The 72,089-nt window shown below is 43.5% G+C and overlaps 1 protein-coding gene and 1 pseudogene across 2 annotated transcripts; one reads left to right on the top strand and one right to left on the bottom strand.

The window, feature by feature from the left end:
- Window positions 1-35,640: 35,640 nt before the first annotated feature.
- On the bottom strand, window positions 35,641-55,348 carry EAPP (E2F associated phosphoprotein). The gene is made up of 6 exons (XM_079909410.1): window positions 55,142-55,348; window positions 51,778-51,959; window positions 50,606-50,701; window positions 49,477-49,594; window positions 42,312-42,425; window positions 35,641-36,660 (listed from the first exon to the last, which is right to left on the bottom strand). The coding sequence occupies exons 1-6, from the start codon at window positions 55,213-55,215 to the stop codon at window positions 36,384-36,386; spliced, it is 861 nt and encodes a 286-aa protein (XP_079765536.1). The 5' UTR covers window positions 55,216-55,348; the 3' UTR covers window positions 35,641-36,383.
- On the top strand, window positions 44,216-48,747 carry LOC307179791 (peptidyl-prolyl cis-trans isomerase FKBP1A-like; annotated as a pseudogene). The gene has a single exon. The product of its transcript is annotated as a peptidyl-prolyl cis-trans isomerase FKBP1A-like (transcript).
- Window positions 55,349-72,089: the final 16,741 nt, after the last annotated feature.

Raw genomic sequence — 72,089 nt, 5'->3', positions numbered from 1 at the left:
GATAAATTGGGAGATTGTGATTGACATATACACACTACTATATATAAAATATATAACTAATAAGAACCTACTGAATAACACAGGGAACTCTATTCAGTACTCTGTAATGACCTATATGGTAATAGAATCTAAAAAAGAGTGGATATATGTATATGTATAACTGACTCACTTTGCTGTACAGCAGAAACTAACACAACATTGTAAATCAACTATACTCCAATAAAAAATTAACTATATAAAAGGAATAAAAATGGGAGCTTAACAGACCCTCATCTAAAAAGATGCAAGTGAAAGATGTTCAACATCATTACACATTAGGGAAATGCAAATTAAAACCACAATGAGATACTACTACGCACTGTTTAGAATGACTAAAATTGAAAAGGTTGACCATACCAAGTGTTGGCAAGGATATAAATGCCATCCCCATACATTGATGATGAAAATGTAAAATTACATAACCACTTAGGAAAACATTTTGGCAGTGTCTTAAAAAGTTAAACCATCACCTACCATATGATTCAGTCATTTTATTCTTAGGTATTTTCCCAAGAGAAATGAAAGCATATGTCCACACAAAGACTTTTACAGATGCTTTATTTGTAATAGCCCCAAACTGCAAACAACCCAAATGTCTGTCGATAGGTGAGTGGAAAAACAAACTGTGGTTTATCCATAGTAGATAGAAATGGAAAGGCTGTGAGTCTCCTTAACTCTCCCATCACCACCATGGAGAATATCTCAGCTGGTCCTTTGACCCATTACCACTGAGGTACCCCAAGAGGCAGGGGAGTGAGTCTTCCCCTGAGGCTGGGGGCTGGGTACAGGCTGAAGGGACAAGCCAGAACAGGCACAACATTTATTTGAAACATCATTCTAAATTGGCATTCTACTCCAGAAATATATATCTGCACTTGTTTCCCCCCCCCACAAATCTCCCCAATGTTTCAGGAAGATGGGAATTGTACCTATAGTGGCTTCAAGTATCCCCAGCACACACACCAACTGAGATCCAAGTGTGAAAACCTGGCCACAGGCCTCTCCCACCTTACCTTCAACTCAGATTTGATTATCAAAGTCTGGCAATTCCAGAATTCCGGGATCTGCAGGCTTCAATCAACAAGTTACACCATCTCCTAAACACATGGCTGGCCTCTTCTTTCTGCTCAGAAAGCATAGGAGGCCCCTATTTCCTTCTGCATTTGATATTGGCTCCTTTGCCTTGCTTTCCAGAATCTCCACAGCTGGACTGCACCCTCCTGGTTACTGTAGTCTCCACATCTGCTGGTGGCCTCACCCTCACAAATGGCCTCTCCATTCACAAACACTTCATGCTCGCTCCCACCTTTATGCCTGGAATTTCTTTCCCACTGGCCTCTATAAATATCCAAATCATGTTTTTCCAGCCCCAGCTTAAGTTTTCCTTCACAAATATAATGATTCCCTGCTCTTTCAAAATGCAGTAACAGCTGCAGTCTGTGCCAGCCATTAGGCTCATCACATGATTTTTTTTTCTTTTATTTAATTTATGGCTGCGTTGGATCTTGGTTGCTGTCGCGGGCTTTCTCCAGTTGCGGCGAGGGGGGCTACTCTTCATTGCAGTGTGAGGGCTTCTCATTGCAGTGGCTTCTCTTGTTGCAGAGCACGGGCTCTAGGCGCACAGGCTTCAGTAGTTGCGGCACACGGGCTCAGTAGTTGTGGCTCACGGGCTCTACAGCGCAGGCTCAGTAGTTGCGGCACAAGGGCTTATTTGCTCTGGGGCATGTGGGATCTTCCCGGACCAGGGCTCAAACCCGTGTCCCCTGCATTGGCAGGTGGATTCTTAACCACTGTGCCACCAGGGAAGTCCCATCACATGATTTTTTTCTCACGTTTTGGGTAATGTCTTCACTCTGGTCCTTAAGTGCCCTCCCTAAACCATCTCAGTAGCCCCTTTCCTCCTCCCACTCCCCCAAAATCAATACCAAGTCCTTGCCTCTCCAGGCCTTCCAGAGGCAGTAATCCTGGCCCTGAACCCCACCCCCATCCTGCTTTCATTTCACTTCTCCCTGGTGCCCACCTGTTGCTACTGCCAGGTGTCAAGAGGTTCTGCCCCCTGGCTGGGCACCCTCACCTAGCCTCCTCATGGTGGACTCTGGGTTCCAACCTTCCCAGGCAGATGGAACATTCGTTACCACATTTCTGAATCCTCTACAGCTTAACCAAATAAATTAAACTTACGCTAAATCCAGATGTGTGAATGATGGTGACTCAAATATGGGCATGTGGGGCCTCCATTAAGAGTGCATGGTCAACTGGAGAAGACAGTCTGGAAGAGGCAGTGCTTTTCCTGCCTGGGATGTGAGGCTGTCAGGAAGGCAGAAGAGGTGATATTCAACCTGGGCCTCAAAGTGTGTGTCTGATTCCCCAGTTAGTAATGGGGAGGAGGGTGACATGTGGAGACTTTCCAGACAGGAAACTGCCTGAGCCAAAGGCACTAAGGACGTGAAAGGCTGCAGTCTCTTCAGAATACCAAGTACGCCAATGCTGTTAAAGACGGAGTTTTTACCAAATTGTTCCAATTATGAAATGTTTTCCCAATTTTAGATAAGAGAAGAAAACATTTTAGAGGACAGAACTTGGGCTTATTCTCATGCAGATCCTTACTGAGGGTACACCTTACCCTTTGAAAGTAAATCCTTTTTGTAAATAACCCGAGGTCAGTTTCAATCAGAGGATAACCCAGTGACTCATGTGGATTATCAAACTGGCTCATGCTCTATGGAATAAGTAAAAGAAGATGCCCAAATGAGTCATCTTTCATGCTGTGCAGAATGAGTAAAAAAGTAATGAAACTGGAAGAGGGTGGTGTGGGAAGACGTCGAGTTAGCGTCTCCCCGTAACTAGGGCTCCTGCCGGCCGCTGGTGGGGAACCCTGATGTGTAAGGAGAAAGGAGGAACCCCCAAGTGCACCAGTAGGATATGCGGGAACTGAGTGGGGAGGAGAAGTGGAGGCCAGAGAGGATCAGTGCCCCTGAGCCTGGGGGAAGGTCAGGAAAGGCAGGTGGGAGGGGCCCTCCAGAGGAGCTGGAGAGGAGTTGGGGGGGATTGCCCCACCCACTCGGGCCCAGTGAGCCTGCTGAGCTCCCAGGCAGGTCCTCTGCCCTCCAAAGCCCCCTCCAGGCCATGTGGGTCCTGAGGGCATAGGAGGGAAGCCAGGGTGACAGTAGGGGCCCTCTGGGAGGATGGGGTAGGGGGGTGGGGGGGGAATTTGCCTCACCCACTCAAGCCCAGGAAGCCTGCTGGGCTCCCAGCTGAGGACCCACCCTCTGAGACCAGGGATGGGGGGCACACCTGGGCCTCTTCTGTTCCGTTGAGCCTAAGCACCACCCCCCACACCCCCAGGGCCATTTCCAGCCCTGTGGGTCCTGAGCACAGGCCCTGCCCACCACCCAAACCTCATCCTTGCTTAGGCCCTGCCCTCCACAGCCAAGGCCTTTCCCCACCTTTTTGTATTTTCTTATTTTTTCTTTTCCCTCCTCATCTTTTTTACTATTGTGGTACTGCTGTACCTTCCGGTTGTTGATTCATCTATATCTTTATTTTTATATTCTTTCTAAATATATGTTAGTTTCCTAGTCTAATTTTATTTTTTACTTTGTTACAGTTCTCTCTCTTTTTTTTTTTTTTTTGCCACCCCACGTGACTTGTGAGATCTTGGCTCATGAACTGGGGGTCAGGCTGAAGCTCCTGTGGTGGGAGTGCCAAGTCCGACCCACTGGACTAACAGAGAACCTCAGACCCCAAGGAATATTTGTCAGAGTGAGTTCTCACGGAGGTCCTCATCTCAGCACCCAGCTCTACCCAACAGCCTACAAACTCCAGTGTTGGAAGGCTCAGGCCAAACAACCAGTAAGACAGGAAAACAATCCCACTCATAAAAATAAATAAATAAATAAGACGGCAAAAAAATATGTCACAGATGAAGGAGCAAGGTAAAAACCTACAAGACCAAATAATTGAACAGAAAATAGGCAATCTACCTGAAAAAGTTTTCAGAGTAATGAGAGTAAAGTATGCTCCAGAATCTCAGAAATAGAATGGAGGCACGGATTGAGAAAATATAAGAAATGTTTAACAAAGATATAGAAGAACTAAAGAACAAACAAACAGAGATGAATGACACAATAACTGAAATGAAAAATACACTAGAAGGAATCAAAAACAGAATAACAGAGGCAGAAGAACAAATAAGTGAACTGGAAGACAAAATGGTGGAAATAACTTCCAAGGAACAGAATAAAGAAAAAAGAATTGAAGACAATCTCAGAGACCACTGGGATAACACTAAACACATCAACATTTGAATAATATGGGTCCCAGAAGAAAAAGAGAAAAAGAAAGGGTCTGAGAAAATATTTGAAGAGATTATAGTTGAAAACTTCCCTAACATGGGAAAAGAAATAATCAAGTGCAGGAAGCTCAGACAGTCCCATACAGGATAAATCCAAGCAGAAACACTCCAAGACACATATGAATCAAACTAACAAAAATTAAATTCAAAGAAAACTATTAAAAGCAGCAAGGGAAAAACAAAAAATAACATACAGAGGAATTCCCATAAGGTGATCAGCTGATTTTTCAGCAGAAACTCTTCAGGCCAGAAGGGAGTGGCAGGATATACTTAAAGTGATGAAAGAGAAAAACCTACAACCAAGATTACTCTACCCGGCAAGGATCTCATTCAGATTTGATGGAGAAATCAAAAGCTTTTCAGACAAGCAAAAGCTAAGAGAATTCAGCACCACCAAACCAGCTTTACAACAAATGCTAAAGAAACTTTTCTAGGCAGGAAACACAAGAGAAGAAAAAACCCACAAAAACAAACCCAAAACAATTAAGAAAATAGTAAGAGGAACATACATATCGCTAATAACCTTAATGTAAATGGATTAAATGCCCCAACCAAAAGACACAGACTGGCTGAATGGATACAAAAACAATATCCATATATATGCTGTCCACAAGAGACCCACTTCAGACCTAGGAACACATACAAGCTGAAAGTGAAGGGATGTAAAAAGATATTCCATGCAAATGGAAATCAAAAGAAAGCTGGGGAGGGCTTCCCTGGTGGCGCAGTGGTTGAGAGTCCGCCTGCCGATGCAGGGGACACAGGTTCGTGCCCCGGTCCGGGAAGATCCCACATGCCGCAGAGCAGCTGGGCCCGTGAGCCATGGCCGCTGAGCCTGTGTGTCCGGAGCCTGTGCACTGCAACGGGAGAGGACACAACAGTGAAAGGCCCGTGTACTGCAAAAAAAAAAAAGAAAGCTGGGGTAGCAATACTCGTATCAGATAAAACAGACTTTAAAATAAAGACTGTTACAAGAGATAAGGAGGAACACTACATAATGATCAAAGGATCAATCCAAGAAGAAGATATAACAACTGTAAATGTTTATGCACCCAACACAGGAGGACCTCAATACATAAGGCAAATGCTAACAACCATGAAAGGAGAAATCGACAGTAACACAATAATAGTAGGGGACTTTAACACCCCACTTACACCAATGGACAGATCATCCAAACAGAAAATAAACAAGAAAACACAAGCTTTAAATGACACAATAGACCAGATAGATCTAATTGATATTTATAGTACACTACACCCCAAAGTGGCAGAGTACACTTTCTTCTTAAGTGCACATGGAACATTCTCCAGGATAGATCACATCTTGGGTCACAAATCAAGCCTTGGAAAATTTAAGAAAATTGAAATCGTATCAAGCATCTTTCTGACCACAACATTATGAGATTGGAAATCAATTACAGGAAAAAAACTGTAAAAAACACAAATACATGGAGGCTAAACAGTGTGCTACTAAATAACCAAGAGATCACTGAAGAAATCAAAGAAGAAATTAAAAAAACACATTGAAAAAAATGACAATGAAAACACTACGACCCAAAACCTATGGGATGCAGCAAAAGCAGTTCTAAAAAGGATGTTTATAGCCATTCAATCTCACCTCAAGAAACAAGAAAAATCTCAAATAAACAATCTAACCCTACACTTAAAACAACTAGAGAAAGAAGAACAAAGAAAACCCAAAGTCAGTAGAAGGAAAGAAATCATAAAGATCAGAGCTGAAATAAATGAAATAGAAACGAAGAAAACAATAGCAAAGATCAATAAAACTAAAAGCTGGTTCTTTGAGAAGATAAACAAAATTGATAAACCCTTAGCCAGACTCATCAAGAAAAAAAAGGGAGAGGATGCAAATCAATAAAATTAGAAATGAAAAAGGAAAACTCACAACTGACAGTGCAGAAATACACAGGATTATATGAGACTACTACAAACAACTATATGCCAATAAAATGGATAACCACAAAGAAATGGACAAAATCTTGGAAAGGTATAATTTTCCAAGACTGAACCAGGAAGAATTAGAAAGTATAAACAGACCTATCACAGGTAATGAAATTGAAACCATTTTTTAAAATCTTCCAGCAAACAAAAGTCCAGGACCAGATAGCTTCACAGGGGAATTCTATCAAACATTTAGAGAAGAGCTAACACCGATCCTTCTAAAACTCTTCCAAAAAATTGCAGAGGGAGAAACACTCCCAAATGCATTCTACAAAGCCACCATCAACCTGATACCAAAACCAGAAAAAGATATCACAAAAAAAGAAAATTATAGATCAATATCACTGATGAACATAGATGCAAAAATCCTCAACAAAATACTAGCAAACAGAATCCAACAGCACATTAAAAGGATCATACACCATGATCAAGTGGGATTTATCCCAGGGATGCAAGGATTCTTCAGTATATGCAACTCAATCAATGTGATACACCACATTAACAAATTAAGGAATAAAAAGCATATGATCATCTCAATAGATGCAGAAAAAGCTTATGACAAAATTCAACACCCATTTATGATAAAAACTCTCCAGAGAATGTGCATAGAGGGAAACTACCTCAACAAAATAAAGGCCATATATGACAAACCCACAGCAAGCATCATACTCAATGGTGAAAAACTGAAAGCATTTCCACTAAGATCAGGACCAAGACAAGGATGTCCACTCTCGCCACTATTATTCAACATAGTTTTGGAAGTCCTAGCCGCAGCAATCAAAGAAGAAAAAGGAATACAAATTGGAAAAGAAGTAAAACTGTCACTGTTTGCTGATGACATGATACTATGCATAGAAAATCCGAAAGATGCCACGAGAAAACTGCTAGAACTAAGCAATGAACTTGGTAAGGTTGCAGGATACAAAATTAATGCAGAGAAATCTCTGAAATTCCTATACACCAACAACAAAAAATCAGAAAGTGCAATTAAGGAAACACCCCCACATACCATTGCAACAAAAAGAATAAAATACCTAGGAATGAACCTGCCTAAGGTGGGAAAGACTTGTACTCAGAAAACTAAAAAACACTGATGAAACAAATCAAAGATGACATAAACAGGTGGAGACGTATACCATGTTCTTGGATTGGAAGAATCAATATTGTGAAAATGACTATACTATGCAAAGCAATCTACAGATTCAATGCAATCCCTATCAAACTACCAATGGAATTCTTCACAGAATTAGAACAAAAAGTTTTACAATTCGTATGGAAACACAAAAGACCCCGAATAGCCAAAGCAATTTTGAGAAAGCAAAACAGAGTTGGAGGAATCAGGCTGCCCGACTTCAAACTATACCACAAAGCTACAGTAACCAAAACAGTATGGTACTGGCACAAAAACAGAAATATAGATCAATGGTACAGGATAGAATGTCCAGAGATAAACCCATGAACATATGGTCACCTAATTTATGACAAAGGAGGCAAGAACATACATTGGAGAAAATACAGTCTCTTCAGTAAGTGGTGCTGGGAAAACTGGACAGCTACATGTAAAATAATGAAATTAGAACACTCCCTAACACCATACACAAAAATAAACTCCAAATGGATTAAAGACCTAAATGTAAGACCAGATACTATAACTCTTAGAGAAAAACATAGGCAAAACACTCTTTGACATAAACTATGGCACGATCTTTTTTGACCCACCTCCTAGAGTAATGGAAATAAAAACAAAAATAAACAAATGGGACTTAATTAAACTTAAAAGCTTTTGCACAGCAAAAGAAACCATCAACAAGACAAAAAGACAACCCTCAGAATGGGAGAAAATATTTGCAAATGAAATAACTGACAAAGGATTAATCTCCAAAATATACAAACAGCTCATGGAGTTCAATATCAAAATAACAAACAATCCAGTTAAAAAATGGGCAGAAGACCTAAATAGACATTTCACCAAGGAAGACATACAGATGGCCAAGAGGCACATGAAGAGATGCTCAACATCACTAATTATTAGAGAAATGCAAATTAAAACTACAATGAGGTATCACCTCACGCTGGTCAGAATGACCATTATCAAAAAATCTAGAAACAATAAATTCTGGAAATGGTGTGGTGGAAAGGGAACCCTCCTGCACTGTTGGTGGGAATGTAAACTGATACAACCACTATGGAGAACAGTATGGAGGTTCCTTGAAAAACTACAAATAGAACTACCATATGACACAGCAATCCCACTCCTGGGCATATACCTTGAGAAAACCATAATTCAAAAAGAGTCATGTACCACAGTGTTCGTTGAAGCACTATTTACAATAGCCAGGACATGGAAGCAACCTAAATGTCCATCGACAGATGATTGGATAAAGATGTGGCACATATATACAATGGAATGTTACTCAGCCATAAAAAGAAATGAAATTGAGTTATTTGTAGTGAGGTGGATGGAATTAGAGTCTGTCATACAGAATGAAGTGTGTCAGAAAGAGAAAAACAAATGCCGTATGCTGACACATATATATGGAATTTTTTTAAAAAATGGTACTGATGTACCTAGTTGCAGGGCAGTAATAAAGATGTAGACCTAGAGAATGGTCTTGAGGGCATGGGGTGGGAGGAGGAAGCTGGGCCAAAGTGTGAGTAGCATCGACGTATATACACTAATGAATGTATAATAGCTAGTGAGAAGCAGCTGCATAGCACAGGGAAATCAGCTCGGTGCTTTGTGATGACCTAGAAGGGTGGGATAGGGAGGATGGGAGGGAGACTCAACAGGGAGGGGATATGGGGACATGTGTATGCATATGGCTGATTCACTTTGGTGTACAACAGAAACCAACACAGTACTGTGAAGCAATTATACTCCAGTAAAGATATATTAAAAAAAAAAAGATTAAATGGCAGGTATTCCTAGGGCAACTGCCAGCAGAAGGATAGAAGAAAAATCATGAGTCAAATTCTAAGAAAGGTCCTAAGAACCTGAATCCTTATAACTACGTGCACATACCCCATACTAGCATTCCAATATAGGGGTTCTGAACCAGAAAACAAAATGAATGAGAAATGGTCAGGGTTCAAAACCTTCCTTATCTTCATAGTTGGTTGTCTGTAACTCTGTTTTTAACCCTTAAACTAGTGCTTGGTTTTATGGTTAATTGTTGGACATATCTGTCTCCCCATCTCAGTTTTAAATTCCTTGAAAACAAATGGTTTCTTTTTCATCTTTGTGCATCTCAAGTTGCTCTGATTATAAAAGGTTCCCCAATAAATAATTATTCAGTAAAAATTTTTTAAAAAGTAGTGAAACTGATCTTCTTGACCCATAAAGGGACTCGGAAGGCAATTTTTAAAGTTAGTGACCAAGCTGGAAATATAGGAAATATCCTAGACTACTCCTTTAGCCCCTACCTTCACCTTAAATTACTGGCCAAGATCTGTAATCATTTGCCCAACCACTGAATGACTCCATTGTCCTGGCCATCTCCCTCCTTTCCTTCCCAGTCCCTACCTTAGGTTAACCATTGATTCTGACCTGGATGGACCAAACGTGCAGCATGACTGACAGGTTTTTTGATTGGGAGGAGGATGGGGGAAACCAAGCTGTCATTTTCTATCTTGAAGAAAAATGTTCAATTGTTATGTTCCCGGAGAACACATGGAACTGTGGGCCACATTTCACCATGTACATGTACGGTTCACCAATTGGATAGTTATCACGTTTCTGAGAGTTATAGAAGTGTATAAGATACACACTACTATGTATAAAACGGATCACCAAGCTCCTATTGTATAGCACAGTTCAATATATATATTGAATTATATATAGTTCAATATATTGAACTATATTCAATACCTTCTAATAGCCTATAATGGAAAAGAATCTGAAAAAAAATTTTACATATATATATATATATATGTGAACTGAATCACTGTGCTGTACACCTGAAACTAACACAACATTGTAAATCAACTATACTTCAATTAAAAAAAAAAGTACTTCAAGTGCCTCTAGGAATGCAGGGAGGAGGGTGCATATTCCCTCGGTTACCTCCCCCGCTCCCATTTGTGCAGATAAGTAGTATTAGCCTCATACCCCATCTTCCTGTCTTGCCCCCAAATCCAGTCCTTCCTCACTACTGCCAGAGTCAACTTGCCAAGAATCTTTCCACAGCTTTTCATCACCTCAGCATGGAGGGCAGAGTTCTGCACACTTCTGCTCTGCCCTCTCTCCCCCAAGCATGCTGAGCTATTCCTTCTCTCTGTGGCACACTCTTTCTCACTCCCATGCCTACATAAAATAACTTTTTTTTTTTTTTTGCGGTACGCGGGCCTCTAACTGCTGTGGCCTCTCCCGTTGCTGAGCACAGGCTCCGGACGCGCAGGCTCAGCGGCCATGGCTCACGGGCCTAGCTGCTCCGCGGCACGTGGGATCCTCCCGGACCGGGGCATGAACCCTTGTCCCCTGCCTCGGCAGGCAGACTCTCAACCACTGCGCCACCAGGGAAGCCCATAAGAGAACTTTTATTCCCTCTACCAGGAAGCACCTGAGTCTCCACTCCTGTCCCTCCTGGCAAACTCCAGCTCACCGTTCAAGGACCAGCTCCACGGCTTCCTCCTGCAGGTGCCCTCACTGTCTCCTTTAGACCCCCAGCAGCGCTCCCTCCCTCCCCCCATAAGGACCCAGCACCTCACACCCCCTCCCCTAGAGCACCTTCTACTTGCATTGTCACTGTCACTGCACTGTAACTGTCACCCCACCATTCAGTGAGCTCCTGGAGGACCAACCCTAGGCCTCTTCATCTTTATGTCTGTAGCAGTGCTTGGGACAAAATAGATTCTCAACAAATGTTTGTCAAAAGAATAAATAAAAGAATGAAGAGCTCCGAGAACATTTTAGCAACAAAAGCATCAGAAAAATAAGCACACAGTTTCGCAAAGTCACTGCTATTAAGAATAAAATTAATTTTTAAAAGTTATTTTTAGGGAATTCCCTGGTGGTCCAGTGGTTTGGACTCTGCACTTTCACTGCCAAGGGCCCGGGTTCAATCGCTGGTCGGGGAACTAAGGTCCTGCAAGCTGCATGGTGTGGCAAGGCCAAAAAAAAAAGTTAAAAAAAATTATTTTAAAAAGTAGTGGCGGGGCTTCCCTGGTGGCGCAGTGGTTGAGAATCCGCCTGCCAGTGCAGGGGACACGGGTTCGATCTCTGGTCCAGGAGGATCCCACATGCCGTGGAGCAAATAAGCCCATGTGCCACAACTACTGAGCCTGTGCTCTAGAGCCCATGAGCCACAACTACTGAGCCCATGTGCCGCAACTACTGAAGCCCGCATGCCTAGAGCCCGTGCTCCACAGCAAGAGAAGCCACTGCAATGAGAAGCCCACGCACCCAACGAAGAGTAGCCCCTGCTCACTGCAACTAGAGAAAGCCCGTGCACAGCAACAAAGACCCAACACAGCCAAAAATAAGTAAATAAAATAAATAAATTTATTTAAAAAAATATAGTGGCATGTTATAATTACATTGGATGTTGCAGGAGGAAAGTCATGTTTTGATTTTATTTTTAATACAAAGGTTTCAGTGATATCATCTCCTGATTTTGAAAGATATTTAAAATGTGTCATACTTAAACACCTAATAGTCATGACTAAGCCAGAAATGATCACCTTCCTCTTCTTGTTCTAGCCTGAAGTAAAGATAGAAATCAGAAGGTATAAAAATTTGATGACTAGCAAAAAAAATCAAATGTCTGACGTACTGATATCATTCTAAGTACTTAATAAGAGATACATCAAACCAACAAACTAGAAGACTTTTGCCTTCTCTGTCGGCTTTTTCCTTCCTCCTTCTCAGGTCAGCCCAGCTAAGAGTTCATTTGAGGGACTTCCCTGGTGGTGCAGTGGTTAAGAATCTGCCTGCCAATGCAGGGGACATGGGTTCGAGCCCTGGTCTGGGAAGACCCCACATGCCACGGAGCAACTAAGCCCGTGTGCCACAACTACTGAGCCCGAGTGCCACAACTACTGAGCCCGAGTGCCACAACTACTGAGCCCGCGTGCCACAACTACTGAGCCCGTGTGCCACAACTACTGCAGCCCAAGCGCCTAGAGCCCGTGCTCCACAGCAAGAGAAGCCACAGCAATGAGAAGCTGCACACTGCAACGAAGAGTAGCCCCTGCTCGCCACAACTAGAGAAAGCCGGCGTGCAGCAATGAAGACCCAACACAGCCAAAAATAAATAATCAATAAATAAATTTATTAAAAGACAAAATAAAAAAAAAGTTCATTCGATGAACATCGTCAATGTGCTGCACAGGCCCTGTGAGTGCTACCCCCACCCCATGCCCTGACCCTGAGGAGTACTCACTCTAGTCTGAGAGACATCCCCTGATGTAACTGTAACTGCTCTGATAAAAGGCCCAGGCAGGAGGCACCCAGCCCAGTGAGGAACACCACCCATTCCCCAAGGAGCTCAGGCTGCCCTTGACTTTCATTACTTATTACTTCCACAGACCTTGCATTTTTCAAATTTACATCGATGCCCCCAGACAACCCTTCATGAACAGAGTTCAGCTCTCTTCCTCAACTTGACCAACTTTCTATCCAGGTACTTCCCATTCCAACCAAGAGAATCTTGGCATTTTCCTAGGCATGATTTGTTCATTCCCAACTTCGAGCCTCCATGAATGCCATCCTCTAGAAATCTTTTCCCTCAGGCAATCCAATGTATTCTCTTCCTATCAGTCAGTGGTTCTCATCTAGGGGTGATTTTGCCACCCAGGGAATATTTGGCAATATCTGGAGACATTTTCGTTGTCAGAACCAAGGGTTGCTATATGTGGGATCTAGAAAAATGGTACAAGTGAACCGGTTTGCAAGGCAGAAATAGAGACACAGATATAGAGAACAAACATATGAACACAAAGTGGGGAAAACGGGGTGTGGGGAGGGATGAACTGGGAGATTGAGACTGACATATATACACTAATATGTATAAAATAGATAACTAATAAGAACCTGCTGTATAAAAAAATAAATTAATTAAAATACAAAAGAACAAACAAAAAAAACCTAAGAGTTGCTACTGGCATCTAATGCGTAGAGTCCAGGGACGCTGTTAAATATCCTATAATGCATAGGACAGCCCCCAACACAAAGAATTACCTGGCCCCAAAAGGTCAGCAGTATACCCAGACTGAGAAACTCTGCTTTAAGTTGAGCTTTAAATTCATCTATTTGGATCAGGGAAATGTTCGGCAGCACATATACTAAATTTGGATTAGGAAACATTCCTGAAATTAACCACACCCGACTCTGAACATGCCCTTGCTTTGCATTACCCCAGAATGTACAGAGCGCTCTACAGTAACTTGAATGTGAGGTTAGGAATCATAGAGAAAAACAGAAACTAACACACCACTGTAAAGCAATTATACTCAAAAAAAAAAAAAAAACGCTTCAATGAATTCTTTTGTAATACCAATGAAATCTTTTGTAACGCAAAGACTTAGTAAACTCTTATCAATTTTTAAATTAAAAAAAAAGGATCATAGAGTATCCAGACAGAACAGGACTTCAAAACTCATATATTCTAACCACTTCCTTGTTAACATTGCTTTGTAAACATCTGTTGCATGTGAAAATGTTGTCTTTCTTCAACTAGATTATAAGCAATTCCATTAAATCCTTTTATGTCTGTGCACTCTGCAAACATTTATTGAGCACCTACTATATACCAAGCACTATTCTAGGCACTGGGGACACAGTGATAATTAGACATTATCTCTGCTCTTATGGATATTAATTTTAGTGGGATAGACATATTTTTTAATTATGTAACTTCCATGGTGATAAGTGCTCTAATGGGAAGAACATGGTTTACCTGATAACAGGAGCTCCTTAACCTGATCTGTGACGTCAGACAAGGCTTCCCTGAGGATTGGACATTTAAGCACCTATCAGACATTCAGTCAGTATTTGTTGAATAAATAGAGGTGAAGCATGAAAGATAAATAGAAGTTATTCAGGGACTTCCCTGGAGGTCCAGTGGTTAAGACTCCATGCTTCCACTGCAAGGGGCACAGTTTCGACCCCTGGTCAAGGAACTAAAATCCCTCATGCGGAGCAGTGCAGCCAAAAAAAAATAATAGAAGTTATCCAGGTAAAGTAGGCAGAGGTGAGAAGGGGACAGCAGGGGAGCTGAGTGGCCATGGTGGGTTTGAGATGCCAATGAGACATCAAGATAGAGAAACCAGGTGGTGCATTGAATGTATGTGTCTGGAGCCCAGAAAGAAAGGCTGGGACCACAGCCAGGGGGCCTCCAACTCCGACACGTAAGTCAGGAAGAGGAGGAAAAACCATTGAAAGACTAATAAGGGGAGGCCAGAGACACAGGCAGAAAACAAGGAAAGGATATGTCATAGAAGAAAGCTTTTCAAGAAGCAGCCAATCAGTTTCCAAGACTGACCAGGAGGCCCATCCTCTTGCCGCCCACATCTCCTCAGTGCTGGGAAGTGAGCAGCCTGGACTGACTACACAAGCTTCCTATAGGACAGACAAACTACTGTTTTTTTCATTTTGAATTAGTATAAAACCTTTCTTCCTAAGGAATTTTCTACTTCAAAGTTAACCATGTTGATCTGAGTAGCAATTAGTGTTTGATTTTGTGGGTGTTTTCATTTATGACACTCAGATTTTAAAAGATAAACTCTACCTAATCTCAGTTTCATTTTAGGCCTCAGTGTCACAATGCTCTCCCAGTTTAGAGTATCGGAGGGAAAGAGTCTGGAGCTAGGATTTCAGTGGCTTAATAAACAAAAGATAGAGTAACATGAAATTAGATCTTGATTACTTTTGCCAGTGAGGGGTAGGAATACATGAATAAAATTAATGGAACCTAAAACCCCAAGTTCAACCTTTTTTCCAATTAAATATTTATGTTTTAAATTACTAAATAAATACAGAAAATCTTACAGTAATCTCACTGTCAGTTTCCTTTTACCCTGATCTGGAAGAGATGAAGCTGCTGAAAAGATGGGGCGGGGGAATTGATAACGTGCCGGATAGAAATTGAGAAATCAACTCCTCAATAATATTAATGTAGCCATCTCTTACTGCTTCAGGTTAGATCTCCAAAGAGTGCTCCTGTTTCTAATTTTTTTTAACAAAGCTTTCATTGAATATTTACCCAGTACAAGACACATGCTAGAATTATGAAATGAAAAAGACATTGTCTTGTCCTGAGGGGTCTTAGATTCCACCAGTGAGACAGCAAGCTACAAGGCTGAATGCACTAAGTCTAACAGAATCACTGACAAAACGGTGGAGCACAGGGGAGGGAATGACTTACCTTCCAATGTGTGTGGCGCCCAGGGAAGGAAGTGGACCAGGGAGGCCTTCGTGGAGGATGATGAGAAGTAACGACAGGTTAAGACAGGAATAAAGACACAGACCTACTAGAGAATGGACTTGAGGACACGGGGAGGGGGAAGGGTAAGCTGGGATGAAGTGAGAGAGTGGCATGGACATATATACACTACCAAACGTAAAATAGATAGCTAGTGGGAAGCAGCCGCATAGCACAGGGAGATCAGCTCGGTGCTTTGTGACCGCCTGGAGGGGTGGGATAGGGAGGGTGGGAGGGAGGGAGACGCAAGAGGGAAGAGATATGGGAACATATGTATATGTATAACTGATTCACTTTTTTATAAAGCAGAAACTAACACACCATTGTAAAGCAATTATACTCTACTAAAGAAGTAAAAAAAAAAAAAAAGAAGTAACGACAGAACATTCTGGGTGAAGGAAGAGCAGGAACAGGACTTTGCAGTTACTCTGTGAGCCTGAGGTAAAACTCTTGATTGATTTGACTGAAACGTGCAGGTGCGTGAGGAAAGGTTGGAAGAGTGGGTAGGAAAATCTGTTGGGGCTGAAACATGAAGGATCTTGAGGATGGACTGTATTTTTCATGAAAATGGGGAAGCTTTCTGAGAACTGAAGTGCCAAGATCGGCTTTGTGAGTTAGAAAGAAAAGTGTGGCAACAATGTAAGTCACGGGTTTAGGATGAAAGAGACTGGAGACAGGGAAAACCCCCTTAGGCAGTTATTGAAATGACCAAGTTCAGGGTTGCCCAACATGTTCCAAGGAACACTGGTATTCTGATCAAAAGAAAGGCGGGGGAGGACAGTCTTCCTGGGGAGTCATGATGCATATTAGCGTATTAGGTGCTTTTAGATGTCCTGCAGTAAAAACCTAACTTTGCACAACGCAGTGTATCCCAAACTCATCTGACCAAAGCATCTTTGTTGTGATGGTGGTTGTAGAACATCTATTAATACTCAGTAAGACCCTAGGGTTAAACAGGGTATAGCTCGTGAAATGTAGTTCAGGTAGTAGATGATGAGGTTCTGAACTAGGATACAGCAATATAAGATATAGCAATCAGTCCTGTATTCAGTATTTAAAATCTTGAAATATTTCCAATACGGTGATTTCCTCAGTTCAGTCATTTCTCTTTGTATCCTGTACACAGGAAAAGCCAAAGATGAGAATTTGGGGCCACGTCAGGAACTGGGGATCTTGGGTTCTGCTGGAGGGCTGAGGGAGTGACAGGAGAGGCTGGGGACAAGAGAATTGGTTAAAAGGCTGGTTAAGAAGCTGTTGGGGGGGCTTCTCTGGTGGGGCAGTGGTTAAGAATCCGCCTGCCAGTGCAGGGGACATGGGTTCTATCTCTGGTCCAGGAAGATCCCACATGCCGCGGAGCAACTAAGCCCGTGTGCCACAAATACCGAGCCCGCGCTCTAGAGCCCGCGAGCCACAACTACTGAGCCCACATGCCGCAAATACTGAGCCTGCGCTCTAGAGCCCACGAGCCACAACTACTGAGCCCACATGCCGCAACTACTGAGCCTGTGCTCTAGAGCCTGCGAGCCACAACTACTGAAGCCCACGTGCCACAACTACTGAAGCCGTGCGCCTAGAGCTCGTGCTCCGCAACAAGAGAAGCCACCACAGTGAGAAGCCTGCGGACCGCCAGGAAGAGTAGCCCCCGCTCGCTGTAACTAGAGAAAGCCCACGCACAGCAATAAAGACCCCGCGAAGCCAAAAATAAATAAATAAATTTATAAAAAAAAAAAGAAGCTGTTTGGCACCAGGTGTCATCACCACCCCAGAAAGCCAAGCGACTTTCCCTTTCTCCCCACCCTGCAGGAAACAGGAAGAAAAGGCAAATTATACCTCCAGTAAAAATACAATGTAGAGGGCTTCCCTGGTGGCGCAGTGGTTGAGAGTCTGCCTGCCGATGCAGGGGACACGGGTTCGTGCCCCGGTTCAGGAAGATCCCACATGCCGTGGAGCGGCTGAGCCCGTGAGCCATGGCCACTGAGCCTGCATGTTCGGAGCCTGTGCTCCGCAACGGGAGAGGCCACAACAGTGAGAGGCCCGCGTACCACAAAAAGAAAAATATACATATATACAATGTAGAAGAAAGGAACTGTAACCATCCTACACTGCTTAGTTTAGGCATAATAATGTAATCATTTAATATTGACTTTAAAAAGAAAGGCTGTACTACATTCATATTGAGAGGTGGCAGGATATGAGAGAGCTCTAGGTCCTTGCTGACCAGAGAGAAAGTAAACACCGTGATCTAAGGTTGATGAGTCAAGAATCCATGGTATAAGCATGTTATTTAGATAGAGGTGAACACCAGAAAAAACAATTACATTAGAAGGAGATGCCTCTGTGTAGTAGCAACATGGCTAGGGGAGGGAAACACTGATTTTGTTGCATTTTAATACTATTTTATTCTTAAAACAGTTATATAGGGCTTCCCTTATGGCGCAGTGGTTGAGAGTCCACCTGCTGATGCAGGGTACATGGGTTCATGCCCCGGTCCAGGAAGATCCCACAGGCCGCGGAGCGGCTGGGCCCGTGATTCATGGCCACTGAGCCTGAGCGTCGGGAGCCTGTGCTCTGCAACGGGAGAGGCCACAGCAGTGAGAGGCCCGCGTACCGCAAAAAAAAAAAAAAAAAAAAAAAAGTTATATAAAAATAACTTGATAAAAATTCCAAGATTTGCAGTGATAAAGAGCAAAGCTTTATGCGTTACCTAAAGATGAAGACCACTCTTTTTTTTTTTTTTTTTTTTTTTGCGATATGCGGGCCTCTCACTGTTGTGGCCTCTCCCGTTGCAGAGCACAGGCTCCAGTCGCGCAGGCCCAGTCGGCCATGGCCTACGGGCCTAGCCGCTCCGCGGCATGTGGGATCCTCCCGGACCGGGGCACGAACCGGTGTCCCCTACATCGGCAGGCGGACTCTCAACCACTGCGCCACCAGGGAACCCCGAAGACCATTCTTTTATTCAAGACACATGGCAAAAGGTACCTTCTGTGCTAGTCTGGATCATCTGTGTAGAGTTCTCTTGAGATCTCCAGGTAAAAGTTACCGAAGGCACAAGCTATATTTTGATAATGATTCTCCCTATGAATTATTTATCATATTTTTATATAGTGGAAAACTATCTGGCAACTGGTATATCATGGTTACATTGTGGATACAGATGGTTAATAAACAGGGACTGCTATATTTGATTCAATAAAATAATTCTAAACCAGAAGCTGAAGTTACTTTAGAAAGCAGCTTACTACAGTAAAAGGAGAAAGGAAATCACTGTGGCCCTAGCACCTAGAGACCCTGGAAAAGCTGACACTTCTGCGCATGCATAGGAATCCCGGTCAAGCACCGGGCAACTGAAAACCCAAGAAAAAGTGATTTAACTTGAACGCCTTTAAAGAGATTCATGTGAGCTACTCCTATGACAACACAGATGGATTACACACCAATGAAGTTAGTTGGAGGCTAAGAGTTCGTTTAAATATGAGACGGCTCCTTTTAAACTCTGTGAGTTGAAAAATCCATGACTGTTGCGTTCCTGTTTGCATTTTTTTTTTTAAGGATCTTCCAGAAAAGGATCATCTCACTTTCCCATGACAGCCTACGCCTGGAGGGAGCTTCAGTACTACACCTGCACAGCTAAAGAAGAGGCCTTGTTCATAAAGGCTGGGCCAGGGATTCTGCAGGAAGCTCAGAACATGACTTAAGGCTCTGTGTGAAGTCTTCGGATTTTGACACATATGCAAATAACTTCCCCTGCCATCCTTCACTGATCAAGCAACACCAGGAGTCAAAAGCACTTTTACAGTCCTTGGGACTCTAGGGACACACCGCTTAGGTGACTGCTGGTGCTTACTACCTCCACCTTGGATGTGTTGAAAGAGTGGCAGATCAGTAAAAACTGAGGGGTGAGCAACCCTGATGACTCATCTGCGAGTCCATTCAACATTGTGTGCCAGAACTGGGAGGACAAAGGGAATCTTTGAAAGGCCCGGTACTCAAGAAGCCCACAGCCCAGATTCATAACAGATGATTACATACCAGTCTTTTACAGAGGTAAGCAGCTGAGGCCGGGAGCATGGAGGCCTATTAGTCACAGGCTTCACAGAGGAGCACCCGTCTTCGTCAGACCCCTCTCTGCCTTTTGTCGACAGGTCCTGCCTTACTGTGATGTGAGCACTGAAAAAGTCAAAATTTGGTAGGACTGAGAAAATTTTATATCTGCCTTGCCATTACCCAGGCTAGGATAACAGACACAGTTAAAGGCAGCTGCAAAATAACAAGAAAAGCCTCTCTCCCCGTGACACACTACAGCTGTAAAGTATCAAAATTACACCCTTCTTTGCATGACTCCTGCTTTCTTAACTCACTGAAAGCATTTGTTCTCTAAAATCATAGATTATCAGAAACTTTCCTATTTGAAATTATATCCATAAAAATGAAACATTCCATTCCTGATTGAGAATCCAAGCCACTTTGACACAGAGCAGCAGCCTTGATTTACAACCCAGGTGTAAAGCTTCAGAAAAGGAGTTGTGGACACAACATTCCACACCTAAACTTTTACTTTCCAGGGAAACATCACTCTGAGCTCAGTTCAACAGTTTAAGCCTGACACTGACCACATGAGCCCTGCTTTGCTTTCAGCCTGTCACTGCTTCTTTGAAATTTTATCTCCACCATTCCCTCAAATCTTGTATTTAAAAAAATTTTTTTTATTTATTTATCTGCTCCAGGTCTTAGTTGTGGCACGAGGGGTCTTGGTTGTGATATGCGGAATCTAGTTCCCTGACCAGGGATCGGACCCCGGCCCCCTGCATTTGGAGCGTGGAGTCTTAACCACTGGACCACCAGGGAGGTCCCTCAGGTCCTGTATTAACTCTATACTTTGTTTGGTCCTCTGGTGAGTAGCCTCCCGCATTGTAATGGGTTAATAAACCTGACTTTGTCACATTACTGGTCTGTGGATGGGCTAAGACAGCATCATAATCTATGAGAGCCTTGTTGATTTCCAGAATCCTATAGTAACAATCTAGATAGTATTTGGGATATGACTATACAGCTGTGGCAGAGGAAAGGATTTGTACCTGAGGTTTAGTTTCTTAGTACATCTACCCATTTGTTAGCTTGAAATTTGATTCCATGCTTGAATTACAATGATTGAAATGTGATAACTGCACTTAAAGAGTCTTAAAGTCTACTACAAATAAATAAATAAATAAATAAGATATATGGAAAATTTGCATTCAGAGAAAAAACTTTCCCAAAGAAGAGTTTGATCTAACAAAGAGTTAAAACCTCAGAGGGCTGAATTCCTGGCCAATTCATACCAATCGTGTAAGACTCAGCTCAAACATTTCCTCCTCTCCAGAGCTGTCCTGAGTCCTTCCTTTTCTGTACTCTGGTGGCACCTGGTGTTACATTTGTGCCACGGCCGACACCACACAATATTGTGATTGTTTACCTGTTTTCGCCACTCATCTCAACTTGTTGAGAGCAGGCCCCTGTCTGTAAATTCCTAGCACCTGACACAATCCCAGGCAGAGAGGAGCTCAGTTAATGTTGATGAACTAATGAATGAAGGGGAGACTGGCAGCAAGAAAACCAGTTGGCAGGTAGTTGTAATGGTCCAAAAGGGATGGAAATGACCTGGACTCAGTGTGACTAGAGGAAAATGATAGATAAATAGGGGACATTTGAAAGGAAGATGGAAAAAAAACAAAAAAGACTCGATAACTAAGTGGAAGTGGGAAACAAAGAAAAATTTTCAATTTTAAGCCTACACAGCTAGGAAGTGGATACCACAACAGGCATAAAGGAATCCTAGAGTAGACAATTTTTTCAGTTTTGGGGTTTTCGGGTTTTTTTTTTTCTTTGGCCATGTCCTGTGTGGCATACAGGATCTTAGTACCCCAACCAGGGATCGAACCTGAGCCCCTTGCAGTGGAAGCCTGGAGTCTTAACCACTGGACTGCCAGGGAAGTCCCTGTTCAGTTTTAGATAAGCAGATTTTGCAAGGTCCTAGGAAAATCCAGTGTGCTTCTAGACATTCAGAGTTAGAGTCAAGGCTCAAAATAGACTTGGGAATCATTAACACTGAGACTGAAACTTTTGAAAAAGTGGATGAACATTCTAAGGAAGAAACTATGCACTGAATGGTTGAGGGACTGAAACTTGGAGAATGAAAAGGTCTAGAGGAAAAGAAGTAAAAAGGCAACAAAGAGCGTGTTCACAGAGGAACAGGGCAGTACAATATCCTGCACAGCAATGGAGAAGGACCACCTGCAGGTGAGAGGAGGAAAACCCAAGAAAGTCACCTGAAAAACTATCAGAACTCCAAGTTCAGCATGGTAGTGAGTTATAAAATACAGCAATTGCTTACAACAATCAGTGGCTTTCCTCCAACTATTACCTGTTAGAAAATATAATGGACAAAAGATACAATTTGCAATAGTGAAAACAAAAATACCTAGGAGTAAACTTTGAAAATGTGTGGTAAATTTTACAAAGTTACAAAAACCGAAAGATTTTTTTTTAATATTTATTTATTTATTTATTTATCTGGCTGAGCCAAGTCTCAGTTGCAGCATGCGGGATCTTTAGTCGCAGCATGTGATCTCTTAGTTGCAGCATGTGATCTCTTGGTTGTGGCATGTGGGATCTAGATGGAACCTAGTTCCCCTGCATTGGGAGCGTGGAGTCTTAGCCACTGGACCACCAGAGAAGTCCCCAAAACGGAAAGATTTTAACAATGAAGAGATGTAGTAGATGGGAAACACTGTAATATGAAATGTTAGTCTCCTCCAAATTTACACATTAAATACAATTTAAAGCCAAAATAAATTCCAAGTGGACCAATGAGATACTTGAAAAATAAAAAACAGATAAAAGATGTATAAATGGGGAGAAAAGGGAGAACGTGTCCTAAGCATAATCCCAAAAGCAGGACTAGTAAAAAAAAAAAGATTGATAGATATGATCGTGAACGAACCTGATCTTAGACCCCAAGCACCCCAGCTCAGGCCTTTAAAATGTCCTCCCCAGTCCTTGGATCTGTGATCCTTACAATCTGCCCCCCCCCAGCCCCCAACACCAACCCTGGCCTTAGCTCAAGGTATTTCTATCCCTTGTACAGATGAATCGTCTGTAAGTATTTGCCAGTGACCTTCACAATCCCACTGTAGGTGAAGCAACACTACAGATTCTCAAATTCCGAAACCACTCCCACAGCCTTGTGATACAGCTAGCCCTCAGCCCTGGCTGAGAAATAGGATCAAGATAAAAACACAACCAGGCCACGGCTGGCACTGATAAGCCCAAAGCCAAAATTCCACACCATGAGTGTGTTTGGGCTGGGGTTGTTCCTGTCCTAGAAGTAACAGCAACACACCCGACCTGACCAAAAACAGGGACCAAAAGCAGGGGAAAGATAGTAGCAAGTACCTATTAGGATAAATGTTCAAATGTTCTCTGGCTTGTTTTTTCCTTGTCTTAAGAAAAAACAGGGACTTCCCTGGTAGCACAGTGGAGAGGAGTCCACTTTCCCAATGCAGGGGACCCGGGTTCAATCCCTGGTCAGGGAACTAGATCCCACATGCAAGCCACAACTAAGAGTTCGCATGCCACAGTAAGGAGCCCACTGGCCGCAACTAAGGAGCCCACATGCTGCAAGTAAGACCTGGTGCAACCAAATAAATTTTTTTAAAAGAGAAGTTATTACACAGCCTCACACCATACACAAAAATAAACTCAAAATGGCTTAAAGACTTAAATAAAAAAATAAATAAACAATCCTTCATAGTGGTTCTCAAACTTCAGAGCACATCAGAATCACCTGGAAGGTTTGCTAAAAAGATGGCTGGGGGCTTCCCTGGTAGCACATTGGTTGGGAGTCCAGCTGCCAGTGCAGGGGATCCAGGTTTGATCCCTGGTCAGGGAGGATCCCATGTGCTGTGGAGCAAGTATGCCCTCAAGCCATAACTACTGAGCCCGCATGCCACAACTACTGAAGTCTGCATGCCTGGAGCCCATGCTCTGCAACAGGACAGGCCACTGCAATGAGAAGCCCGCACACCACAACAAAGAGTAGCCCCTGCTCGCCGCAACTAGAGAAAGACCACGCACAGCAACAAAGACCCAATGCAGCCAAAAATAAATTAATTAATTATTTAGGAAAAAAAAAAGATGGCTGGGTCCCACCCCACCATGGCCTGGAGTGGGACCTGAAGGTTTGCATGTCTACAGGTGAGTTAAACCAAATTTTGAAAGAACAAATCATCACAATCTTATACAAAATCTTTCAGAGCACAGAAAAATAGAGCTCTCCCCACCTTGTTCTATGACAGGATATAACCTTGATCCTAGAAACAGATAAGAACAGCTAAGAAAGGACAAGTACTGGACAACATCACTTGAGAACATAGGTAGAAAAATTAAAATTGACAATCTGATTCTAAAATTTATATAGAAATACAAAGGGCCTAGGATAGCCGAAACAACTTTAAAAATACCAAAACTAGAGGGATTATACTACCTGATTTCAAAGCTTATTATAAAGCTATAGTAATTAAGACAATGTGGTATTAGCATAAATATAGACCTATATTTCAATGAAACAGAATAGAGTCAAGAAACAGACCTACACATATATGATCATTTCATTTTCAACAAAGGTCCCAAGGCAATTCAATGGGAAGGATAATCTTTTCAACAAATGGTGCAGGAACACTATTGGGTAGCTATATACAAAAAAAAAAAAAAAAAAAAAACACTCAACCTTTATCCCACATCACATACAAAAACTGACTTAAGACGATCACAGACATGAATGTAGGAACTTAAAGTGTAAAACTTATACTTTTATTATTTTTGGCCGTGCTGCACGGCACGTGGGACCTTAGTTTCCCAACCAGGTATCGAACCTGTGCCCCCCGCAGTAGAGGAGCGGAGTCTTAATCACTGCACCACCAGGGAAGTCCCTAAAGTATAAAACTTGTACATGAAGGGACTTCCCTGGTGGTCCAGTGGTTAGAATCCGCCTTCCAATGCAGAGGACGCCGCTAGATCCCTGGTCAGGGAACTAAGATCCCACATGCCGTGGGGCAACTAAACCCACACCTGGAGCCACAACTACTGAGTTCGTGCACTCTAGAGCCCATACACCACAACTAGAGAAGCCCACACGGCACAACTAGAGAGAAGCCCACAACGAAGACCCAGCGCAGCCAAAAAGAAAAGAAAACTTGTAGAGGAAAATAGGAGAAAATCTTAGTGACCTTGGGTTTTGCAAAGATTTCTTAAATATGACACAAAAAGAAAACATTGATAAGTTGGGCCTCATCAAAATGTAAAACTTTTGCTCTGTTAACTAAAATGAAAAGGCAAGCCACAGACTGAGACAAAATATTGGCAAAATACATACCCAACAAAGTAGACCCAATTTTAAAATAGTTCACCAAAGATGGCAAGTAAGCATAAGAAAAGGTGATCAACATCAATTAGTTAATAGGGAAATGCAAATTGAAACCATAATGAGAAATCTCTACACACCCAATTGAATGGCTACAATTTAAAAGACAGACTAGGGACTTCCCTGGTGACCCAGTGGTTAGGATATGGCACTTTCACTGCCTGCTAGGCCCCAGTTTCAATCCCTGGTCCTAGTGGGGGAACTAAGATCCCACAAGCCATGAGCTGCAGCCAAAAAAAAGACAGACTTAAAAAATAAAAAGACAGACTATACCAAATGTTGATGTGCACCAGCTGGAACTCTAATACACTGCTGGTAGGAATGCAAAGGGTTGCCATCACTTTTGAAAATAGTTTGGAAGTTTCTCAAAAAGTGATACATATACCAACATGCAACCTAACCATCCTACTCCAAAATGTTTACCAAAGAGAAACGAAGGCATGTGCCCCTACAAAGACATGTATATGAACATTTATAGCGGTGTTATTTGTAATGGCCAATAATTGGAAACATCCCAAATGTCTATCAACAGGCGATAAATAAATTGTAGTATAATCCATATGAAGTTCATACAATAGAATACTACTCAGCAATAAAAAGGAACGACTATCTATAATATGCAACAACATGGATGAATCTCCAAATAAGTAGTCTTGAGTGACGGAGGTCATACAAAGAGTATATACTGCATGATTCTATTTATATAAAATTACGGAAAATGCAAATTATAGTGATAGATCAGTGGTTATCTGGGGTGAGGGGGTACAGAGGAAGAGATGGATTACCAAGGGGCGTGAGATAACTATCAGGGTGATAGATATGCTCAATATCTTGACTGTGGTGATGGTTTCATGGGTATATACATATGTCAAAAGTAATAAAACTGTACATTTTAATATGCATTTTATTGTATATGTTTATACTTTAATAAAGCTATAAAAACATTAAAATATGCAAAACAACTCCAGCGACATATAAAAACTATAATTTGAACCTAAAACTGCTTTTAAAAAATTCAGTCTATTAAAAAAAAAACAAACCTATGATTTGGTCAGGGGAGAGGTTCCCAAGACCACCCCCAGTTTCAATGATTCATTAGGAGGACTCACAGGACTCAGCGTGTAGTCACATTCATGGCTATGATTTATGACAGTGAAAGGGTACAAAGCAAAATCAGCAAAGGAAAAAGGCAAATGGGCAAAGTCCACAGAAAACCAGACACAAGCCGCCAAGAGTCCTCTCCCAGTGGAGTCACCAGGACACACTTAATTCCCCCAGTTGTGACAACACGTGTTCTCTACCAGAGAAGCTCATTAGAGACCCTGCTCCCAAGGTTTTTATTTGGGCCTGGTCACGTAGGCACCCTTGGTCTAGCAGTACCAAAATTCCAGACTCCCAGGAGGAAAGCCGGTGTTTAGCATAAACCACATTGTTTATACAAACAGTTTAGGCACAGTGAGTTATTTCTATCAGTTAGGGTGGTTGAAACCCTCCCCAGATTCTTAGTTTCCAGATGCCAGCCAGGGCCAAACCTGTAAGTAGGCTTTTCAAAGGATAGCAGTCAGGGGGACTTCCCTAGTGGTCCAGTGGGTAAGACTCTGCACCCCCAATGCAGGAGGCCCAGGTTCGATCCCTTGTCAGGGAACTAGATCCCACATGCACGCTGCAACTAAGAAGTCCGCAACTAAGAGTTCACATGCCACAACTAAGAGACCCACATGCTGCAACTAAAGATCCTGCATACCACAATGAAGATCCGAGTGCCGCAACTAAGACAAGGCACCGCCAAATAAATAAATAAATAATAAAAATTAATTGGCTTTAAATGGGAAAATTGTATACTGTGTGAATTATATCTCAACACAGCTCTTGTATTTTTTTAAATCAGTTAGGGTTGGTGAGTTTTGGTGAGTGGGGACAGTGCGACTGAGCATCTGCAGTTCCCAGGCTTGTACTGACAGCAGGGATGGCTCCACTTCCCATCTAAAGGAAAATACCAGATTTTTTTAAATATAGCAGATGTAGAGAGATGTAATCTACATACCGTACAACTCACCCATTTAAAAACAACCTATTTTTTTATATATCAATCTTATATTCAGTCATCTTGCTAAATTCCCATATTCCTGAAAACCTGTCTGGGCTTTTTTAGGTAGAGAACTCTATCATCTATGAATAATGACATTTCTTTTTTCCTTTCCAATCCTTATACTTTTTTTTTTTTTTTTTTGACCTAGCCTTGTGGCTTATGGGATCTTAGTTCCCCAACCAGGGATGGAACCCAGGCCCCAGCAGTGAAAGTGCCGAGTCCTAACCACTGGACCACCAGGGAATTCCCTAATTTATTTTTCTTATCTTACTCCACTGGCAAGGAGCACCAGAAAGAGCAACCTAGGCCAGACACTTACTAAAGTTTGGGCACTCTAACAGAGACCATGATAATGATATTGTTTAATTGTACCTTAAAAAATCCAAACATAATCTGGAGTTAGAAACAAAAACTAAGTTCAAAATTTTAAATCTGAAGATGCTCCACTTCAAGTGAAAACTCCATCCTTAAACAACAAGCTCTACCAGAGAGATTTAGAAGTTACATCCGTACTACCAGTGAAGTAACCATCAACAGACTCCACTGGTGTGCAGGGGTTTCAGGGTAAAGGAATTGAAAAATGTGCAGTACTAAAACAAAAACAATGAATAAGCTTTCCCAATTCTCTAATTGTAGCACAATTAGTGATTATTTGAATTTGGATGAAATTACGGAAGATGATTTGCATGATGGTTAATGCTTGAGTAAAACAGAGGAACATTCTTTTGAGAGGAAGCACCAGACCCAGTATCAGTGATCCGACTGCAGTGAGAGTGAGGAAAATGAAGAACTCACTATAAGTAGAAATGAAGGAAAGTTTGTTTTAAGTGAAGGAAAAGCCCCAGTAAAAAAGAATCCACCTAGGGCTTCCCTGGTGGCTCAGTTGTTGGGAGTCCGCCTGCCGATGAAGGGGACGCGGGTTCGTGCCCCGGTCCTAAAAGATCCCACAGGCCGCGGAGTGGCTGGGCCAGTGAGCCATGACCGCCGAGCCTGCGCGTCCGGTGCCTGTGCTCTGCAACGGGAGAGGCCCGCGCGTACCGCAAAAAAAAAAAAAAAAAAGAACCCACCTAAATTAAAATGTAATACTTTGAGGATACCAGTAGATGGGGCTGCTGTAGCAGCTAAAATAATCAACTCACACCAAAAAGTGTTTCTCTCACTTTAGAGCCTATAAGGAAACCATCACAAATATTCAGCCCCGCAGCTAAAAGCAAGAGGTCAAAAGATTCCACCAGCAGCATCAGGAAGTAGTGGCAAGAGCAGCAGACTACTTGTGAATGTTTGTATTAAGTCTTGATAACTGGTACAATGTTTTAAAATTCCAAGCATATTCCTATAGAACACAACATCTGCTGAAACAGAAATACAGTGAAATTGAGAGATCAGCACTTCTATTTAAGGCGTGGAGGAAAGCTATGTGAATGCCTATCTGTGTATGTGTCTGTCTGTTTAAACAATCACTTTGTATTAAATCAATAATATAGCAGGGCTTCCCTGGTGGCGCAGTGGTTGAGAGTCTGCCTGCCGATGCAGGGGACACGGGCTCGTGCCCTGCCGCAGAGCGGTTAGGCCCGTGAGCCATGGCCGCTAGATCTGCGCGTCCGGAGCCTGTGCTCCACAACGGGAGAACAACGGGAGAGGCCCACAGTGAGAGGCCCGCGTACCGCAAAAAAAAAAAATAATAATAATAATATAGCAAGTGCTTCTCAGGTACTTAGTTAGCCCTACTATAATGCCAGGTAATATCTTTTTTAGGTAGATCTAAATTTATCATGAATAAATAGAGTTACAAGTATTTTATGTAAAGGTGTGAATTTTAATCATCTGCTAGTTATAACTATAATTTATATCATATATAGACATCATTTATGTCTCAAACCTTGTTATCCATTAAAAATTAAAAATACCTAGCCTAGTTTATTGTGCTTTGTAAAAACATAGGTGTTAACACAAAAAAAGCAATCCAGAATTATGATTAAAGTGGGCATTTGCCTTTTTATTAAAAAGCAATTGCTCCTTCAATAGCTGAATGGCTAAACAAACTGTATTACATAGAGAAAATGTAATACTACTCAGCAATAAACAAGGAATGACCTATTGACACATGCAAAAATTTGGATGGATCTCAGGACATTATACTGAGTGGAAAAAAAAAAAAAACTGTTCTCAAAAGACCACACACTGTGGTGGGAATGTAAATTGACACAGCCACTACGGAAAACAGAATGGAGGTTCCATAAAAAACTAAAAATAGAACTACCGTATGACCCAGCAATCCCACTACTGGGCATATACCCTGAGAAAACCATAATTCAAAAAGAGTCATGGGGCTTCCCTGGTGGCGCAGTGGTTGAGAGTTCGCCTGCCGGTGCAGGGGACACGGGTTCGTGCCCCGGTCCAGGAAGATCCCATATGCCGCGGAGCGGCTGGGCCCATGAGCCATGGCCGCTGAGCCTGCGCGTCTGGAGCCTGTGCCCCGCAAGGGGAGAGGCCACAACAGTGAGAGGCCTGCGTACCGCAAAAAAAAAAAAAAAAAAAAAGAGGGGGATGGGTGAGGTGGATGAAGAAGAGTTCATTGAGAACTTATCTACGAGACAGACTCACAGACATAGACAACAGCCTTGTGTTTGCCGGGGGCGGGGGGAGGGATGGATTGGGAGGTTGGGGTGAGCAGATGCAACTATTATATAGAGAATGGATAAACAACAAGGTCCTACTGCATAGCTCAGGGAACTATATTCGATATCCCGTAATAAACCATAATGGAAAAGAATGTGAAAAAGAATGTATATCTATATATGCATAACTGAATCACTTTGCTATAGAGCAGAAATTAATATATTGTAAAACAACTATACTTCAATAAAATTAATTTTTTTTTTTAAAGTTCATTGAGGGGGCTTCCCTGGTGGCACAGTGGTTAAGAATCTGCCTGCCAATGCAGGGGACATTGGTTCGAGCCCTGGTCTGGGAAGATCCCACATGCCACAGAGCAACTAGGCCCGTGCACCACAACTACTGAGCCTGCGCTCTAGAGCCCGTGAGCCACAACTACTGAGCCCACGAGCCGCAACTACTGAAGCCCACGTGCCTAGAGCCTGTGCTCCGCAATAAGAGAAGCCACCGCAATGAGAAGCCCACGCACCGCAACAGAACAACGCAGCCAAAAATAAATAAATAAATAAATAAAATTATTTTTAAAAAAAGTTCATTGAGATCTCAGACAACAGGGGAAAAGGGAGCCAAGGTATAGAATCTACCACATGGAATGGAGCAACTCTGTATCTGGAAGGTATGCTCATCACCTGAGGAAGGACTAAAGAAAGACAACATAAAGAAAAGACTTGGTAAAACTGGAAGAAGAAAAAAAAAGATTTGGGGAGAGGATCTGGAGGGTACTGAGGAATTCAAAATTGTTCCCACTTTCTAGCTTAAGGTCTTACTCTCCTATTGATATGTTTCTTTGAGGGGTGGGAGGGCAGTATATTCCCATTGGAAGATGGTAGGAAATAAGATTCACCTTAATTGAAATGTGCTTTATCATCAACTTTGCTATTGCATAAAATAAAGGATGACAATTGTTATGGGCTTAATTGTATCCTCTCATAATTCATATGTTGAAATCCTAACCCCCAGTGCATCATAATGTGACTGTGCTTGGAGACAGAATCTGCAATGAGGTAATTAAGGTCAAATGAGGTCATATAGGTAGGCCCTAATCCACTATGACTGCTATCCTTATTAAGAGGAGATGAGGACAGACATGCATACACACAGAGAAAGATCATGTGAAGACACAGCAAGAAGGCAGCCTTCTGCTAGCCAAGGAAAGAAGACTCAAAAGAAACCAAACCTGCTGACCTTGATCTTGGGCTCTCAGCCTCCAGAACTGGCAGAAAATAAATTTCTGTTGTTTAAGCCACCGAGTCTGTGGTATTTTGTTATGGCAGTCCTAGCAATACATCAATCTAAATAAAAAGTACTCTGCCTAGAGTTGCTTTCATGCCAAAGAAACTTTCCTGTGCTTCCCTAGGTCTCATAAGCCAACATCTATTAAGAGATAGTAAAATCTGTCATGCTATTAAGAATTATTGAAATTGCTTAATTATCTGAATATGGGATGTTGATAAACTACTGCCAACTTTTTGTCCCCTTTCTGATCCATAGGAAGACTCAAACAAATCCAATTTATCCATTTGGCACTGCAGGCAGAGTGCCCAGGGCCCACAAGCTTTTCCAGAAAAGGAAATGTACAAGAAAATGTCTGAGATCTGGGCATGAAAAGGGCAGGTACTAGTTCTAAATAAGAAAACAAAACTACAAAATTAAGAGATGCTTCATTAAATTTATATATAAACTTCATTAATTTTTCATTTTAAAACACATACAAATTTCCCTACATTTGAAAATAATGAGGACTTTAGCTTTTTGCATTTCTCAGGAATTCTCACATATGCACAATGATTGCTTAAAACTCACATCAAATCATGAGTCAACACACTCAAATAATTTCAAAAACAAGAATAATCCATTCAAAACATTTTTGAGAAAAATTTTCAACATTGGATATGGGTGCATCTTAATATTTGATGACACGGGGTACGGTCTCCCTTTTCTCCCTCCATTCCCTAACTGCCTGTCTCCTTCAGCTCCAAATCACTAATCATAGTTCAGAGAGGCGGGGGCAGTGATTCCTGCAAGGGAGGGCTGGGGGGTTGTGAGGGCAAAACTTCCAGGGGCTAGGAGGATGAGGAGCTCAGAAAAGAAGCAAACACAGGGACTTCCCTGGCAGTCCAGTGGTTAAGAAACTGTGCTTCCGCTGCAGGGGGCACAGGTTCCATCCCTGGCTGGGGAACTAAGATCCTGCATGCTGTGAGGTGCAGTCAAAAAAAAAAAAAAAAAAGAAGCAAGCACAAACAGGTCGTGTATGATATACATGGAAATGCAAAACATATAAGCCTAAATACATCCTGGACCCTTTAAAAAGTAAGTGACAGATTTAACAAGTAGTGTATCTAATGCTGTATTTCCACATCTAGAGGCAGGAGGCCACCTCTAGAGAGCAGCCCCTGGCTTACATCCAGCAAGAAAACAGCAACTTCAGTCCTACAACATTGCAACAACTTGCAGTAGCTTGGAAGTGGAGTAGCTAGTGGAATCTTCCCCAGTCAAGTCTCCAGATAAGACTCCAACCTAGCCAACAACTTGATTACAACCTTCTCGGACCCTCAGTAGATGACACTGCTAAGCCATGCCCAGACTCCTGACTCACAAAAACTATGGGATGACAAATATATGTCACTTTATGCCACTAGGTTTGTGGTCATCTGTTCCACAGCAATAAAAACTAATACAGTGAGCCAAGCTAGGCCCATATGTTTATTTAAACCTCATTTAAATATTAAATAATTTATGCTTCACTTAAGAAAGGAATTGGGGCAGATTAAGGCTACAAGTGGTCCTTTAAGGTTCATGTGTAGCTGTTTAACACACAGATTAGAGAAAAACAATTAAAATTACAAAACGTGAGAAGGTTATGGTGAAAAGCACTATGATTGTTGAATAATCTGAATGTAATCAAATTGTAAATAACAGCATCCTAAGAAAACAAAAGAAAAAAATACTCAAAGGTATGCATTAAAACTGAGGTAGGGACTTCCCTGGCAGTCCAGTGGTTAAGACTGTGCTTCTGGGACTTCCCTGGTGGCGCAGTGGTTAAGAATCCACCTGCCAATGCAGGGGACACGGGTTCGATCCCTGGTCTGGGAAGATCCCAGATGCCGTGGAGCAACTAAGCCTGTGTGCCACAACTACTGAGCCTGCGCTCTAGAGCCCGCGCGAGCCACAACTACTAAGCCCACGAGCTACAACTACTGAACCCTCATGCCTACTGAAGCCCGCGTGCCTAGAGCCCATGCTCTGCAACAAGAGAAGCCACTGCAATGAGAAGCCCGTACACTGCAATGAAGAGTAACCCCCGCTCACTGCAACTAGAGAAAGGCTGCATGCAGCAACAAGGACCCAACACAGCCAAAAATAATTAATTAAAAAAAAAAAAAGACTCCATGCTTCCACTGCAGGGGGCATGCATTTGATCCCTAGTCGAAGAACTGAGATTCTGCATGCCAAGGGGCACAGACAAAAATAAAAAGAGGCAGAAAAATTGTTGCAGCCCTCTCTGCTTGAAGTCAAAACAGTGTTGACCACCAATCTCCTTTAAGTAATATTTCAAGGATTTTTTTTTAAGTTAAAGGGACATAAAGAATAATTGTACATAGTTTTATACTTTGTAATACTTAAATGTATTATAGTCTATTCATGGATCACTTTATATTTTCTTCTTGTTGCAACATCTTCATGGTTACCCTTTGGATTACAACTGTCATCTTACATTTCTAAGAAACTAGCTTGAACTCAGCTTTAGTAGTATACAAAACTGATTCTATACAGTTCTGTCCTTCCCCTTTATGTTGTTACTGTTACAAACTGTATCTTTGGACATTGTGATTTCCTGCCTCATGTTTATTATTTAGTCACATTCTGAGTAGGGCCTCCAACAATGTGCCTTTTTAATATCTGCTCCAGGTGATCTTTACATTTAAGACCACTGAGATACTCCTACTGAAGTGGAAATAAGGGTACAATGAGGGTGGTGGAGCAATCTAGGAAGAAAGTAGGGTGTGCAATGATAGTAAGACAGAAAGACATCTTGCAAAGTTACAATAAGGCAAACACAAGGTTAAAATAAACAGACTAGGGCTTCCCTGGTGGCGCAGTAGTTGAGAGTCCGCCTGCCAATGCAGGGGACACGGGTTCGTGCCCCGGTCCGGGAAGATCCCACATGCCGTGGAGCGGCTGGGCCCGTGAGCCATGGCCACTGAGCCTGCACGTCCGGAGCCTGTGCTCCGCAACAGGAGAGGCCACAACAGTGAGAGGCCCGCGTACCGCAAAAAAAATAAAATAAAAAATAAAATAAATAAAGACTAATAGTGTTATTCTGTAACGTTATCATCTGGCAACATGTTGAAATGTTTAAAAGTATATATATTGCTTCCAACTGATATCATAAAAATTATCAAGTATGCTATTAAGACATTGGAAATTTCCTAAAAGCAAATTCTTTATCATTTTTTTACCTCCATCTAATTCTTACCAACACCACACCATTACTGGTTCCAGTTCACCTTATGTGTAGCTTTTAGAAAGTGCAAAATACAAGGAGGTGGAAAGGATATGTTTTCCCTTCTGGAGGTGTATCATTCTCTGAGGGAGTATGCAGAGGTCCCCGTCAAGCTCTGTTGAGCCCTGACCTCTGTGGGGAATCACTGCTCTCCTTCAACCTTTTCATTTTATAAGTGGAAAACTGGGACTCAAAGGAACAGACCTGCCAAAGATTAGCGTTGCTGAGCCTGAATTAAAACCTATTTCCTTGGAATTTAAGAAAAAAAAAATGTCATTAAGAACCTAGGAGTAAAACAGGAATAAAGACACAGACCTACTAGAGAATGGACTTGAGGATATGGGGAGGGGGAAAGGTAAGCTGTGACAAAGCGAGAGAGAGGCATGGACATATATACACTACCAAACGTAAGGCAGATAGCTAGTGGGAAGCAGCCGCATAGCACAGGGAGATCAGCTCGGTGCTTTGTAACCACCTAGAGGGGTGGGATAGGGAGGGTGGGAGGGAGGGAGACGCAAGCAGGAAGAGATATGGGAACATATGTATATATATAACTGATTCATTTTGTTGTAAAACACAAACTAACACACCATTGTAAAGCAATTATACTCCAATAAAGATGTTAAAAAAAAAAACCTATTTCCTGATTTCTTTCCACTCTATCACATCTCTATTAAAATAACAAGAGGACCGTGAGTTTCCTAATGTTGTTTTTGGAAACAGTCCAATCATTTTTTTGTTTGTTTGTTTTTTTTGCGGTACGTGGACCTCTCACTGCTGTGGCCTCTCCCATTGCGGAGCACAGGCTCCGGACGCACAGGCTCAGCGGCCATGGCTCACGGGCCCATCCGCTCTGCGGCATGTGGGATCTTCCCAGACCGGGGCACGAACCCGTGTCCCCTGCATCGGCAGGCGGACTCTCAACCACTGCGCCACCAGGGAAGCCCCAATCATATTCTTTTAAAAAGCTAAAATGTACAGATGCCTACAATGCAATTTCCTCCAAGCTGCCACTGATAATTTTTCTATTATTAAGAGCAAAAACAAACACACCTTCATTGCTGGCAAGAGAAATTCTGGAATAAATGGTAGCACAAGCAACAGCAACAAAATTTTTAAGTCTAAGGCTGGAGGGTGAGTTTGCTCTTCCTTACCACAAATTTCTATTTTACTGTGTTAATTCATTAAGTTTAGAATACTGATTAAGTACCACCCTTTTAAGGAAAGGCCTATGTTAATTACTCAAGGCACCCCAATACTAACTTCATGTAATTGTAAGTTATTAATACTATTCACTCCATCCTATGGGTTAGAAGGGAAATAAAGATACTTCTTAGCAAAAACAATATAGACAGAAAGGGTGGGAGGGAGGTCCAAGAGGGAGGGGATATATGTATACATACAGCTGGTTCACTTTGTTGTACAACAGAAACTAACACAACGTTGTAAAGTATCTATACCGCAATTTAAAAAAAGAAAAAAATATATATATATAGACAGAAGTGAGGAAACAGTTTCTAGATTAAGCACACCAAGGGTATATCCAAAATAAAAAATAAAAATAACACTCTGAAACAAAAGTTACCTGTAACTCCAGAACATTTTAATTCTAAAGAGCTTTAATAAATAAAAAGCCCATTTCCAAATATCTATCAAAAAGAGAAAGAATAACAAGTCCCATCAGAGCTGGGGAAACATTTTTTTTTAAAAGGAAGGGGAGGGATGAAGGTAGATAACCATTTTTTTCCAAAAAGATAAAGATAAAACACTGCTTCCTCAAATAACCACTCAGAATGTCACTTGAGATGAGTAGGCAGGAGGAATATAACTGTCCATATTTGCCTTGTGTACTGTACTGGGCAACTAAATGCCAACTTAGCTATTTAGGAATGGCTTGCTAAAACGTTGAAAAAATGAAAGACTTCATCCTTGTCGTAGACTGCCACTTCGGTGGAACATTCAGAGCACATGACTGGGTGATAGATTTCTTCCACATCTGTCTCTGCCTGCTCCGCAGCATCTTCTTGGTTAGACCTCATCTTCTTATGGCCTCGCCTTTTCTTCCTGTTCTCTGGGGTTTTGTATCTTAGAATCTCTTCTTTGTTGATAGAACAATTCATTACAAACATTGCTCTATACTGAGTTTTGTATGATTCATGCCTAAGAGGAAAATGAAATGGAGAATTTGGATTTACATTCTATTTTAATAGTTACACATTTAGATAAAATGTGAGAATACCAAAAACTTACTGAAATACCAACCAAAGTAAAAACATGAGAACAAAATGGGAAATTAAAGAGTTTTTAAGACTTATTTTACGAACAGGAAGAGAATTGTTAACAGATACTGATGAATATATCCTCTTTTCTACTGCTCTATAAGTAACTTTTATCTCAGAAAAAAATGTTTTGATTTGCTCTTCCACCTCAGACAAGAAAAGCTATTGGAAACCTGAGAGGTAATGTTTAAAAAATCTTTGACTGTGTCTTTTTCCTGTTGTGACCTGAGACTCTGCCCTCCTCTCATTACTAGGTAGTGCCATTCTGGTCACTATTTCAGTAAAAGCTACAGTTTTAGAAGCTTAAAGAGCATCTGATTTATAATGTCCACTCTTGGCTTTACTCCAACAGTCTAAAGAATAGATAATGTTTTCTTTGTTCTCCTCATACACTTAATATTTTCCTACTTCTTTCTTGACTTAGTAAGTTATTTTCCTTTTTTTCCCCCTTAAACATCATGCAACAGAAATATCTACCTGGTTAGAAACAGTGAAGTCAAGTTATGCCTTCATTAGTTCTGAATGCTGATCATCTCCTCTTCCACCACCACCACTACCAGGCTGGTGTTTCTCAAGACGAAACCATAAAACTTTCATTTATACTCCACCGTACTGGAATCCTATCTTAATATGGAACACAATTTTTACCAAGCCCAATTTCTGTTAGATCATGAAGCAACTTTGTTTGGGTATAGAAACCCTGTAACATGGTAACATGGTTTAATTTAAAAGAGAAGCAACTTAAGTACAAAGATATTTTACTTTTTCTTTATTTCATATTCTAGGTGTCAATTTATATATAAAAAGCTTAACAGGGCTTCCCTTGTGGCACAGTGGTTGAGAGTCCGCCTGCCGATGCAGGAGACACGGGTTTGTGCCCCGGTCTGGGAAGATCCCACATGCCGCGGAGCAGCTGGGCCCGTGAGCCATGGCCGCTGAGCCTGCGCATCCGGAGCCTGTGCTCCACAACGGGAGAGGCCACAACAGCGAGAGGCCCGCGTACCGCAAAAAAAAAAAAAAGCTTAACAGCTCATATGGAGAGTACAAAAATTAATTGTTGCAGATGATCAGAAACCTCAAGCTAGCTAATAAGAGTAAATTACATCTGGCTTCCCATTAGTAACTAGAACAAATCCACCACCTAACATCATCATTTAATTTCAGTTAACCTGATTCAGAACATGGACTAAGCCAGACATTTATAAGGCTACCAGAAAAAGAGAAAAGAAAATAAAGAAAAGGAGAGGAAAAGGGCAAAAGTATATTTGGATTAATAGAATATATGGGGAAAAAACACATGATCATCTCAACTGATGCATAAAGAAAATCTGAAAAATTCAACACTCTTTCGTGATAAAAACACCCAATAAACTAAGAATAGAAGGAAACCTCCTCAATATAATAAAGACCACATATGAAAAATTCATAGCTAACATCATACTTAATGATGAAAGACTAAAAACTTTTCCTGTAAGACGAGGAACAAGACAAAAACGCCTGCTTTCACCACTTCTATTCAACAAAGTACTGGAAGCTCTAATCAGAGCAATTACGTAAGAAAAAGAAATAAGGGCTTCCCTGGTGGCACAGTGGTTGAGAATCCGCCTGCCAATGCAGGAGACACGGGTTCGAGCCCTGGTCTGGGAAAATCCCACATGCCACGGAGCAACTAAGCCTGCGCACCACAGCTACTGAGCCTGCGCGTCTGGAGCCTGTGCTCCATAACAAGAGAAGGCTGCGACAGTGAGAGGCCCGTGCACCGTGATGAAGAGTGGCCCCCACTCACTGCAACTAGAGAAAGCCCTCACACAGAAACGAAGACCTAACACAGCCAAAAATAAATAAATAAATTCATTTAAAAAAAAAAGAAAAAGAAATAAAAGGCATCCAAATTGGAAAGGAAGAAGTAAAATTTACTTTGTTCACAGATGACATGATATTATATGTAGAAAACTCTGAAGATTACACAAATAAACTATTAGAGCTAATAAACTAATGCAGCAAAGTTGCAGAGTACAAAATGAACACATAGAAATCTGTTGTGTTTCTATACACTAGCAATGAACAATCCAAACAGGAAAGTAGAATAGAGATTACCAGAGGCTGGGGTGAGTAGGGGTGGAGAATAGGGAATTATTGTCTAATGGGTACAGAGTTTCTGTCTGCCGTGACGAAAAAGTTCTGGAAATGGATAGTCATGATGGCTGTACAATTGTGACTGTAGTTCATGTCACTGAATTGTACACTTAAAATGGTTAAAATAGGGAACAAGATAAGAGTGCCCATTCTCAGCACTCCTAGTCAATGTATTTCTGGAAATCTTAGCCAAAGCAATCAGGTAAAAAAAAAAAAAAAAAGGAAGGAAGGAAGGAAGGAAGGGGGGTGGAGGGAGGGAGGGAGGGAGAAAGGAAGAAAGAAAGAAAGAAAAGGTGTCCAAATAGAAAAGGAAGAAGTAGAATTGTCTGTTTGCAGATGACATAATCTTATATATATAAAACTCTAAAGACTTCACAAAAAAAATGTTAAATAAATTCAGTAAAGATTCAGGATACAAAAGCAATAAACAAAAATCTATTGCATTTTCATTAAGAAACTGAGAAATTAAGAAAACAATCTCATTCAATCTCATCAAAAATAATAAAATATTTAGGAATAAATTTAACCAAGGAGGTGAAAGATCTATACACTGAAAACTATGAAACACTGATGAAAGAAATTGAAGAAAACACAAATAAGTGTAAAGATATCCTGTTTTCATAGATTGGAATAATTAATATTGCTACAATGTCCATGGTACCCAAAGCCATTTATAGATTTAATGTCATCCCTATCAAAATTCCAATGGCATTTTTCATAGAAATAGAAAAAAAATCCTAAAATTTGTTATGGAACCACAAAAGACCCCAAATAGCCAAAGCAATCTTGAGAAAGAAGAAGAAAGCTGGAGGCATCACACGTCCTGATTTCTAACTATACTACAAAGCTATAGTAATCAAAACAGTATGGGATTGGCATAAAAACAGAGTCATTGATCAGCAGAACAGAATCAAGAGCCCAGAAATAAACCCATGCATACACCATAAACTAATATTTGACAAGGGAGTCAAGAATATTCAATGGGGAAAAGACAGTCTCTTTAATAAATGGTATTGGGAAAACTGGATATTCATAAGCAAAAAAATGAAACTGGACCCTTAACTTACACCACTGACAAAAATTAACTTGAAACAGATTAAAGACTAAAATGTAAGATCTGAAATTATAAAACTCATAGAAGAAAACATAGGTAAAAAGCTCCTTGACATTGGTCTTGGCAATGATGTTTTGGAGCTGACACCTAAAGCACAAGAAACAAAAGCAAAAATAAACACGTGGGACTACATCAAACTAAAAAGCTTCTCATAGCAAAGAAACAATCAACAAAATAAAAAGGCAACCTATGGAATGGTAAAAATTATTTGCAAATCATATATCTGATAAGGGGTTAATATCCAAAATATATAAGGAACTCATACAACTCAGTAGCAAAAAACAAACAAAATCTGATTAAAAAATGGGCAAAGGACTTGAATAGACATTTCTCCAAAAAAGATATACAAATGGCCAACAGGCACACGAAAAGGTACTCAATATCACAAATCATCAGGGAACTACATATCCGAACTACAATAAGGTATCACCTCATACCTGTTAGAAAAGGTATTATCAAAGAGACAAGAAATAACAAAAGTGAACCCTTGTGCCCTACTGGTGAGAATGTAAATTGGTACAGCCACTACGGAAAACAGTATGGAGGAGCCTCAAAAAGTTAAAAATAGAACTATCATATGATCCAGCAATCCCACTTCTGGGTATGTATACAAAGGAAATGAAATCACTATCTCAAAGAGATATCTGGGCCCCTACCTCAGCCAGGTGATCAAGGTCAACATTAATAGTCATAAATCGGGCTTCCCTGGTGGCGCAGTGGTTGAGAGTCCGCCTGCCGATGCAGGGGACACGGGTTCGTGCCCGGGTCCGGGAGGATCCCACATGCCGTAGAGCGGCTGGGCCCGTGAGCCATGGCCGCTGAGCCTGTGCTCCGCAACGGGAGAGGCCACAGCAGTGAGAGGCCCGCATACCGCAAAAAAAAAAGTCATAAATCATGTTGATAGTTTGTGCCCATGACATAATGTGATGAAAATAGCACTTTATTTCTGTGGTCTTCCTCCCAGAAACCTACTGCAGCCTTACTTACAATAGCCAAGACATGGAAACAACCTACATGTCCATCAACAGATGAATGAATAAAGAAAATATAGTATGTATATACAATGGAATATTATTCAGCCATAAAAAAAAATCCTGCCACTTGTAAGAACATGGATGAAACTTGAAGGCATTATGCTAAGTAAAAAAAGTCAGACAGAGAAAGACAAATAGTGTATGATCTCACTTATATGTGGAATCTAAAAAAAACACTGAACTCATAGAAACAAAGTAACTGGTGGTTGGTGGGGAAGGGCAGATGGATGAAGGCGGTCAAAAGGTACTTATAATGAATAAGTTCAGCAGATGTAAGGTACAGCATGATGACTACAGTTAACAATACTGTACTGCATACTTGAAAACTGCTGAGAGTAAATCTTAAAAGTTTTCACCACACACACACAAAAAAGGTAACTATGTGAGGTGACAGCTGTGTTAACTAACCTTATTGTGGTAAACATTCTGCAATATATTTGAATATCTAATCATTACACTGTATACCTAAAGCTTATACTACGTTGTATGTCAATTACATCTCAATAAAGCTGGGATAACAGCTTTATTTAAAATTAAAAATAGGAACTTCCCTGGTGGCAACATGGCTAAGACTCCATGCTCCCAATTCAGGGGGCCCAAGTTCGATCCCTGCTCAGGGAACTAGGTCCCACATGCATGCCGCAACTAAGAGTTCATATGCCGCAACTAAGGAGCCTGAGAGTCACAACTAAGGAGCCCGCCTCCTGCAACTAAGACCTCGCACAATCAAATAAATAAATAAAGTAAAAATTAATTTTAAATTTTTTTAAAATTAAAAACTAAATTAATTTTTTAAATTAAATTTTTAAAAAATTTTAAATGGTCTAGTTGACAATAAATTGAATATTCAAATGAAGTACTCTTTTACAGCAAAATTTTTAAGACAGTTAAAATAGTAAATTTTATGTTACATGTATTCTATCACAACAGAAAAAAAAAATAAGAGTGTATTTGAGAGATTTTGTCATTCCACAACAAATATGCAGTTTTACTGAACCCTTGTCAGCACTGGCAAGTACTTTATTAGAAAACCTATTTATAACAGACTACGTGTAACAAAAATTATTTGTATAAAGATTAGTCATGCAGCACCAGGGATATATAAGGACAGAACTTTATCAGAATTCTTAAGTACCTCAAAAGTCTATTTCTGATTTAAACAAGAACTACCAAGTGTTTTTTTTTCGTGTGTGTGTGTGTGTGTGTGTGTGTGTGTGTGTGTGTGTGTTGTTATCCTTTATCCGTTACCTTTGGCAATCAAGACACAGTGTGGTCATGCAGGCAGGGCAATTCAAGACAGCATCACTATTTGGAAAAGGCTGTTGTTGTTGACGTGGCCGCTGTATTCCAAAACCATGGTAGCTAGAACAGAAAAAGAAGGTGAAGAGGGGAAACACATTAAAGCCAGATCTTGCTTTCAAACGCCACTCTCCCAATAAAAGAAACCAGTACCCCTTAGAGAAATGGTTGATTCCAGGAATGGGGCATACAAGATGGACCTGGAACATCCTGTAGGGCCAGAAAGTAAGGAAGTGCTCAGAAAGAAAAAACAAAAAACCCACAAAGAGACAGGAATGTTAAAGGGGCACAGGAGCCAACTGAAAGAGTTCCCAATGACTGAAGCCAAAACAATTAGAGCATCAAAATAAAGTAGTATTGAATTATAACCAAAATATAAATAAATACCCATGAGTCCATGCTGACATAAATGACTTAATAAATAAATAAATGGGGGAGAATAGACACATCTCCCATACATAACAATTACAAATAATTTATGAAGATACTCTCCCCTCAAGGAGGAAGAGCATAACTCCAGACTCCTTAAGTCTAGGCTAAACATGTGACATTCTTCCAAAGAGTATGGTACAGAAAGGGGTGGAAAGAGTAACTTTACAGTAGAGAAACCTGACAAATACTACTTCACTATAGTGAACAAGATCGACATTAACAGTCATAAATCACACTGACAGTATGTGCCCTTGATACAAAGTGATGAAAACGGCACTTTACCTCTGTGGTCTTCCTCCCCAAAACCTCTAATTCCAGTCTAATCATGAGAAAAACATTAGATAAATTCCAGTGCTCGCTTCGGCACCACATATACTAAAATTAGAACGATACAGAGGAGATTAGCATGGCCCCCGTGCAAGGATGACATGCAAATTCGCGAAGCATTCCATATTTTTTTATCTATGATTGTTGAATCATTCCATGAAAAGGCACTCTACCACAAGATCAGCTGGATTGTGCGTTTAACGGATGTGGGAGTGGGGGAGTTGCTTGTTCATCCCTTCAGTTTGCACTTGGAACTCCTTTGATACCTCAGAGTTGGGATGGAGCTGGCCAGCCTGTGAAGACCTCCTTTGGGGGGCGCGGGGAGAATTTTTTTCCCCACTTTTATGAAGTGTTTTTTTTTTTTTTTGATGAAGATATGTTCTTCTGTATACTATGTTTTCAAAGTGCTAACTGTCGTTATCTAGCGTTATCTTGTTGTTTGTACAGAACTACACTGGCCTAGCACAGGCAGATGTAGATTTTGTTATACTTGTCATAGCTGTTTTAATAAACTTGAGTTCTACTGCTGAAAAAGAAAAATTCCAATAGAGGAGCCTCCCACAATATACCTGACCAGTGCTCCTCAAAACTGTTAAGGTCATCAAAACCAAGGAAAGTCTGAGAAACTGTCACAGCCAAGGAAAGCCTAAGGAGACATAACAACTAAATGTAACATGGTATCCCCGATGGGCTCTTGAAACAGAAATGGGTATTAGGTAAAAACTAAGGAAATATGGGGGAATTCCCTGGAGGTCCAGTGGTTAGGACTCCATACTTGCATTGCTGAGGGTGTGGGTTCAATCCCTGGTCAGGGAACTAAGATCCCGCAAGCCACGTGGTGGAGAAATAAATAAATAAAGGGGGTCATTTGAAGCCCACAGGGGTTCACTGGGATGGTGCAGGATCAATAATGTGACAGAGATGACTGTGCTTTAAATACAATTGCTACCCAAAGGTAAAACAGGATATTTTTGAAAAAGAGAAAAAAAAACTAAGGAAATCTGAATCAAGTATGAACTTTAGTTAACAATAATGCATCAATTATTAACTGTGACGAATATACCATATTAGCGCATGGCGTTAACAACAGGGGAGACTCGTGCGTTGCTGTTGTTGTGGGGGGTGTGGGCAGTACCATGGCAATTCTCTGCATCATCGGCTCAATTTTTCTGTGCACCTAAAACTATTCTGGCACAGCAGCGGAACTGCCACCAGATCCACTGTCAGTCCACGCCGCCTGTCGCGCCGCCTGCCCGCCCAGCGTCCACGGCCACTGCCACCGCCATGGGAGTGCAGGCGGAGACCATCTCCCCCGGAGAGGGGCGCACCTTCCCAAAGCGCGGCCAGACCTGCGTGGTGCGCTACACGGGGATGCCTGAAGATGGAAAGAAGCTGGATTCCTCCTGGGACAGAAACAAGCCCTTTAAGTTTGTGCTGGGCAAGCAAGAAGTGATCCGAGGCTGGGAAGAAGGGGCTGCCCAGATGAGCTTGGGTCAGAGAGCCAAGCTATCTCCCTCTCATATTTGACGTGGAGCTTCTAAAACTGGAATGTCAGGAATGGCCTCCTCCCTGAGCTCCCCATTCTTGGATGTGCCATGGAAGGATCTGGTGCCTACAGATGAGCACAGCGAGTCCGTACGGAGCTTTCCCTGATGTTCCACTACACTCTGTATAAATATCTTCCCAGACTGAATGTGTTGTCACCGGCTTTGCTCTTCCCCTTTCTCCTTGTATGTGTGTTGACCTGAACTATATGCCATAAACCTCAAGTTACCCATTTTAGTTTGTTTTCATTTGGGGGTGAACGCTGGGTTTCAGTCCTTTGGATCTAGGTTTCCAGTTACGTATTATTCAAGTATTAACAGCACAAGTAATGGCTTAACTTTAGAATAGGAATTGTTGTGGGGGGGCAATAATCTATATATATATTTTTTTGGATGAAAGTTTTATCTATTATATATTAAACATTCTTGCTGTTGCAACTGCGAAGCCATAGCAGATTTGAGGTGCTTTTGAGGGCCGAATTATTCTCCAAGTTAAGCGACGTCCTCGGGCTGAATTAAAAGCCCTACCCAAAACTAAAGTGGGAAGGGGAGAGCCTTTGCCTCCACTGTCCCACCTCCACCCTCCCCTTAACCCTCTGCCTTTTGAAAGCAGATCGTTTTCACTGAGATGTTGGACACTACAGGTGTCTATCCCTGGGCCAGCCAGGGACCTCTGAAGCCTAATTCATGGCCTGGATTTTTTTTTTCTTTTTCCATCCTCTGGTCTTTCTAATGGATATTTAGGACTTTTGTAATCTCATAGCTATCCAAGCTCCACTTCCTAAATTTTAAGAATTTCAATCGAAAGTTAAATTGAAGGTGCCGTTTGTAGACACAACACCCATGAAAGCCCAGCCATCATAACAAATCCCTGAGTGTTATCTTAAGAAAATGAAGCTGGTCATCACAGCTTCAGCATCTCCTGTTTTTTGATGCTCAGCTCCCTGTGCTGATCTCAGAGTTTGCTCCTTCACCCCCTCTCACCCCTTTGCTGTCCTGTGTAGTGATCTGGTGAGAGAAATTGCTGCCTACTCCCACACCCCTACCGCTACCCCCAGCACTACATATGAGTTTCATTATTGCAATGAAAGTGCCTTATGCTGGCTTTTCTCAAAAAAAAAAACAAAAAAACAAAAAAACACCACTATTCTAAAAATAGTCTACTAATTAAAAAAAAAAAACCCACAATAAAGCTACGTTTAAAAAGCAAGGGTTGGGGCTTCCCTGGTGGCACAGCGGTTGGGAATCCGCCTGCCGATGCAGGGGACGTGGGTTCGAGCCCTGGTCTGGGAGGATCCCACATGCCGCGGAGCAACTAAGCCCGTGAGCCACAACTACTGAGCCCGTGTGCCACAACTACTGAGCCTGTGTGCCACAACTACTGCAGCCCGCGCACCTAGAGCCCGTGCTCCACAAGAGAAGCCACTGCAATGAGAAGCCCGCAGACTGCAACGAAGACCCAATGCAGCCAAAAAATAAATAAATAAGTATATTAAAAAAAAAAAAAAAAAAGCAAGGGTTAGGCTTCCCTGGTGGCTCAGTGGTTGAGAATCCACCTGCCAATGCAGGGGACACAGGTTCGAGCCCTGGTCCGGGAGGATCCCACATGCCACGGAACAACTAAGCCCGTGTGCCACAACTACTCAGCCTGCACTCTACAGCCTGTGAGCCGTAACTACTGAGCCCATGTGCCACAACTACTGAAGCCTGCCTGCCTGGAGCCCGTTCTCTGCAACAAGAGAAGCCACCGCAGTAAGAAGCCTGCGCACCGCAATGAAGAGTAACCCCCACTCGTCGCAACTAGAGAAAGCCCGCACGCAGCAACGAAGACCCAGTGCAGCCAAAATAAATAAATAAATAAAAATTTTAAAAAATTTTAAAAAATAAAAAGCAAGGGTTGTGGACTCCCCTGGTGGTGCAGTGGTTAAGAATCCGCCTGCCAAAGCTGGGGACACGTGTTCGAGCACTGGCCGGGCAAGATCCCACATGCCGCGGAGCAACTAAGCCCGTAAGCCACTACTGAGCCTGTGCTCTACAGCCCGCGTGCCACAACTACTGAAGCTGGTCCTGGAGCCCATGCTCCGCAACAAGAGAAGCCACCACAATGAGAAGGCCCTGCACACCAGAAAGACCCAATGCAGCCAAAAAAACAAGAAAAACCCACAACATTGTAAATCAACTATATTTCAATAAAAGTTATTAAAAAAAAAAAAAGCAAGGGTTGTAAGCTCTAAGTGCCTAAGGATTTTGGTCTGTTTTGTTCCCTGCTGTATTTCAAGAATCTAGAACAGTGTCTGGCATATAGTAAATTCTCAACAGATATTTGCTGATTTAAAGAATAAAGCATGAATCTGCTTATGAAGACACTAAAGTATAAAAGTATATATTCTTAAAAGGGGCTTATGGAAAACACCTAAAAATTGAACAGCAAAATGCAAATCATTTGGCATTACTTCCTAAACTCTTTAAATATTTGTGGGGAAAAATACTGAGACCATGTGGTATATATTTCATAATTGTTGTTAAATACCTCCAATGCTTAGCAAATTTCAAAACCCAAACCCCAAGAAAATAACTTAATCATTCATTCAATAGGTGCTAAGTGCCCATACAGCAGTGTGCAAGATGCCTGGCGTACAGCATTGAACAAGACAGGTATGATCACTGTCCTTGTGGTGCTTAAAATGTAGTGAATTCATTATTTGAAGCTGGTTTCTGTGGTCTTAAAAGGCAACTACTGCTTGACACAGGAATGTGAATAAGTCAATAAGATGTTATTTCTTCTCAAGATTATGTAAGAATGAAAATACATTCCATCTTACTTCCATGACAAATTCTGTCACCAGAATAAGGAGCTAGACCGTAAGCTCCTTAATTATTTCAATAGCACTCATAGCACTTAAAACGTTCATTTCACACTGAGTGTGAAAAATATTCATCACATAAATGCAAGGGGCAGTTGGAGGAAGTGGTGCACAGGTGAAACTAGGAGAGGAAAAAAGGACAAAGTGGGAGGGTGGAAGCTAAAGCCTGGTGCACAAAGACCCACATAACATCACAAGCCCTCTGGGCTTGACAAGTACAGATTCCTGGGCCCCACCCTAGCGGAATCAAAACCTCCTCAGTAGGACTCAAGGGTTCGCATTTCATTCTAACCAGGTGATTCTGAAGCACAGCTAGCTTAGGGAAAAATAGTTGTAAGTTGCCCAGCTTTCACTTTTATGATAAATCAGCCTTTATCAGCTCAAATTTGAAAATGAGTATAGAGTTTCCTCTTAGGATGATGAAAATGGTTTGAAATAAATATAGGTAGTGGTTGCACAACATTGTGAATACACTAAATACCACTAAATTGTTTTCTTTAAAATGGTTAACATTATGTCATGTGAATTTTACCTCAACTTTAAAAAATCAAATTTGTATACCGTATGCTAACGCATATATATGGAATCTAAAAAAAAAATAAAATGGGGACTTCCCTGATGGCACAGTGGTTAAGAATCCACCTGCCAATGCACGGGACATGGGTTCGAGCCCTGGTCCAGGAAGATCCCACATGCCACAGAGCAGCTAAGCACATGCGCCACAACTACTGAGCCTGCGCTCTAGAGCCCGCAAGTCACAACTACTGAGCCCACGTGCCACAACTACTGAAGCCCATGCACCTAGAGCCCGTACTCTGCAACAAGAGAAGCCACTGCAATGAGAAGCCTGCGCACCACACGAAGAGTAGCCCCTGCTCGCCGCAACTAGAGGAAGCCTGCGTGCAGCAACGAAGAACCAACGCAGCCAAAAATTAATTAATTAATTATTTTTAAAAAAGGTACTGATGAACCTAGTGGCAGGGCAGGAATAAAGACGCAGACATAGAGAATGAACTTGAGGACATGGCGGGAGGAAACTGGGGCAAAGTGAGAGTATCACTGACATATATACACTACCAAATGTAAAATAGCTAGTGGGAAGCTGCTGCATAGCACAGGGAGATCAGCTCGGTGCTTTGTGTCCACCTAGAGGGGTGGGATAGGGAGGGTGGGAGGGAGATGCAAGAGGGAGGGGATATGGGGATATGTGTAAACATATAGCTGATTCACTTTGTTATACAGCAGAACCTAACACAACGTTGTAAAACAATTATAGTCTAATAAAGATCTATAAAAAAATTTAAAAATTAAAAAAAAAATCAAATTTGTAAATAGTTAAAAACAACAATTCAAGCATTCAAGTAGAAAACATAACATCCACTGTTTATCCACATAAACTCTTTTTTGGCAGTACCACGGCATGCAGGATCTTAGTTCCCTAACCAGGAATTGAACCCGTGCCCCCTCCAATGGAAGCACGGAGTCCTAACCACTGGACCGCCAGGGAATTCCCCACATAAACTCTTAATCTCCAAGTAATTTTAAACTGTTGATTTAAAAAAAGTCAGTTTTGTTTCTTAAAGGGAGAGACTGACTAGCTATAGCAGTCTGAATGCAACAACAGTTTTTAAAAACCCAGTGGCCTAAAGAATGTGTGTATGTGTATAACGGAGTCACTATGCTGTACAGCAGAAATTAGCACAACACTGTAAATCACCTATACTTCAATTATAAATAAGTAAATAAATATTTTTTAAAATAAATAAAAAACCAATGGTCTGACTGAAATTTGCTTTTCATTTTTAAAATAAACTATTCAGCAGTTTTTTCACAAACTTAACGCATGTCTGTATAAACATATACACATACACTCAAAATGTGAATATAGCGAAAATCATCTTTTAATCATTTTTCCTAAAGATTCTAATTTTAAATTTAAGTTCTTACCCTCTTCTCTGTGCATCAACCCAGGCCTGATCTCTGTCATCTTTTTCAGGATCATATAGTAATTCATCATTTGTTGGAATTCTGTGTTGTTTCTTCTTCTTTTTCTTGGTCACCTGTGCTAGTTTTGAAAATGTTAACGATATGGCTAAGTATCATGTCTAAAATCCACACCTCTTTTATACAAAATGAAGAAACCTGTTTCCTAAGGTACATATTTTTTCTAGTTATATTTTTCTAAAAAAATATTTTAAACTATTCCTCCAAATAAAGTTCAGAACTGAGTTCAAATAATGAGACGTCAGAGTCTTACTCAAAGTAAGTCAAGAATAGAAACTTTTTTTTTTGGCCATGCTGCACGGCTTGTGGGATCTTAGTTCCCTGACCAGGGATCAAACCTGGGCCCTGGCATTAGAAGTGCAGAGTCCCAACCACTGGACCACCAGGGGAGTCCCTAGAAACTATTTTTGATGTCTTCAATTCTCCATAAGTTCTCATACATAAAATGCTACTGAAATCAGAACAAAAATGAATGGAAAAAAAAAACTATGGTCATCCACATACACTAGACCTACTTGGGCAGGTCAATGTTAATGTAACAACATATAAAAATATAAAATTGTTTACCATATAAATTTGTTATTTGTGTATTCCATCATAATTACTGATATAATTAAGTTAGTTTTAGTTCTTGTCATTGTGTTCAACTTTGCTCAAATTTATACAAAATCAATTCCAAAGAACAGAGAGATTGATTGATTTAAAAAAAGCAACAAGTTAGGGAAAATTCTGCAAGAGATTAAAATCTAGAAACTATCTGCAGTTGTGAAAGCAAATGTTGCTGTGCTAAAGAACCTGAAGGAAGAGGGGGCCAAGAGCCCTGAGGAAAGAGGTACTGAGTCAGGACACACTCTTCCTCTCCCCAGAGGTGCCGCTGCAGCACCACCCTCAGTCCCTGTCCTCAGGTGTGTTCCCATCTGTTCTCATGCGCAATCCTGCTTTTGTTTTCACATCAACTGCCTGCAATTTCTTAAAAGATGAAACTCAAAGGGAAAATCTAATATCAAATAATTGCTAGGTAAACCTTCCTTCATAAAATATAACTGCTAAACCTGGTAAACATGTTACTTACCTGCTTTGTCTTCATCCTCAGAATCAGAATCAAAATATATATCGTCATAGTACTTTGTCGGAGCTGTTCCAACTTTCCCATTTCCTGAGGAAGACCCTAGTCAAACCATAAGGGAAGTTTAAAAACTGAATCATACTGGATTGGCAAGGAAAAAAACTCCATATATTCTTCCATCACTTCAAAGTGATACCAACTCATTCCCAATTTCATTTGGGTGGAAGAATACTTTCACATCAATGACTTACTGGATTTCTGTGCCCTATGCAATTACAGAGAACTTCCCCTCCTTGAATAACTGTTCCAAATCATGAGAAAATTATTCTCTCTCCTTTCCCACAAAGAGACTGAAAGCATATATAATGATAAAAGCACATCTAATTAAATAAAATAGCCATATTTTCACATTGCCGGCATATATCTCTCTACCTTTCAGCCATGCAGTATACTGTGGAGAACAGGGAATAAACATCTTGTTTTAAGGAACTTTAGAAGAAAGAGGATAAGAGCTCTACAAAGAGTCAGGCAGAATGAGTCAAGGACACATTCTTTCTCTCCTCAGCTGTGCCTAGTGCCATGACATCACCTATACTTATGCCATCATATGCCTGCATCCCTAATTCTTCCTCTTAATTAACATCTGCTTTTGCTTTTATCATTATTACATATGCTTTCAATTCTTAACAGTTAATATATAGCATAACAACATGGAAACCAATTCTGAGGAGTCCTACCTTCACAAACAAGTTTTCGAGTCAGATATATTTTACATAGAAACCAAGTATCAAAATGAAGTATGTTTCATTACTTACTAAAATGAGACAGGAATTTGTGGTGACACATCATTCAACCTGCTATATCAGTGCTATATAACCTTAAATATACTTCTATAAGCTAGTGTGTCTCTTTTTCTTTTATCCTGGGATAAAAATTACAAAAGGAAATCATACAAGTAAACAATGCTAAACAGTCTCTTTCCAGCAACACACGAAACTTCTTCACTAGCAATGAAAGAAAACTACGCTCAGGTTGCCAAGCACATTTACTCATTCATTCATTAAGTATTTACTGAGCACCTACTGAAAGTGCTGGGGCCATAACAGAGCACAAATAAGGGTCCCTGCCATTATGGAACTTAGAAAAATATCTATATGAAAATCTAACTAAAAGTTTACCTGTTTCTAGAGAGGATAACTTGTCCTCCATTGTTTTTATGGTGGAATTTAATTCAGCTTCCATTTCTTTTTCAAATTCATCTTCACTAGAGGATTCACTTTCTCCAGTAAGACATTCTCTGATAAGTTTTCGTTTTTGCTCGGGAGTTCCATGTAAAAGCACATCCACCTCATCTTCAGAACTAGAACACATTTAAATCATAAAGAATATAAATATTAAAGAATTAAAATAACTTCAAATGCCTATCATCTCACTGCCCAACAAATTTAAATTTTATAAGGTTGCATTTGATTCAGCTATCATTACATACAGCTCTTCTCACTTGATAGTTCAACCATTTCTGCATATTTCCAAATATATTTTTTAATGTCTGCATAACATTTCCTCTTGCAGATGCTGTACAGTTATTTCTCTTCGCTATTAAACACTACAATGAATATCTCCGTATATATAATTTTGTTTCTGTTGATTTCCTTAGGTTAAATGTCTAAAATTAGATGCAAACGTCTTTCTGACTTCTAGAATTATCACACTACTTTCCAAGAGTACTGCACCAATTCATAATTCCATCAGCAATGAAAAATTTACCTCACAGAACTGGGAGTTTGTTTTAAACTCTGGATACTTAAATAAAACTTAATATATGTAACAAATAGATAGCTAATACATCCACACAAAATGTAACAGACAGTAAGTAAATATTACAGTTTAAAAGGCATAGTGCTACGGAGAACTAAAAAGAGAGAGAGGGCTAAATTATATTCCAAATTCTCCTGAGCAATTTCTGCCAATTTCCTTGGACTTTTGTGCCTGGGTTTCCCCATCAATAGCAGTATGACAGAATTAAACGAGATATCAGAAGGAATGAAATGTTATCAAGATGAAATGCCTAAGACTTTTCTACTATAATCAATAGTACACACATAATGTTCAATTATTCATGATCTGATGAGCGGTTACAGACTATTCCTGGGTTTTGCTTCTCTATTTTTCTCTTCTACAACAATGCTTGTGAGCCTCAAGCAGAAGGTAAATAAGAAAAATACAATTCACACCAATCAATTTTGCTAATGATAGAGGACTTATCCAGATTCTACTTCCAAGAAAATTCCCCATCTGACATTCCTCATCCTGACCAGCATGCTCCCTTTCTCCATTACCACTATATTCACTCAGGTCCTCTTTTTTTTTTTTTACATCTTTATTAGAGTATAATTGCTTTACAATGGTGTGTTAGTTTCTGCTTTATAACAAAGTGAATCAGTTATACATATACATATGTTCCCATATCTCTTCCCTCTTGTGTCTCCCTCCCTCACTCAGGTCCTCTTAACTCTGCCTGTACCACCATGGCCTAAGGATCTCCAGGTCTCAAAACTCTTCTGCTTCTTTCCACCCTTAACCCTGCTGCCAGAATGTTATTCCTAAAGAACTCTCATCACATCACTACCCAAATCCAAAAGAAAATCATCCATGACCAAAACTCTAAGTACAGCATTCAAAAGAACCTTCCACAATCTGGTTTCAACCTATCTTTCCAGCCTTACCTCTCACTATTACCCTTGAACTACCCCAGTACTCTTCAACTGGGGGGCAATTTTGCCCCCCAGGGAACATTTGGCATAGCTAGACATATTTTTGATTATCACAACTGGGAGGTGGGAGGAGGGGTACTGGCATCTACTGGCATATTTACTGCCTGCTGTAAAAGAGGTGGATTCTCCAAGCTCAAGTGGTCCTCAGCCATGGTACCAACCCAGTGAATGTGTAGCACCCATCTGGGCCTCTCCATGTAACCCCTACAGGAGTTGGGAAGTAAGAGCAACCAACACAAACATGATGCTCATGCTGTATGCTCTGCTGTCAGGTGTCTCCAACTCAGAAGACTCATGTGTTCTGCCAGCTTCCATGAAACAGTACTACGCTATAAAAGATTCACTTCTAGGTATGGTAAAATCAAATCCTGAGAGACACCTCTTAAACACCTCTCTAACACAATCTCCCTTTTTAAAATGAGCATTCGATTCAGAGCCTTGAGCAGGCAATACTGCCTAATAACACTGTTTTGTTTTCAAAGTATTTATTTTTACCGTTACCTTACCAGTGGCAACTGTCACAGGAATATAAAGCCTCTTTAAAGACATTTAAGTACATGGGAATTCCCTGGTGGTCCAGTAGTTAGGACTCCGTGCTTCCACTGCTGGGGGCCCAGGTTCAATCCCTGGACGGGGAACTAAGATCCTGCAAACCGTGAGGCCAAAAAAAAGACATTTAACTACAAAAATGTAAATTAACTTAAAGAAAAAGATTAAATAAATAATAAGAGGGGTGAATATGGGGATGGTAATGGCAGAATAGCTCAAGTTCAGGAAACACTGAATCCAATCAAACTGAATTACTAATTGAGTTTCACAAACTGGACCCATTAATTGAAATTCTTCATAAGGGAATCTTGGAATCCATCCTCACTCCCCACAACAGAAATCTTCAGAGCAGTGTGATCTCCCATGCCTATAATCCCTCCTCAGGATAATATAAGGAAACATTGTGACTGAAAGAAGGACAGTTCCACTGAAAGCTTAGTTGTACAGAATGTTTTAAAGTTTATGAACAGGATCTGCTGACAGCTTAAAAAATGGCTAAATTTTCCTGGAAATCTCTTGTCAACATAACTGCAATTTTCCTCCAGATAGGATTAATCCCTCCCTTCTGGAAATTCCCATAGAACTTCATCTGTGACTATCCCAGGTCATCTTCTTCTACAGTGGTCTTCTGAGATACACGTTTACTTCCGAGACATATACATCTTCCGAGATATATTTATCTTATGTCCCCTACTTTACCGTTAAACCTGTCAAAGACAAAAATCTTATGACTGACCTTTGAGGCCCACAGCAAGCATACAATAGGTGCTCAAAAAAAAAAGTTAAATACCCCCTTATTTCTGTTTATTGCAGTTTAGTCTCATGATGGTCACTTCACAGTAACTCCCATGTGCCTCACAACATACTCGTGATATACTTATTATACCTCCATTTTATAGATGAGAAACCGACGATAAAGGACTTGCCTTCGGTCACAGTGCTAGTAGCTGCAGAAGCAGGATTCGATTTCACGGCTTTTGAATCTTACGCCTAATTCCAGAATGTGCCCCTTACCCGCGCCAGTGTCGGTCCCGCCTCCCCCGTGGCTACGCGACTTCACCAGACCCCCCTCGGCCTCCCACAGGCGACAGCGAGGCGCGACAGGGGCCCGAACCGCTGGACAGAGAACCGCACGGGTCCGGCAAGCGCAGCGAGAGGGGGAGGCCTCGGCCTAGCCTCGGCCCGAAGCCTCGGGGACCGGGGCGGGGTAGGGGCCTACCTGCTCAAAGCCGGCTCCTCGTCACTAGGCTCTTCAACTGCGTAGGGGTCATAGTCATCTTGGAGGCGGTTCATGGCGGCCTGCCCCCTCCGATACCGTCCACAGGGGTCAGCAGACTACCTGCTTTCTCCGCAAGTCCCTTTCCTAAAGCGCTCCAGCACCACTTCCGCCCGCACGTCCGCGCCCTCACTGCGCGCCTGCGCAGATCTTCCAAGCGAGGGGCTGGAGGAGGAAGCGGGGGCGGGGCCGCGAGAAGGGGAGGGGAGGGGAGGGGAGGGGGAGGGGCGGGCGGGGAGGGGCGGGGCGGAGGGGGAGGGGAGGGGAGGGGAGGAGGGGGAGGAGCGGAGGAGGGGGAGGTGGCGGGGAGATCAGTAAGTTTTATATATATATGTATGCGCGTATATATATGTATGCATATATATATATATATATATATATATATATATAGTTTTGGCCATGCCCTTTGGCTAGTGGACTCTTAGTTCCCTGACCAGGGATTGAACCCAGGCCCATAGCAGTGAAAGCGCGGAGTCCTAACCACTGCACCGCCAGGGAGCTCCCTTCCCTGGTTTTCAACTATTGTTCCACCCAACTCTTTTTCGAGGTACAATACTCTCCCATGAGTCACAGTGATGTGAAGGAGACACCTGTTGGGGAACCCATTTTTCCTTTTCTGAGAATTGTGGCCCTCCTCAAGGATGTGCCCTTATATCCATATTCATTCTGATCCACAAAAATTGAGTCATTACTTATTTACTCCCATAAACTTAAAATTAGGAATTAGAGATTCTGGGACTTCCCTCCCTAGTGGTGCAGAGGTTAAGAATCCGCCTGCCAATGCAGGGGACACGGGTTCGAGCCCTGGTCCGAGAGGATCCCACATGCCGCGGAGAACTAAGCCTGTGGCCCACAACTACTGATTGAGCCTACATGTCACAACTACTGAAGCCCGCGCCTAGAGCCCGTGCTCAGCAAAAAGATAAGCCACCGCAATGAGAAGCCCGCGCCCTGCAGTGAAGAGTAGTCCCGCTCGCCGCAACTAGAGAAAACCCGCGCAGCAACAAAGACCCAATGCAGCCAAAAATATAAACAAATAAATAAATGAATTTATTTTTTTTAAAAAAATAGAGATTCTAAGGAGTTGGCTGTAATCCTACAACTGGTAACAGAACAAGTAAACTCAGGGGCTGAGCCTGCCATTTTTGGTGGCTGCTTGGGGGTTACATATGCTAATGACGAGCAAGCAAAGAAAAGCACGAGTATGTAGCAAACTGAAACAGAGAGGCTTTCCCTGAGCCCCTTGTCAAAAACTGTAAGCCCTCAACCCCACCCTCTTCTCTCCATCCCATCTTCTCTAACCCTAAATCCACTTTTCCCCCTTCAACTTCATGTTACTTATTTGTTTGCTTACTTCTGTCTCCCTCTTCCATTTCTCTATCGCTGCACAAAAACATCACCCCAAAACTTAAGAGCTTTAGAACAAAAACACTCATCTATTTTTATCCAAATCTGCAGTTTTGAAAGGCATTACCCTGATCCCCAATGTCTAGGGACTCAGTTTGTGACTAAAACCTGAGCGTGTCTCTTTTCCATGCATCGTTCTCCACAAAGCCTTGGGCTTCTGTTGAAGGAGATGATTGGTGGGCTGTGACCACTGGTTGATCTTTGAGCTGGACTCAGGCAATCAAGTTTCCTCACCTGCTCCCCTATCCTTGCAATGTACACTTTGCCTCCTGTTCCCCTCCTGTTCCTCCCCTGTTCAGACAGTGGGAGCTGTCCGAATGATGAAGCCTTGAGTGAGTAGGGTGTTGTTGAGACAGTATACCTGACAACCCAGTTAAGTCTTCTGTATAAACTTTTAAGAATTGGCTGGGGGACTTCCCTGGTGGCACAGTGCATAAGACTCTGTGCTCCCAATGCAGGGGGCCCAGGTTCGATCCGTGGTCAGGGAACTAGATCCCACATGCATGCCGCAACTAAGGAGCCAGCGAGCCGCAACTAAGGAGCCCACCTACTGCAACTAAGACCCAGCGCAACCAAAATAAATTTTTTTTTAAAAAGAGACCTTTAAAAAAAAAAAAAGAATTGGCTGGCAGGGATAGAGATCTTCTACTCTTTCAGCGCCCAAAACAATCCTAGTAAGCTCCCTTGCCTCTTAAACCTGCCTGCCTCTTTCTTTACTCTCTCCATAGTGAGGGAGGGGAGTCAGTTTGTAAACCAGCAGCTTCCTCACAACATGGCAGCCCCAGAGTTGTCAGCTTTCTCACTCACAGCTCAAGTCTCCCACACAGGGTTCTCAGAGGCCCAGAAGGAAGCTGCAAGCCTTCTGCTGACCTAACCTCAGAATCCCCCGAACATTACTTTGGCCTCATGCTGTTGGTCAGCCTAGTCACTAAGTCCAGATTCCAGGAGAGGGGTAGATACACCTCTCAATGGGCAGAATAGCTGGGATATAAAAGGTCTCAGTTTACAGTCTTAAAAATTGTGTTTGGAATTCCCTGGTGGTCGGGTTGTCAGGACTCCGCGCTTCCACTGCAGGGGGCCCAGGTTCAATCTCTGGTCGGGGAGCTAAGATCCTGCAAGATGCCCGGCACAGCACAAAAAAATTAAAAAAAGTGTGTTTGTCTCACCGTCTAAAAACAAAATGAGAGTTCAATGGATTAAATGGACTATTTCAGAACTCGTGAATTGACTATTAAACATAATCAACTGTTTTTAACAAATTTTAAGTGTTTTAAATGTTTGAAGTGTTTTAAAATACTTTGTGGGGGAGTTCCCTGGTGGCCTAGTGGAGTCAGGCTTTCACTGCCTGACCCAGGGTTCAGTCCCTGGTCGGGGAACTGAGATACCATAAGCCACGCGGCACGGCCAAAATAAAACAAAAAACTTTTGTTTGCCGGTATTATATACTTAACTCCAGCACTGCACAATTTACAAAGTGGAAGAAGTTTGTAGCAATATTTTGCCCTGTTTAATTCAGTGTTAAAATCTTGACTTTTTTTTCCTTTAGTTTTCACCAGGTTTAGTTGTTGAGTGTTTTGAAGCAGTTCATGTGTTGAAGTAGTTGATGAGACGCTAACTCAAGAGGACGCCACGAACAAAACGATCGCTTTTAAGTTGATTGGGGAAATCTTACTACGTAAATGCTTAATGGGGGTGGGGAGGAGGGAAAGGTCCTCATAATAACCATACCTAGTGGGGATGAGTTCGGTCGGCTGCGAAACCAAAACCAAGAAGGTGAGACCAGACCCGAGCCCCGACTCACACCCTCAAATGCCTGGCACCAGGCGCCCCGAACTCCAGCCGTCCCCATCACCCCTCCGGGTCCCGATTCTTCGCCGTGCACCCACGCCACCTGGACCACCAACGGCGACGTGTCTCCGCTGGGAATTAGAAGGTCCCACATCCACCACAGAGGACGTGGCGTACATCTAGAGAAACCTGGAGGTCAAGGAAACCTGTCCTAGGCTCTTCGAGGCCACACAAGCCGAAGAGAAAGTAACAAACTAGAAACCCGCCTGAGGGCTAACTACCCCCAAACATAGTAATTTCTCAATGGAAATGACAAGGTTCACTCGACCTGTCTGCCTATTTCTCTACCATAAAAGACAATTATTGACCTACCTCACAGGGGTGTTGTGAGGATTAATAAATGTTGGTACAGTGCTTTGGAAATGTGAAGATGCTGTGTAAATGCTAAAAAAATAGCAAAAAGCTACACAAGTTTTCACACATCCGTCAGCTAATGTGTTTCTACCGAGGTGGCCTTTTTCTGGGAAAGAAGTACAGTGGAAAGTACATCCCTTGGCCCTTTGGTTTACTGACGGGGTGGGCGTAGACAGGAAGCAGCAATTGTGGGCTGCACATGAGTGTGGGGAGGTGAGGGGTGCTTACTAAACACATGTATTAATGAGTTGATGACTGTCCGAGGGTCTTCTCACTAACAAAACGTACAGAGAAGGGAAAGAATGTACGTTACTCCGTCGAGGTCATACGGGAGAGATTTACTTTGTAGGTCCAGAACAATTGAAAGGTTTATTCCATAGCTCACTGCTAGTCCCTGATAAAAGTAGCCAGCGCTGGTGAGTTGTGGCATTCATAAAACTTCTTAACCGTCTCCTGCCTGAGGGCCGCAAAGGTGCGACGGGAAGACGCCTAGTGGCAGAGACAAGGCAGCAAGGGGCAGTCTGGGGTTTCCCTCGGATGGTGCTTTATGCTCTGCAACCCCGGCTGTGGGAATGGCCTGGGGAGACAACGTTGGTTGCAACGCTGGTTGCGGTGGGAAGCAAGGGACTGAGGGATTCGGAGTTTATGCGGTGAGAGTGGAGGATGGCAGGAGAGGAAATTTGTGAGGAAAAAGAAAGTGTGTCAAGCCTACCTGTATGTCAGTGAGGCACCAACCGGGTGACAAAAGTGTATACAATATTATTAATGTTCCGTAGTAAAACTGTGTTAAGTTGAGGTCAAAATGATGTTTCTCTTCCGCTGGGGAGGCGGGGGGGGAGGGGGGGTTCAAAAGGAAAACTGCTGAGAAGCGCATAGCTATTCAATACTGTAAAAATAAGAAGTGAGGGTCTTCCCTGCTGGCGCAGCGGTTAGGAATCCGCCAGCCAATGCAGGGGACACGGGTTCGAGGCCTGGACCGGGAAGCTCGCACCTGCTGCGGAGCAACTAAGCCCGAGCGCCACAACTACGGAGCCCGCGCGCCTAGAGCCGGTGCTGCCCAACAAGAGAAGCCACCGCAGAGAGAAGCCCCCGCTCGCCGCAACTAGAGAAAGCCCGGGTGCAGCAACGAAGACCCGACGCAGCCAAAAATAAATGAATTTATAAAATATAAAATAATAAGTGAAATTCTGTGTTTCGCTGCTGCTGGATAGAAGAGTATCAGTGTCAGTTTCAGCTCACCAACCCCCGGCTAGCACATATCCGGTGACATTATAGAAAGAGCGGAGCCTGGGTTCGAGCCCTGGTCGGGGAAGATCCCACGTGCCACGGAGCAACTAAGCCCGTGCGCCGTAACGACTGAGCCTGCGCTCTGGAGCCCATGGGCCTAGAGCCCATGCTCCGCAACACGAGAAACCACTGCAATGAGGAGCCCCCGCTCCTCACAACTAGAGAAGGCTTGCGCGCAACAACGAAGACCCAACGCAGCGAAAAAAGAATAACCAATATCTATAAACTCAGTTTTATAGATTAGATACGTACAGGAAATTGGTGGTTGCCAAAGGTGGAGACGGTGGGAGGTTGCTAAAATTTGGGGTAGGGCATGTGAAAAGGTGCAAATCTCACTCATAAGTCATGAGGACATACTACACAGCATGATAACTAAAATTAAAAAATAAATTAAAAAAATAAACCTACAAAACACAGAGGGGAAGCACAAACGCAATCCCGCACTGCCATAAATCATGCAGTTCCGTTTCTCACACTTGGGGAAATCACAACGGTCAACATCCGCAGAACGACGAATAAGCTTCGTTCTGGGTGTGACCACTCGTACCTCGAGTCAAAGCGAAAACTTGCTGAGAAAGCCTGGGTTCATGTTTTTAAGCCTGAGATCAGTAACCTTTACACGTTATGTGTGTATGCGTATATATATTTGTATGTGTGGGTCTTTGACCATGCCCGTCGGCTACCGCAACTCTAGTTTTCCGACCGGAAGCTGAAAACAAGCCTAGGGCAGTTAACCACTGGGTCCTCAGGGACTACCATACGCAGGGTCAGACTGCTTCTGAGAAACCACAATAAACAGGAAGAGCACGAACGACAAAAAAGCGTTAGGTGGTTGCAGTTAACAGCCAAAAAGCAGACTGTCAAGCTCTACTTTAGTACGCGGCTCAGCACACTGCAGCTTCCCCGCAACCTCAGAGCGAATAATTTCAGTGCAGCGAAACAACCATCTCACAGAACTCACAGCTGCACGCAAGCATTGCACTACACCCCCAAGAAAAAGTATGCGAGCGCACGCACAGAAGCACTTACTCGTTAACAAAGATTACCTAATTCTACTATTCAACAAACACAAACATCAGGGGAAAGCGCGAACGCAGTCCCCCACTACCACAAATTATGCAGTCGAGTTTCCCACATTTGGGGAAATCGCAGGGGTCAGCACATCCGGAGTGCAATGGATAAGCCTCGCCCTGGGAAAACCACCTTCGTGATCATGGTATCTCCCCTGCCAGGTAAGTATGAGTTGCTGCGCTCTCCTCGTCCCACACCCTCGCGATCGCCCACCTCTTCACGCACGCTCACTTCCCTCACGCCCTCTCCGCGCCCTCCGCCCCTGCATGCCCCTCGCTCCGGGCTCGCCCACCCCGGGAACAACCTCGCGAGTCCTCGGCTGTCCACACGCAGGACGCGGAAGCCCAGCCGGAGTGGGACCAGCAGCCTCTGCGCGCCTCGCTATCTGCATACGCCACGCCCCTCTCCGGAAGTCCCGCGCCTCTCAGCTTTCCCCAAGCCCGCTGAGGACGGCGGGGAGAACGCGGAAGGGATCTGCTCAGAGCCTTCGACTTAAAATGAACATTAGGTTCTTGTTTCAAGTTACATTGAGCGGTTTCACCTTTCGCACCGTCTATGTCTAACCTTTTCCCCGTTGGGAAATCGCTATGTTTGGGGGCACTTAGCCCTCAGGCGGCTTTCTAGTCTGTTACTTTCTCTTTGGCTTGTGTGGCCTCGAGGAGCTTAGGGCAGGTTTCCTTGACCTCCAGGTTTCTCTAGATAGGACCCAGGCGGAGTGGGACCAGCAGCCTCTGTGCGCCTCCTCATCGACACACGCCACGCCCCTGCCGGGACCTTTTCGGCGTCCCGTTCTTTCCCGCGGGAGATACGGACCTACTAATTCCCGGCCGAGATGCGCCGGTGTCTCCGGAGGGAGGGCGTGGGCGAGCGGCGACGAGTCGGGACCTGGAGGCGGGACCCGGGAAGACAGGAGCTCGCGGCGCCTGGCGCCCTGCAGTTCAGGAGCAGGTCGGAGCTCGGGTGTGGTCTCACCTTCCTTTCAGTGAAAATGACACGGAACACAATGTCAATCAAATGTTAAATAGTAAGATCAGAGTTTCGTCATCAGTTTAACATGAAATTGTTTGAGTCCTCATCCATGATCTTTCGTTCAGATTATGCAGTAATCGAATCCTGCAACAGCAAAGAAAAACGAACAGAGACTATCAGGGCAAAGCGTTCCTGCAAGGGGTAGATGTGTGGGCCGGGAACGGGTGTTGAATGGTTTCCGAAAATCGAATGCACGGACGGAATTGTCCCGTTTTCGTCCTGAGGGACTAGGCTGCCTCTTTCAGCCGCCCGGATTTGTCTTTTCCTCTTCCATACGTGAAGATTCTTTCTCGAGATCAAGTGGATCCTCCCCAGACGTGAACAAAACGATTCAAGTATCGTGTGTCGACTTCCAGTGGACCTTGTGCTGCATTATACTACTGTGGTCGGTGCTACGGAGCAAAGCGAGGCTAGACACAGGACTGGAGACTATAGGGTCAGGGAAGGTTTCCTGAGGTCCTAACTGCGAAAAGATCAGAGCAAACGTATTGTAGCACCCTTTTTTCTTTTTCTTTTTTTCTTTTTTGGCTGCGCCGTGGGGCATGAGGGATCTTAAGTTCCCCAACCAGGGATGGAACCCACGCCCAGCTGCAGTGGAAGCGCGGAGGCTTAACCACACCACTGGACCGCCAGGGAAGTCCCAAGCACCCATTTTTGATTACTGGTTGTCTCAGGAAGTTTCCTTTCTTAGTGTGTGTTTCCTAAAAATAGAGCATTTTCTTATCTAAACCCAGGATAATTATAAAAATCAAGAAATTAGCATGGATGCAATATTATTATTTACTCTATAAACATTATTCCATTTCTATCAATTGTCTCAGGAATGTCCTTTATAGCAAAGGAAAATTCAAAATCACATGTTGCATTCTGTATCCTGTCCCTTTAACCAATTTTAATCTGAAATAATCCCCAGGCCCATCGTTTTATTTCATTATGCAGGCATTTTTGAAAATTACAGGCCAGTTATTTTGTGGAATAGCCTTGGTTTTTAAGTTGTCCTGTATTTCCTCATAATTACATTCAAGTGTGCTTTTTTTTTTTTTTTTTTTTTTTTTTTTTTTTTTTGCGGTACGCGGGCCTCTCACTGTTGTGGCCTCTCCCGCTGCGGAGCACAGGCTCCGGACGCGCAGGCTCCGGACGCGCAGGCCCAGCAGCCATGGCTCACGGACCCAGCCGCTCCGGGGCATGTGGGATCCTCCCGGACCGGGGCATGAACCCGTGTCCCCTGCATCGGCAGGCGGACTCTCAACCACTGCGCCACCAGGGAAGCCCCTCGAGTGTGCATTTTTGACACGTAGACGACATAAATGGTACTGTATCTGTTTACATGTTGACTTATGTCCCTCCCCCCCCCCCAAAAAAATGCTGAAATCCTAACCCCTGGTACCTATGAATGGGACCTTATTTGGAAATAGAATCTTTGCACATACAATCAAGTTAAGGTGAGGTCAGTAGAGTGGGCCCTAATCCAATATGAATATTGTCCTTATAAGAGGAAAATGCCATGTAAGGACAGAGACACGTAGGGATAACGCCATGTGATGACAAAGCACAGATTGGACTGATGTAGCTGCAAGTTAAGGATCGACTGTCACCACTAGAAGCGAGGAAGAAGCAAGGAAAGATTCTACCCAGACTCCCAGAGGGAGCATGGCCCTGCTGACTCCTTGAGTTTGGACTTGTAGCTTCCAGAACTGTGAGAGAATAAATTTCTGTTGTTTTAAACCACCCAGATTGTGGTACTTTATTATGACAGCCCTATCAAATTAATCCAGTGTCCTCCTCTGGGCATCACACTGCAGGCACGTGAAGTCAGTTTGTTCAGTTATTGGTGGTGTTAACATTGATTACTTGGTTAAGGTGGTGTATCAGTTATCCAGTGCCGTGTAACAAACTACCCTAAAACTTAGTGATTTAAAATAGTGACCACGTGATTTGCTCACCATTCTTTGTGTCAGCAACCGCAGCTGGGCTGAGCCGGGCAGTTCTGCGGCTCTGATGTAGGACCACTCGTGCAGCTGCAGTCAGCTTGTGGGACACTGGGGCGGGTCAGTCTGAGGGCCCTCAGTTGACATGATTCATCTTCACTCCCGTAATTTCATCCTCCAGTAGGCTAAGTCAGGCTTCTTCTCATGGCGGTCTCAGGACAGCAAGTGAGAGCGACTCCCAACGAGCAACTGTTTTTCAGTCTTCTGCTTCCATCGCATTTACTAATGTTCCATTAGCCAAAGCAAGTCACGTAGCCAAGCCCAGAGTCAACATGGGAGGGTGCTGCAGAAGAACATGGTACCGGGGCCAGTATTGTAACCCTCTGCCACTGGGGGTGCTCACCAGGTCTGCCCCTTGTAATTATTAAGTAATTTGTGTGGAGATAATTGAGGATATGTAAATATCCGTTACAAAACCTTAACGCAATAGTTTTTAGTATCCACTGTTGACTTGCATTATGGTTGCCAAATGTTGATTTTCTAATTCTGTCATTCATTCTACATTTCTTAGTTGGCATTCTGTTGTAAGGAAGAATTTTCCTTCCTTCCCTATGTAATCAACATGAACTCGTGGTTGTGTTTAGTTGTTTATAATCCATGACTGTTTCCGTTTATTTTGATGTTCGGTTGTTCTCATACTGGGCCTATGAAAGACCCTTCAGGTTGGCTACTGTGTCCTTCTGACACGTCCATATAATTTTTGGAGCATTTTCTGGCACAAGATAGTCCAGGCTCATCTTGTACCTTCCCTGACTCCTGAAAATCATCTGTTTCTCCAAAGAGCCCTGGTTCTTTTTAGTGGAGAATGACATTTAGAAAGCAAGATCAGGACAGTGGGTTTCCCTACACATGTCTATATCTATTAAAAATAATGGGCCCGGGAGTAAAGACGCATACATAGACACTGGACTCGAGGACACGGGGAGGGGGAGGGTAAGCTGGGACGAAGTGAGAGAGTGGCATGGACATATATACACAACCAAATGTAAAATAAATAGCTAGTGGGAAGCAGCCGCAGAGCACAGGGAGATCAGCTCGGTGCTTTGTGTCCACCTAGAGGGGTGGGATAGGGAGGGTGGGAGGGAGACGCAAGAGGGAGGAGATATGGGGATATATGTATATGTATAGCTGATTCACTTCGTTATACAGCAGAAACTAACACACCACTGTAAAGCAACTATACTCCAATAAAGATGTTTAAAAAAAGGGGGGGGGGTTGCCCAGGTACTTCCCTCGTGGCACAGTGGTCAAGAATCCGCCTGCCAATGCAGGGGACACGGGCTCGAGTCCTGGTCCGGGAAGATCCCACATGCCTCGCAGCGACTAAGCTCTTGCGCCACACCTACTGAGCCTGCGCTCTAGAGCCCGCGAGCCACAACTAACTGAGCCCGCGAGCCGCAACTACTGGGCCCGCGTGCCACAACTACTAAAGCCTGCGTGCCACAACTACTGAAACCCGCGCGCTTAGAGCCAGTGCTCCACAACAAGAGAAGGCACCGCGATGAGAAGCCCGCTCACCTCAATGAAGAGTAGCCCCCGCTCTCGCCACAGCTAGAGAAAGCCGGCGCGCAGCAACGAAGACCCAATGCAGCCAAAACTAAATTGATTAATTTTAAAAAAATAATAATGGGCCTATACTGATATCTTCAATTCCAATTTTCAACTTAACACCACATGGTTCCTCCTCGCCCTCCGCCATTCTGTATTTGTATCTCCTCTCTTCAACAGTGAGAACCTTGACTCCCAGCCTCCATTTACTCATTAGCTCAATCCTACAATACAACAGCATTGGTACAAAACTGTTACAACCACATAGCTATGAAATACCAACCTACTAGTATTTGCAGTTCTTGTCTTTAGAGTTGAAAACGGTTATTCAAAAGTCATTTCGGTTGGTTATTTCTACTCCAGTGTGGTTACACTAGTCATCTGAGATACAGTTAGGTTAATTTGTACTTACCTCCAATTTTAGGGTCTTTTCCCCCTGTATTTTTTTAAAAATGTCATTTATCTTTGGCTGCGCTGGGTCTTTGTCCCTGCGCGTGGGCTTTCTCCCGTTGCGGCAAGCGGGGGCTACTGTTCGTTGTGGTGCGCGGGCTTCTCATTGCGGTGGCTTCTCTTGTTGCGGAGCCCTGGCTCTGAGCGGGCGGGCTTCAGTAGTTGTGGCTCGCGGCCTCTAGAGCGCAGGCTCAGAAGTTGCGGCGCACGGGCGTAGTTGCTCCGCGCGGCCTGTGGGATCTTCCCGGACCTAGGGCTCGAACCCGTGTCCCCTGCATTGGCAGGAGGATTCTTAACCATCGCGCCACCAGGGAAGTCCTCCCCCTGTATTTTTTTTTTAAGCAGCAGTTTTTCTTTCTTTCCTTCTTCCTTCCTTCCTTGATTTTGGCTGTGCCGGATCTTAGTTGCGGCACGTGGGATCTTTAGTTGTGGCCTGTGGGATCTTTAGTTGCGGCATGTGAACCCTTAGTTGCGGCACGCATGCAGGGTCTAGTTCCGTGACCAGGAACCGAACCCCGGCCCCCTGCATTGGAAGTGCGGAGTCTTTCCCATTGGACCACGAGGGAAGTCCCTCCCCCTGTGTTTTAAAAACATATCCAAAATGTTAACAGAGATCCCCAAATAATTACATAGAAAGGTACGCTCAGAAAACTGTCACTCTCTCCTTGCACTCACCCATATAGGCAATTTCATCAGTTCCGGTTTAACACTCCTGGGTTTCTTTTTGACAGACGGTGTATAATTTTCTTTTTTTTCACATTTTTCATAGACAAAGGGTAGCATACTACATATATGCGTGCACTTTATTTTTTTCACTTAACATCGTCAATGCGTCCTATCTAGAGAAACCTGGAGGTCTAGGAAACCTGCCCTAAAGCTCCTCGAGGCCACACAAGCCAAAGAGAAAGTAACAGACTAGAAAGCCGCCTGAGGGCTAAGTGCCCCCAAACATAGCGATTTCCCAATGGGGAAAAGGTTAGACATAGACGGTGCGAAAAGTGAAACCGCTCAATGTAACTTGAAACAAGAACCTAATGTTCATTTTAAGTCGAAGGCTCTGAGCAGATCCCTTCCGCGTTCTCCCCGCTGTCCTCAGCGGGCTTGGGGAAAGCTGAGAGGCGCGGGACTTCCGGAGAGGGGCGTGGCGTATGCAGATAGCGAGGCGCGCAGAGGCTGCTGGTCCCACTCCGGCTGGGCTTCCGCGTCCTGCGTGTGGACAGCCGAGGACTCGCGAGGTTGTTCCCGGGGTGGGCGAGCCCGGAGCGAGGGGCATGCAGGGGCGGAGGGCGCGGAGAGGGCGTGAGGGAAGTGAGCGTGCGTGAAGAGGTGGGCGATCGCGAGGGTGTGGGACGAGGCGAGCACAGCAACTCATACTTACCTGGCAGGGGAGATACCATGATCACGAAGGTGGTTTTCCCAGGGCGAGGCTTATCCATTGCACTCCGGATGTGCTGACCCCTGCGATTTCCCCAAATGTGGGAAACTCGACTGCATAATTTGTGGTAGTGGGGGACTGCGTTCGCGCTTTCCCCTGGTGTTTGACTTGGTGAACAAATAGACGACAATTTCGGTAGTGCTCTTATGGGGTTAATTTTCGGTTGTCGAGTGTCGCTACGTGCTACCTGTGCTGTGGTATTTTTTTCTGCTTGACTCCTGTGTTGTGGAGTTCCCGGTAGTTTGTCATGGGCGGTGAACGCACAACGTGTCTCGCTTCGGTAGTCTAAACGGGTTTTTCTTCGTCGCTTAAATCGTCACTCGGTTTCCTGTTCCGTGTGGCGCTTACCAGCAACGTCCGCGCTGCCAAGTAGCGGAATACAGAAATCAACGTCTGTGAAGAAAAGGCAGTGCCTGCAAAAACAACCGTTTGCCCCAATGCGAGTAAAACCGGCGGCTATCGTGCTAGCAAAAATCAGCTGACAACGCGCACTATGTAGGCCGGTATCGTATAGAGTCCCGAACATACTGTAACTTGACTTATGAAATAGCAGTAGAACCACAGGCACAGGAAACAAAGCTCTGGAGAAAGCCAAGTCAGGAGTACGGGGTTGATTGAATACGGCATGCTATATATAAAATAACGGAAGTTACCTGTGAAGAACATTCAACTTCTATACGGCGTCCTGAAATAACGTATAATGAAAAACAACCCGAAGTTCTACTACACCTCGAACTGGCACAGTATTGTGAACACTTAGTTTAATAAGTAAAAGTTTTTAAAAAGAAGTATGGAGGCAACTCCCTGCCTGTCCGTGGTTAGGACCCCGTGTTTCCACTACCACGGCCCTCGGTTCAATCCCTGGTCAGGAAACTGAGATTCCCGAAGCTTACGGGTTTAGCGGAAAAAACCCTAGATATGTGTATGCATGTTATATATACAACACCTGCATAAACACACACGCGTACACATATATGTAACTTATTGATCTCAGGCTTCAGAACAAAAAACAGAGTGGAAACTGTTCTCCAGCAGGTTCTGAGTGCAGGTAAGATGAAAAATACGGTGTCCTTCGTACAGAAAAATCACGGAACACTCCCTGTTCAGCTTCATCAGCAACGTCTCTGAACCCCATTTGCGTGAGTCCTAGGGTGAGAGCTACTAAGGACAGAACCAAAAACCCAAACGGAGCCCCTGAGCCCTGGGAGAGGGCGCACCAGGCCACGCCCTCAGCCTCCAACCTAGCCTCTTTCAGTACCTTATCACTTTAGGAGAATGGGATCATTTTTACAGATAGCAGAAAAAATGCAAGTCAAGTGTGTAAGCACCTTATTTTTCTCACATACCTGCCCCTTCTCTTCATGTACGGCTCCTGCTGATTGAAGCTGTAGGGGAGGCAAAACTTTACTTTTTACCCTTTGAGGCTCTCTGGCAGGGCCTGAGTATTAATGGATGTAAAACAGGAGGGGGGCACTTCCCTGAGGGTGCAGGGATTAAGAATCCGCCTGCCAATGCAGGGGACACGGATTCGAGCCCTGGCCGGGGCAGATCCCCACATGCCGCGGAGCAACTACGCCCGTGCGTCGCAACTACTGAGCCTGCGCTCTAGAGCCCACGAGCCACAACAACTGAGCCCGCGCGCCTAGAGCCCGTGCTCTGCAACAAGAGAAGCCACCGCAATGAGAAGCCCGCACACCGCAACGAAGACTAGCCCCCGGTCGCCGCAACTCGAGAAAGCTCGTGCACAGCGATTAATTTAAAAAAACAAAAAAAATTTTTTAAACAGGAGGAAAACATGCAGATTTTTACATGTATGTAGATGAAAACCCAAATTAAGTGGGTCTCCGAGGAACCCTGGTTCCTTTTTTTTTTAAATAAATTTTACTTTTGTCTGCGTTGGGTTTTCGTTGCGGCGCGCGGGCTTCGCATTGCAGTGGCTTCTCTTATTGCGGAGCACGGCGCGCAGGCTTCAGTAGTTGTGGCGCTACGGGCTTAGTTGCTCCGCGGCATACGGGATCTGCCCGGGCCAGGGCTCGAACCCATGTCCCCTGCATTAGCAGGCGGATTCTTAACCACTGCGCCACCAGGGAAGCCCACCCTGGTTCCTTTTATTGGCCCTGGTTCCTTTTGTTGGAGAATGATACTGAGAGACCAAAATCTGGTGTGTCATTGCTGTTAGGCCCTGTACCTATTTTACTCAGTGGATTATATTCCGTTATTATCATTACCTTGATTTGGCAGTGGGAACCCTTTCCAATTGGCTCTTGTGTGCTTGACATGCCACCGAATCAGTCACTGTACATTCCTTTACTTTTGGGCACAGTTGCATGTTCCAGGCTTGTATTTTCCCCACCTAAGAGCCTCGCCTCCCCTGGGGGCTGCTATGCCCCTCCGCCCTCCTGCCCACAATGACTTTCTGTCGCAGTGAGGCTTACTGCGGAGCGATGGAGAAGGACCATCAGGTTTCTCAGGAGAGAGCACATCCGGGGCTCCACAAGGCCCATGGATATCCAGCCTCGGCTCCCCTCCTTCGCCCACCTACCCCGATTCCTTTGGCAGAGGCGGCTGCTTCCTGAAAGAGGTCAAGGTTCTGTGGACTTCCTGGAGAGGCACTGGAGTCCAGAGGGAGGGGCAGAGGGCACAGGTGTCCAGGTTGGACTCCTTACAAACGTTTCTGATCCCACCTGGTGTGTGCCCACCGCCCAAGACCGCTAACCCACCCAGCAAAAGTCCCACAGAGGCACGGCAAGCCACACCAAAGTGGCCTTTCCTCAGCTGGGTGTGTCGCCGCTCTCTCTCTGACCGGGCAGCAGGCACCTCTGCCCCTCGGAGGGTGAGGGGCAGTGCCTCAGAGGTCCCCTGCTACTATTCTCTGTGACACCCAGACAAGAAGAGTTGGCCGTGCTGAGACTCACACTCCCCTGTGCCGGTCACCCAAACCCACGCACCCCGCCCACTCCCCCAAAGCCAGGTTCCCAAGGGTTCCACACCTCCACATCCCGTCGGGGGTATATCCAACGAAGGCCTGAGGTTCTCTCTTTGGTCCTCATCCGCTGGTCTCTGCAGATGGTGACATTTGAGGCTGAGGTCTTTCTGTAGCTCCAGAGCAATGGACTCTTCCTGAAGGTCACCTGTCAGACTGCAGTGGCACGGCCTCCCAGGCCCACGGAGACTCCACAGACTCCAGGTCAGCCCCTCTTAGTTAGCAGTGGGACCGTGAGGAGGGCTGAGGCCGCAGCGGGGGCGCAACCGTAGGAGCTTGCCAGGAGAGGAAGACGGGGGGGGGGGGGGGGGGGGAAATGCAGTCTCCGCTTTGAGAGACAGAACCAGAACCGAAAAAGGGCTTGTGGGCTCAGGGGTCAGGGGAGGGCAGCGCTGGGCCCCTGAGGTTTCAGAGAGCCTCGCTCCCATCGGGGTTCTGCTGTGACTCCTCTCGGTGAGTCTACGGCGTTTCCTTTCCACAGGAAGGGAGGGGCAAGGACCACCCGCGGCGTTCTTCTCGGCACCCACACATCCCACCCCAACCAGGCTCTGTCCGCAAGGTGAAGCTGCTCCTTCTTGCTGAAAGCCCGGCCCATTTCCTCCTGGGTGCTCTCTGCTTGGGCCTCAGCGGCTTCCTCTTGGCCCCGCCAATTCAGCCTTAAGGACCCAATAAAGGTAGCCAGCTGGTCAGAAGCCACAGGCCAGTGGTTTGTGCAAGGAGGTGAGGTTGAGAGCCCCTCCATGATGGCAGCTCCCCACCTGCCCACCACCCCACCCTCCACCCTTCTGCTCCCTGCCATCAGCCCCCATTGCCCCTGGCTCTCAGGGCTCTCTGAGCTCTGCCTGTGCTTTTGCTGTCAATCTTCCTTTCTCTCTCTTTCTCCCGCCCCACCCCCTTTCTATCTATCTATCTATCTATCATCTAATCTATCTATCTATCCATCTATCTATCTATCTACCTATCATCTATCATCTATCTATATCCATCAGATGTAGCAGAAGAATGGGTGCGGGCGTTTTCCCACCCTTGTACAGAGTGTGAGCGATCTTTGCTCTTTCGGCGGGAACTCAACCCCTCCAGCGGCTACCAGGAATAGGTGCGAAGGCATATGAAAGCTGAGGTTTCCAGGGGGCCACACCACCCTCCTCCCCCTCAGACTGACAGGACACCTGAAAGGTTCTCATAGGCACTGTCAAGGCCCACTGAGAGCCCTGCTGCGTTTTGCTCCTGCCGGTGTCGGCTTCCGCGCAGGTACACAACTGTCAGTGTCTTGGAGGGTGGCAGAATGTGGCTTGGAAGATCTCGGGTGGCAGTTCTGCCCCACAAATAGATTAAGACGGTTGGGAAGGTTCTCTGTCTCCCTGGGTCTGTACCTGTAGAGACCATGGGAAAGACAGGGAAGGAGGGAGAGAGAGGTTGGGAGATTGAAAGACTGTGACTGGGAGAGACAGAGACAGTGACCTTCCTTTGGGGGGCAGAGCTGGGGACTGA

This window comes from Stenella coeruleoalba (genome assembly GCF_951394435.1).
Source record: "Stenella coeruleoalba genome assembly, chromosome: 2".
Classification (NCBI taxonomy): Eukaryota; Metazoa; Chordata; class Mammalia; order Artiodactyla; family Delphinidae; genus Stenella; species Stenella coeruleoalba.
The sequence above is the reverse complement of the archived record's forward strand: the minus strand, read 5'-3'. Positions and strand labels throughout refer to the sequence as shown.

What these genes read in the sequence shown, in the direction of transcription:
- EAPP (XM_079909410.1), bottom strand. Translation starts at nt 55,215, where the DNA reads ATGAACCGCCTCCAAGATGACTATGACCCCTACGCAGTTGAAGAGCCT. An exon ending in GAGGAGCCGGCTTTGAGCAG is followed by an intron (nt 51,960 to 55,141) that starts GTAGGCCCCTAC and finishes AATGTGTTCTAG; the next exon opens with TTCTGAAGATGAGGTGGATG. An exon ending in GTTATCCTCTCTAGAAACAG is followed by an intron (nt 50,702 to 51,777) that starts GTAAACTTTTAG and finishes TGGTTTGACTAG; the next exon opens with GGTCTTCCTCAGGAAATGGG.